The sequence below is a fragment of the Cupressus sempervirens genome, chromosome 10 (assembly GCF_028749045.1).
Source record: "Cupressus sempervirens isolate cs-2001-9-10 chromosome 10, ASM2874904v1, whole genome shotgun sequence".
NCBI classification, from domain to species: domain Eukaryota; kingdom Viridiplantae; phylum Streptophyta; class Pinopsida; order Cupressales; family Cupressaceae; genus Cupressus; species Cupressus sempervirens.
Genome location: NC_143127.1, coordinates 36,741,301 through 36,813,389, shown reverse-complemented (window position 1 = coordinate 36,813,389; position 72,089 = coordinate 36,741,301).

Below are 72,089 nucleotides of genomic sequence, written 5' to 3'. Positions count from 1 at the left end.
TCATACAATCCAATTCTCTACTATGCTATGTTTTGCTCTGTTAAATACCCATACTAGTATTTCAATCATAACTCATGTTGTACTGTCCATACACACCTACGCACCAGTACACATCATGATGACACTGTCATAGAGGTTTTCTCAATTGCACATAATTTAACTCTCAATGAGTCATCTATACACATCACATCTTCTCTCTATGCTATTGCAAATTGTCTAACACTTAGACAATTTTTTAATATCTAAATGCATAAATGAAATGTTGAATACATGTTTCTCTAAATGACAACTATCAAGACATCTATCTGACCATATTGCTAATAGTATGTATATATAGAGAAGATTCTCTTTATGTATATGTATGTGTATATATACATACACACACATATGTGTGTGTCTATGTATGTATGTATATATACACACACAAATAAACACATATGTTTGTGTCTATGTATGTATGTATACATATATCTCTTTGTTTATATGCATACATACATAGACACACATATGTGTGTGTATGTGTATATATACACACATACATACATATATAGAGATCACAAGGGCATGTCAATGAGATGCAAATATATATATATCTATATATATATATATATATACATTTTCATATGCAATTTATCATCTTGGAAAACTATATTTGATCTTTACTCAATCATCAAGAGATAATATAATTTGTAAGTATAGATTTATGCATACTTAGTTTGGTATGAATAGTTTTGATTGAATTTGTCCGAGGAAAGTGAGTCTACTCATGATAATAATGGCTTCATGTATTGGGTCTTTAGAGGAGAGAGACTTACAGTGATGAAAATATATCCTCCATATTGACTTTATATATCATCAAATTGCTAGATACAAATCATTGGGCTTGGTCTTCTGAAATGGTATAGGCTACTTGAAATTGTCAAACTTGAACTATTGAATTGTACATTCAGATTGATGAACCAACACTTTCAACCACTGGTTTTATGTTCAAACCCTTTGGCCTTTGAAATGTAAACTTTGATTTTTATTTGTAGTTCGTGGACTATTATGAACCAAAATACACCTAAATATTCTCAGAGACATTTGAAAGAATCTGTACAAATTGATATAAACCATTCAATCTAAATTACATAGTCTTTGAATCTCAGTACTTTGATCCAAGCCAAGAGCCTTTTGAACATTGAAATCACTAAATTACCTAGGACATTGAACTTATCAAACATATGAACCTCCTTGAACCAATGGAACCATTTTGAAATAGGTTCAATTAGGTTCAAAACCCAAGAGGTACTAAGATATAAACCTCAAACAAGGGCTGCGTGCTATTGTGGGGTAGGAAGAAGATTGTTGTGTGAATGGTTGATATGGCTAGTTGTAAAAAATTATGGTGTCATTTGCAATTATTTTCATTTATTTGATAAGGGAATCAACTTTGAAAGAAGGATGATCAAAATTGGCATGTCCATCCTTATGATTGATGTCTCTATTTTAGAGTAGAAAATTACCTCAAACAAAAAATGACAAGTGAAAAATTCTTAAATGTATGGAAAATTAGAAGAAAAATAACCTATAATATTTTTGAAGGACAAAAATATAATAAAAATATAATTTGGTGGAAAATGCCATGAGTTATGTGGTTTCACATTGTGGCTATTCCATTGACCAATAGTGAAGACTCTTCATGTTAAATATGAAGATCTTGAAATAAAAAAAGATAACTATCAGAGATCTATATTTGTGTTTTATTAATAAGAAATATACAATCTAATTTAAAGAAAAATAATAGTCTTAAATGTATATGTTTAATTTTTTTAAAAAAGAGTACTAGTTATAGCTGTATAATTCTAGTATTACTAATTATGCTAAACAAAATTTTCAATAAAATAAGTATGAAGTAACATAAATGGATCATATACTCAATCCTCTTATGACTTAATATGAATGTATCTTATCATTACTTGGATGATATTATGCACGAGATCTTTACTCAATCACCAAGACATAATATAATTTATAAGTACAGATTTCTACATACTTAGTTTGGTATGAATAATTTCAATTGAATGCAAGGATAATTTCTTGTGTGAATTCAAGACATGAATGATTAATTTAATTTGGCACAAGTACTATGCAAGTGTGTATGTATGCATGTAAAGAAGTTCACATAGTGAATTGACATACATACATACATGCACATATACATATAATCATCATAATCAATTATCATTGAAGCTGACCAAAGCTATTATATATGAACAAGAAATACATGTTTTGAAGGAAAAAAAATATTTAAATAGGAACCTCTTCTCCCCTTGAATAAAATTGTAGAGCAAGGGCGCGAAGATCACAAGGGGCACAACATGACAATGAAATGCAATAATCACAAGGGAACAAAAACAAAATCCAATATCTTCATTGATCTCCACAACCATTTAGAGCTCTCAATCCTCATTCTGATCTCTCCACCCTATTTTGCATGAAAATATCCACAATTAATCATAACAAATGGGGAATGATTAATGCCACATTTTTTTTCTTTTTTTGTTTATAATCCATAATCCACAATGCACAAAATCTCTCTGTATATATACATACATATACATACATACATACATATATGCATACATACATACATATATACATATATATACATATATACATACACATATATACATATATACATACACATATATACATATATACATGCATACATATATATACATACATACATATATATACATCCATATATACATAGATCTACACACACACACACACACATATATATATATGCATATACACACACACACACACACACACACACACACACACACACATACATACATATATACATACATGAAAACAATAATGCACTTTCTAAGAGTTTACAATTGTCCAACAAAATTAATATTTTACACGATAATGCACCTAAAGATTGTTAGATCAAAAGAAAGAACATGTTAAAACAATATAGAAAGTGCTTGACTTAACAAGAGGTAGATATTCAAAAGTTTGATAATCAAAATTTAAGGCAAGAGAGCAAAGGAGAAGGAGAAGGAGAAGGAGTGGCATAGAAAGAGACTATAAAACAAAAAAAATAGCTAGACAACATAGAGAATATTATGGAAGCCACTGGATAAAATCCAGGAAAGTTTTGCAGTAGGTACTATGACATTGGAAACACCAGTTAAATTGGTCTGTTGATGAGTAGCTGGGTTGATTAATTCATTACTATAATGATCCAATGGTAATGTTAGTTATTATTTTGACATACATAAAAAAATAAATTATTATTATATATACACACATACATGAAAAAAATAATGCACTTTCTAAGAGTTTACAATTGTTCAATAAAACTAATGTTTTACAAGAAAATACTCCCAAAGAACTGTTAGCTCAGAAGCAATAACATGGTGTTGAAACAGTACAAAAAGTGCTTGACATGAAAGGTCCGCAAGTGAGGTGTTGACCTAATTTGATGACAACTCTAGAAGAATTTGTAATCAACCTAGCTAATCAACAACTAGACCCATTTCACTGGGTCACGATTAGTTTCTTTCTTAAATGATCTTCTATGATATGTTTTTGTAAAATTTCTTACAAACTCTGCCAATTTTTCTTGGTCTACATTATTTTTGTGGAGGATCTTGAGGTAAGTCACTTAGCATGGGTTGAGTGAGTTTTATTGTTTTATTATTTGGATTCTAGAATATATATATAGCTGGATGAATTTTTCTATTGTACTAAGATGTAATAAGAACTTAAAAAAAGATCTCTAAATACACATGTTTAGAAGGAAATATAAAGAGGTACCTTTTTTGAAGGAAAAGAAACCAACATTTACATAGCTCCCTTGAAGAAAATCATAGAGCTAGAGCACAATAATGAAATTGCACATCAAGGACATGACATGCCAACAAAATTGCAAAGTAAGGGCATGAAGATCACAAGGGCATGCCATGTCAACAAAATTGTAGAGCAAGGTCATGACAATGAAATTGTAGATCAAAGGCACAACAACGAAATGCATAGATCACAAGGGCACAACAACCAAATTGTAGAGAAAAGGCATGACAATGAAATGAAAAGATACACAGCAACAAAATCATATTTAGTAAGGGCACACCAATTAAATATAGAGATACACAACAACAAAATGCACTAATGACAAGGGCACAACAACATTCAAAACTCTCCACCCTCTTTCATGCACAACTCTCCACAATCAAAAAAAATGGGGAATGATTTATGTCATTTTTTTTTAATACTCACACAAACACCACAATTATAATGTAGACATGGGTATTATGATGACTTTAGGGACACTTGCAAAAAAATCATGAAAATCACCAAAAATTACACCACCATCGCAAACTGTTGTCATAATTTGACCCCAAATGTTGTAGTGGTTGTAGTATTTGTGGATGACATTATTTTTGGAGGTAATGTGTAATATCCCCACTAAATAGGACAAGAGTATCTACAAAACAAAATGTTAGAAATTATACAATAATAAATCAACTTTCACTATTCTACCCTCTATACTAACCCAACCTTAAAGATGTCTCCACATTAGGATCAATAACCCTCTTAAGGATCCTTAGATCCCTAGTTAATTCTTCATCTTTATGAAATTTTCCCTTTAAGGTTCTTCCTAGAAGAGTCATTCTCTAAGGCCCTTGTCACATATACATATATCACATCTATAGAATATTTTGGCCTTATAACCACATTAAGATCACTCTCTTCCCAAAGAGACTCTCTTGATCTTAAGATCATAGCCAAATTAAGAATACTCTCTTCTCCAAAGGGACTCTCTTGATCTTAGATCATTAACTATTCAATCATGTGTGTTATCCATTTCAAATTTCACATTTACATATACATATGTATATGCATAAATTATCCACAAGTATGATTTATTTATATAAATAAATTCATAAATATAAGTAAACAAATATAATCCATTAACATACCTTTCTTACCTTCATCTTTTCTTGGTCTATGTGGCTCTATCTTTAGTTGACACTTCGATGAATTATTCCTACTAGATTATCTCAACTCTATATTTACTTTCTAAAATTCTTCCTTTTCCTTTCATAAGGAAAAGATAAGATATACTTTTTTCTTCTTCTTTTCCAAGAGTCACAACCTTTCATTATAGAAATCCTTTGAAAAGCCACAACACTTCATAGTTATAATCCTTTCAAAAAGTCACAACACTTCATAATTAAAATCCTTTGGAAATGTCCTAGTATTTTATAATTACAACATTTTTGAAGAGTCACAACTTTTCATAATTATGACCCTTTTGAAGGTTCACATCCTTTCAATATTAGTGATAGCCTTTCATAAATTTACTTCCTTATTTTCTTCACATTACTTTCCTCCATTTTTTCTCTTTGAATTCGTATCTTCTCCTCTTCTTTTTCCTCCGCTCTAAAATAATCTCTCTTCCCTTTTATATCTTAATTTCAAGGAGTCATGTCCATCTATTTAATATCTCTTGAATTTTCATTAGATTTAGTTAATTTGTATTATTCTATGTTGCATTATTTATTTACTTACGTATTTGTGTTTATTATTATTTATTATTAAATTCTATTAGAAATTTAATATACTTTCTTCAATATAATCTCTTATATTTAATTTTATTTCTTTATTTATTCATTGTGATTTTATTATTTTCTAATTATTAAAATATCATACTAAATATTATTTCATTTATAATATAGATTAAATAATAATAATTTCTTATTTATTTATATTTTAGTATTAATTTTAATATGACTTTATTATAATTATTTACTTAATAACATTATATTATCTAATTATTATTAAAATTCAATCTTATAATGGGGATATGCCATAATGATGAAGAAAGTGAGGCATTTTTAGACAAAATGAAGAAATAATTTGAGATGAGTATGATTGGAGAAATGAAATACTTCTTGGAATTACAAATTGTATAGAAAAAAGATGACATTTTTATATCACCAACGAAGTAAGTTAAAGATTTGTTTAAAATGTTTGGATTGGAAAGTTATAAACCTGTTGGAACACCTATGTTAATTGGATGTAAGTTATCTAGCAAAGATGAATCTCCTACTATCGAATAGAAAAAAATACAGATCTATGATTAGTAGATTGTAGTATTTGACACACAATAGACTTGATATAACTAATGTAGTTGGAATTGTAGCAAGATTTCAAGCATACCCTAAAGAGACACATTATGTAGTAGTAAAAAGAATTTTTAGATATTTGAAAGGCACACATGATTATGGTTTATGGTATGATAGATCAAATGAATTTATTTAATGTGCATACATTGATGGTAATTGGGTAGGAAGTGTAGATGACAAAAATGGAACTAGTGGTGGAGCATTCTTCTTGGGAGGAAGATTGGTTCCTTGGCCGAGAAAGAAACAAGATTGTAGTCACAGAGTATGAAAAAGGCAGAGTATGTGGTAGTAGTAAACAATTGTAATAGGATTATTTGGAGGAAGTGATGTTGAAAGACATGGGGATAGAGTTCACTGAGTCCATTAACATACATTGTGATAACACAAGTACTGTAAGTATTTCAAAGAATCTAGTATTATATTCAAAGATAAAACATATATCTATCAAGTATCACTTTTTGAGAGAGAAAGTCATAGAAAAAGAGATCCAATTGGAATATGTTAGCACAAAGGAGAAGATAACATATATATTCACAAAAGCTTTGGCTAAGGACACACTTAAGTATTTGAGAGGTATGCTTGGGGTTACTCCCTAACCTACTTTTGAGTAATTGATGTAGAAATTACAACAGTCTAGCTCATAGAAGAAGACTATTATTATCTAGATTGGATGATTAATACTTATCCTATGGGGGAGTATCTATGTTTGAGCTAATTCATTAAGCAATCTTAGGATTAAAATTGAATAATTTCTTTGGAAACTTGATCTTGAACAAATTGTTTTGGAAATAATTAAACTTTGAGAGTTGACATAATGATACCTTTGTCATTGATGTAAATGGGGGAGAGATAGTACATGAGAAACATTACACTTCATACATCCTTTGAGGAGAGTGGACGAGAGATTATTGATTGGTGAAGAGAATTTGACTAATGAAGATGATTTATGAAAGATGTTGATATATGGGGGAGATTAACACCTTCCTTATGCATGTTGGAATATGAAAGAAAATGAGCTATTGCAATATTACCAACTAAGACTGAGATGTATGGTGACACTCATAAGCACCATGGATGGGGGAGAAAAGATAGATGAGGAAGAATTATTTTTGGTATTCTTGGAACTTAATTGTTTTTCATCTATATTGCCATTAATGCCAAAGGGAAAGATTGTTAGCATGAATGCTGATGATATTCCTATGGGGGAGTATATTAGCATTTTGGGAGACAAGATTCAATGCTTATGTGTTGCAGTCATGACTGTGTTTGTCATTGATGTCAACATACTAGTTATTATGTGAAGATTGATAGAGTTAAAAAGGTAGAAGCATTTGGTGTGAGTCATGGATTGAAGATCAAATTATGCACACTTGAGGATATTTTCTAGAATATTTCTAGATGCTACAGTTAAGAGCACATACAAAAATATGAAGATTGATCAGAGTTATAAGGATTTTAGCAAAGGAAACTTTCATACAAAATTTATGGAAAGAAGGTACTTTTGTTTTGATTCCATCTCCTCATAGGGATAGAATTGTCTTGAGTAGACTGAAATAGAGGTTGAAGAAATGTTAGAGATGCCTTGGTCCAGAGGGCATAATTTGAAGATCATCAAGTGGAAAGTTATGATGACTATGAGATGACAGTTTGTGTGTAATCTTGAATAAAGTGTAAAGTTGTAATGTAATGTGTATTGTAATATCTTAAGATGGTCCTATATTATTATTTTAAATTGGGAAAACCTCAAGGCCAACTCAATAACTTCTTTCAGGACTTGGTATAAAGGAATGATGTTTTTCTTGGATGTAAATTATGGTATGTAGTCATATCTTCGCTATATGTATTGCAAGAACTTGATATGCAAAATTGTGAAGATCAGAGCAAAGTTTGGGGTGGCTGAGGTATGGAGAGCTTACAAGGAACTATATTTGGCAAGATAACTTGTTGGTTGGATAATTATTTCACATTGTATTATTTGAAAGGGATAGTACATAGGTTATTTGGATAGTGAGTTTAATTGTGTTCCTTTCAACTCTTAACAGGGTTGGCACAACTCCAACAAGGTTGGAATCTCCTAATAGGGATTCAAAGTCTCCTAACAAGGACTCATATGTATTGATTGTATTTCATTGACTCCTAACAGGGTCTATCCTCTAAAAAATATCTTATATAATAGTACATCATTTTGTAGGTACCATCCCCACTGGGGTTTTCACTCTAATCTAGGGTTTCCCTAGTTAACATATATGGTGTTATTATGCATGGTTATCTTTCTATGGTTGTTGCATCTACTATTTACATTTTTCAAAATTAATAAAGATATTATGAGTTTTTTAAAGTACATAACTGATTCACCCCCTCCCCCCTCTTAGTTATCTTGGTTGAATTTACTTTGTAACAAAACCATAGGCCTAAGTTCCTTTTAGATATCTAAAGACCCTCTTCACAATAGAAAAACTTGTCTCTTTAGGATTAGAGGAAAATCCTTCCACAATACCAACAACATGTGTGATGTCTAACCTTCTATGACCAATGTATTGTAGCTTATCGATCATTGATCTATACATAGTTTCATTTACCTTGGTAGAGTCATCTTCTTTTAACAATTTGCATCCACTAATCATTGATGTACCAACCGATCTGGAGTCTTCCATCCCAAACAATTTAAGGATTTATTTGATGTACTTTGATTATGTTATGTATATCCCATCCTTGATCTGTTGAATTTTCAATCCAATGAAGAATTTGATCTCTCCAATCATCTACATTTAATTTTTTTTCCACATTTCATCAACAAATTATCTACACATACACTGACTTATATAGTTTACATACCATTCTTTTCTTACCTTTGTCAAAAAATCCTCTTGGTTTCTCAATGTACACTTCTTCTTCCAGTATTCCATTTAAAAAAAAAGACTTTACATCCATTTGATATACTTTGAAACCTTTACAATTTGCGTATGCAAGTAGAATTCTCACAATTTCTAATCTAGCAATAGGGAAAAATTGATCACTATAGTCAATACGTTCCTCCTAAGCATATCCTTTTCACAATAGTCTTTATTTATTTATTATTCTATCTCTATTCCCATTGAGCTTATTTGATGGGGACACAACCCAACAACCAGAATAGACACAATAGAAAGGGGAAATTATATTAACTGAGAAAATCAGCTGGTACAAACAGTGCATAGAAAATAAACTCAAAACATGCCCTGCGGGCTTACAATAGCATAAATCTGGAGAATATTTCTCCTTTTAGCACCTCCTCTCAAGCTCCAATCCGAACTGCCTTTTACAATGCCAAAAATCTCCTTAAATAGACCCCAGAGGGTTAAGGACTAGGAGTACATTCTAGAAAGTGCTAGTAGGCATCCACCGACAAAATAGAAGGTTCCGGAAGCTGCGTTAGAAGTCGGTGCAATTCTGGAAGAATCCAGAAACGGTAGCCGAACCTCCGGGAGGCATAACTTTTGAACCGTAACTCCGATTGATGAACCGTTTACATTTTCGGAAAGCTCTCAAAGCGCTCTATAGCCCTATGGACAGCTTCGCTCGTCCCCCATTTTTTGACCCTTTTCGAGGTCATTTAATGCCCCAAACTTGACTCTGAAGCATTCTTAGGGGGTCTCCAAAACCCGAAAAATTGCAATAACTTTCAAACCGTGGGGCCTTTTGACTTGATTCTTTTTTTGGAATGCTCTAAATCTTGATTACATTCATCTGGCCAAGTCACACCTTCTAGGTCACCAAAATGATGGTCAAATTGCATGCTCCTATTTTTTCGGGATTTTTAAATGAACTGATAGTTGAACTATGAGAGTTGGAACCTTTATTTGAGCCAAATGGGTATCCAAAAATGTAAAGACATAAAATAGAAACTAAGTCTAAGTACATTTTTTTTGGGTGACACAGGATTGCCCTTATACCTCTGGATGCTCCTGCATCAGACACCCAGGGTAGATTGAAAAGTGACCCTGTCACTTTATGGATGGTAGAGGAAATCCCAAATGGGAAACCTCAGCTGCTGAAATCCAAGTTGAGTCTTCGATCGGTCGTCCTTTCCATTTGACCAAATACTCTTCATACTGCCTGTTTCTGGTACTCCTACCCACACGATGATCTAGAATGTCTTCTATCTCCTCCTTCTTAGAAGCAGGAATTGGACACGGCTCTAAAACCAGCTCCTCATCTGCACCATCATCATGATACTCTGTCAAATCTGCAATGTTGAAAATGGGAGAAATGTGAATACCATCTGGCAGCTCCAGCTCATATGCATTTCCTGAGTTATGTTTTTTCAAAATTTTGCAGGGGCCAAATTTCTTCATTTTCAGCTTGTTGTAGGTACCAACTGGAAATCTTTCTTTTCGTAAGTGCACCATGACAAGATCCCCTACTTGGAATTCCTTATGTCTTCTCCTTGCATCAGCCCTAGCTTTATACTCTTGATTCATCTTGATAATGTGTGCCTGAACCTCCTCATGTAGACGCTTGATGTGTTCAGCAAATTCCTCAGCTTCAGCACTTGTTCTCTCCCCTTGTTCTATCTTCCTCAATTCTAGTGCAGTCCTTGGGCTATTCCCATATACAATTTGAAATGGTGATTTTCCAGTACTCCTATTTACAGAGTTATTATAAGCAAACTCTGCCTGTGGTAGAATCAAATCCCATCCCTTAGGCTTATCTCCAACTAAACATCTCAGCAAATTGCCCAGACTTCTATTTACCACTTCTGTTTGGCCATCAGTCTGTGGGTGATGCGTGGAACTGAATTTCAAGTCTGTTCTCAACTTCTTCCACAATGTCCTCCAGAAATATCCCACAAATTTAGTATCTCGGTCAGAAACTATACTCCTTGGAAGACCATGTAGTCTTACCACCTCTTTGAAAAACAAGTCTGCAATATGGACAGCATCATGAGTTTTATGGCATGGGATGAAATGTGCCATTTTGGAGAACCTATCAACCACCACAAATATTGAGTCATTACCCCTTTTTGTCCTTGGCAATCCAAGAACAAAATCCATACTTATGTCCTCCCATGGCCTTGATGGAACAGGCAATGGCTGATATAGGCCGGTATTTTGACTAAACCCCTTGGCAACTTGACAAACCTGGCAACTCTGTACAAACTTCTTCACATCCTGTGTAATTTGAGGCCAAAAATAATGTTCTCTAAGAATGGCAATGGTCTTATCCCGACCAAAATGTCCTGCCATCCCTCCACTGTGTTTCTCCTTAATCAGATTTTCCCTCATGGAACTCCTTGGAATGCACAATTGACTTCCTTTGAACAACATGCCATCCTGAATCAAATAGTCTAACCACTTGGTTCTATCTACAGCAACAGGTTCTTTACAAGCTTTCCATGCTTCAGCAAAATCAGGATCCTCGGGGTACAAATTCTTGAGTTCATCAAACCCAACTACTTCAACCTGCATTGTTGTAAGCAACAATTGCCTCCTACTTAATGCATCTGCAACCCTGTTAGATTTTCCACTTCTATGCTTCAACACAAATGTATAACTCTGCAAGAATTCTACCCACTTCATATGCCTCTGATTCAATTTACCTTGGCTATTTAGGTACTGTAATGCCTGATGATCAGTATACAAAACAAATTCCTTTGGCAATAAATAATGCCTCCATTTCTTTAAGGCCTGAACTATTGCATAGAACTCTTGATCATAAACAGAATACTTCTTCTTTGCATCATTCAATTTTTCACTAAAATATGCAATAGGCTTACCTTCTTGGCTTAATACAGCCCCAATAGCGCTACCACTAGCATCACAGTCCACCTGGAATACTTTTCTGAAATCTGGAAGTGCCAACACAGGCTGTTCAGTCACCTTTTTCTTCAGCAATTCAAAACTTCTCGCAGCTGCTGCAGTCCATTTGAACTCTTTTCTATCCCCTCTTATTGTATCAGTTAGAGGTGCACATATGCCACTGAAATTCTTAATAAACTTTCTGTAAAAACTAACCAGACCATGAAATGATCTCACCTCAGTAGCAGACCTTGGAGTAGGCCATTCCAAGATGGCTTTTACCTTCTCTGGATCCATTTTGAGACCTTCAGGTGATATAACAAATCCCAAATACACTAACTCCCTTTTTGCAAAGACACACTTCTTTAGATTAATTAACAGTTTCTCTTCCCTTAGCCTTTCAAAGACACTACGAATATGCAGTAAATGTTCTTCCAAAGTCTTGCTGAAAATTAAAATATCATCCAAATAGACAATAACAAATTTTCCCAAGAACTTCTTAAGTACCTCATTCATGAGCCGCATGAAGGTGCTTGGGGCGTTCGTCAATCCAAAGGGCATGACTAACCACTCATAAAGACCCTCCTTGGTCTTGAAGGCTGTTTTCCACTCATCTCCTTCTCGAATCCGTATCTGATGATAGCCACTCTTCAGATCTATCTTTGTGAAGTACTGAGCTCCACTCAAGCAGTCCATAAGATCATCCATCCTTGGTAAAGGAAACCGGTACTTGATGGTTATCCTATTTATAGCTCAAGAATCTGTACACATCCTCCACTCTCCATCCTTCTTTGGTGCAAGTACTGCAGGTACTGCACATGGACTCAGGCTCTCTCGAATCAAGCCCTTCCTCAATAGCTCCTGAACCTGTCTATTCAGCTCCTCTATTTCAGTAGGAGTCATCCTGTGAGCAGCCTTGTTAGGCAAACTAGCTCCTGGAATCAGATCTATTTGATGACTGATTTGCCTTACTGGTGGTAATCCATCTGGAACATTATCAGAGATAATATCTCCAAATTCTCCTAGTAAATCTGAAACTTCAAATGGTATTTCACTACTACCTTCTTTATCTTTTCTAGGAATCAAAGCATAGCACATACGCTGATGTTTCATGCCATCTAAAAACTTCCTTCCATCAACAAGACAAATCCTAGCACTGCTACATACCTTTTCACCTTCCTTTTTCATGGGCTTCAATTTGTGGCGAACTCCATCCTTTGTCAGAGAGTACATGTTTGCATGTCCATCATGTATTGCATGTCTATCAAACTGCCATGGTCTACCCAACAATAGATGGCAAACATCCATTGAAATAACATCACAAAGAACTTCATCATGGTAACTCCCAATTTTGAATTTTACTAAACATTGTTCACTTACCAGGACCTTATGATCATCTTTTACCCAAGAAATCCGATAGGGCTGGGGATGTTTCTCCCTCTTGAGCTTCAGCTTAGAGACCATCTCTTCGGATACCAAGTTATCAGTGCTACCACCATCAATGATCACATCACAACATTTATCCTCACACTTGCATCTGGTACAGAACAAGCTCCTCCGTTGTCCTGGTTCATTTTCACCACTTAGTAGGACTCTTTCATTTACCAAGGTCTCTCCTCTTTCTGCATCCTCTGAATGTGATGATTGTGCATCCTCATCTACATGAGCAACCCTAGCTTGGCCCTCAGCTCTCCTATCTATCCTTCCTTGTCGTTGAGGGCATTCAAAGGCACGATGACCTTCTTCATTACAATGGAAACAGGTACCACGGAAGCCTCCTCTTCCCTGTCCACGTCCTCTACCTCTTCCTCTTTGATTTCCAAAATCTTGATCACGGGAGCGATTGAAACCCTCATTCCTCTGGTTCCTGCTAGTACCCTCATCTTCATTTTTCTTTTGAGTTTCATTGCGGCCTCCAGATGATCTACCGCTTCCCCTTCCTCCTTGACCGCGCCCTCTTTGTCTTCCTTCAAACCTTTTACTCAGCTTCTCTTCAACTCGTAGGGCAAACTGGTATGCTTCTTCAACGCTGGTCATTCTTACCAGACTTAATTCCTCCTGGATGCTAGGTTGCAACCCACTAATATAACGAGCAACCTTCTCCTTATTTGCTTCTGCATGCCCCGCTCTAATGAGGAGTCGGTAAAACTCCTCTGTATATTCTTGGACTGATCTTCCTGCTTGCTTTAACCCATGCATCTTCTTAAACAGATCTAGCTCGTAGTCCACAGGAATGAACTGCTTCTTCAATTTGTCCACCATGCGATCCCATCTTGTGATCTTCTCCTTTCCTCTTCTAAGTCTTTCCAGTTGAATCTCTTGCCACCAGATTTTGGCATGGCCTTTTAGTTTTGCCTTTGCAAACTTAACCCTATCTGGGTCCCTTATATCCTCATACTCAAAGTATTCGTCTAGTTCATTGATCCAATCGATCAACTCATCTGGTTTCAAATTTCCCGAAAATATACCCACTTCAATTGTAGGTCTTTTTCCAAACCTAGAAATGGCCCTAAAAAGCCTTTCCTCTACAGGATTCAGAACTTCCCCGTCAACTTCCATTACTTCCTCTTCATTGTCATCCTCACTATTGTCATCTGCGGCAATATTTGCTCCTCTACGAAGCTCCTCTTGCAATGCTTGTACTTGTCTCTGGAGGGCTCTAACCTCCTCAGGATCAACAGCTCTGGCCCTTCCACCACGCTCTCTTCGTGGAGGCATCTTCTAACTCGAACCCACAACCACACAGTCCTGGTGCAAACTGCCTCACAGTCGGCGCTCTGTCTACACACTCAGGAAAACCCGCTCTGATACCACTTGATGGGGACACAACCCAACAACCAGAATAGACACAATAGAAAGGGGAAATTATATTAACTGAGAAAATCAGCTGGTACAAACAGTGCATAGAAAATAAACTCAAAACATGCCCTGCGGGCTTACAATAGCATAAATCTGGAGAATATTTCTCCTTTTAGCACCTCCTCTCAAGCTCCAATCCGAACTGCCTTTTACAATGCCAAAAATCTCCTTAAATAGACCCCGGAGGGTTAAGGACTAGGAGTACATTCTAGAAAGTGCTAGTAGGCATCCACCGACAAAATAGAAGGTTCCGGAAGCTGCGTTAGAAGTCGGTGCAATTCTGGAAGAATCCAGAAACGGTAGCCGAACTTCCGGGAGGCATAACTTTTGAACCGTAACTCCGATTGATGAACCGTTTACATTTTCGGAAAGCTCTCGAAGCGCTCTATAGCCCTATGGACAGCTTCGCTTGTCCCCCATTTTTTGACCCTTTTTGAGGTCATTTAATGCCCCAAACTTGACTCTGAAGCATTCTTAGGGGGTCTCCAAAACCCGAAAAATTGCAATAACTTTCAAACCATGGGGCCTTTTGACCTGATTCTTTTTCTGGAATGCTCTAAATCTTGATTACATTCATCTGGCCAAGTCACACCTTCTAGGTCACCAAAATGATGGTCAAATTGCATGCTCCTATTTTTTTGGGATTTTTAAATGAACTGATAGTTGAACTATGAGAGTTGGAACCTTTATTTGAGCCAAATGGGTATCCAAAAATGTAAAGACATAAAATAGAAACTAAGTCTAAGTACATTTTTTTTGGGTGACACAGGATTGCCCTTATACCTCTGGATGCTCCTGCATCATTATTTCTAAAAATCAACTTTCTACCAGTACATTTTAATCCTTGGGTCTCAATACCAGTGATCGGGTGTTGTTCTTTTCAATTTGATCAATCTCTTATTTCATTGCATTAACCCAATATTCATTTTCTAGTGCATCCTTAACTAATCTAGGTTCAAATTTAGAAATCAAACATGCATTTTCTCTCAACTTACTTCTTGTCAAGACTCTTGCATTCTTATCTCCAATTATTTGAGTCGATGAGTGGTTTCTTCTGACATACTTTGCTAGTACTAGATTGGTTTTTTGTTATTCAATATTTTCTTCTCTTAGTGGGGGTTCCAACTAGATCCTCTATTTATTCTTGTTGCTTAGGTAAAGTACCAAAAACTTCTTCTTGTACATGTACAAATATTTGATAATCTTTTGGTTCCTTTTTTCTATCTCCTTCATTTTTATTTGCAAACTCACTAGTCCTTATATTTGCACTTTCAAAAATATTGTTAGTAGCCTTATTCAGTCATTTATAAGATTTTACCTTTGTGGAGCATCCTAAAAGTATACCTTCATCTCCTTTAGAGTCAATTTTTTTATTCCTAGCATCTTTCAAAATGTAACATGTACTTCCAAAGATTTAATGTGGCTAACATTAGGTCTATACCCATATCAGAGTTCATAGGGATTTTTACTCGCACCTTTCTATAGTTGTACTCAGTTGAGGGTGCAAAAAGTAGTACTAATGAATTCTCTCTAGAATATTTGTGTAACACCCTTCTCAATTAACAATGTTCTAGCACAATCCACTATTGATATGTCCCTCCTTTCAGCTACGTCATTCTGTTGTGGAGTTCTTGGTGAAGAGAGTTATCTTTTGATTGCATTTTCATTGTAGAAGACAATAAATTCATCAAAGATAAATTCACCTCCTCTATTAGATCTTAAACACTTCATTTGTTTACTTGTTTCCTTCTCATATCTTGACTTATACCATTTGAACATTTGGAATGCATCAAAATTTTCTTTTAGAATTATTACTAACATTATCCTTGAGTAGTCATCAAAAAACAAAATAAGATATTGATCACTATAATAATTTTCACTCTAATAGGACCACATCAATTAGTATGAACTAACTCTAATATACCATTGGATGAGTAAGACTTGCTTGAAAAACTTGATTTTTTCATCTTATCAATCTAACATTCCTTACACATATCTTTATCCAGTCTTCTTAATCTCAAAAAATCTTTGACTCTTTTCTTCGATCTTCTTACTCACCTTGATCAAGTTATCAAAATTTATATGACAAAACCTTTTATGAAATAAATAAAAATCTCCACTTATTTCAATCAAATATGTATTTGCAGTAGAATTTAGATAAAATAAATTACCTTGGGATTGTTAACTAGTAGTAATAAAGTCTCCAGTGGCATCATAGATATTCACCTTTTAGTTATGAAATTCTAGTTAGTGATGTGTTATGTAGCTTTGCCACACTCAATAGGTTGTATTTTAGTCCTTGAACCCAATATTGGAAATTAAAGGGGCTTTTATAGTCCATGACAGTAGCCATAGTTTTTAGGTTTACATATGATCATAGTGATATGGGACTACCCTATACTCCTTTTTTGGAGGTGGGTAAAAGTACAAAGTTGTGTTACCTTTCAGGTTGACTTATCAGAATGATTGAATTTGAGTATTTCTATCTAAAAATAAATTTTGTTAAAACACATGATCTAGATAAATTTATTCTAGCTAAGTTATATATGGTCTCACACTTTTCCAATTGGAAATGGCTATTAAATGCATGTTTTATACTAGTTTGTATCCAATTACTAAAGAAATAAAATTATTTCAAAAAAGTGGTGTTTCAATAACTATTACTATTTTTTATTATATATTTTTAATAACATATGAACACCATTTTATAGAGCTCAGAGTCAAGAATATTATCATATAGAGTTTATAGTGTTTTAATTAGATATGGTATATTGTAATTAAAAAATTCTACAAGCACGTATTTTAAAACTTGAAAAGATGTTAGTTTTGAGAAAGAGAAAAAAAACATAAATCATATGAAAAAAATCTAAAAGTTATATGACGTTCTAGAGGAGAGAGTCCTCTTCTAGAATGTATAATTTTTCTCTTGGTTAGAATAGATTTGTTTTGAAAAATATGGTGGGAGATGAAAATTATCAATTTTAGGTGAGTTGAAATTTGAATCATTATAAAAGAGAAAATATAGGTCTAAAGTTGATTTTTATTTTTGATTGTTCTAGCTATATATGTTATGTATAACATATTCTAAGATCAAAAGGAAATAATTTTATTTCCCTATAGTTTTGTGGTGGGAACTAGACCCCCAATTTTCAAGATTTTTCAATGGCTAAAAAATTATCTTCAAAAATTAGGAAAATATATCAATTATTATTCCAAATAATTAGTAAAAATTATAATCTTAAACTTCATCCATTTCTAGACATTTCACAGTTTACTTTAGTTTCAAATTCAAAATAATAATACCAATTTTATGTCATTGAAGGTGAACAGTTATACTTTTGTTAGCCTTTTCCTTTACAAAAGGGTGACACAGGTTTGTGCTTTCACCTATGTACCTAACTACATTACAAATAAGGCATACATACCCTACCCCTAGTGGGATTTGAACTTGTGACCTCTCTTTCAAGAGTTCAAGTTCTCCACCACTAGGCCAACTATGCATTATCAAGATTAACAATTTTAGTGAACACAACATAACCCTTTCCTTTTACAAAATATAGAGCATCATTTCCAAGTCTAACGAAAATTCATCATATTCTTCTATGCATTCAAAATTTTCAATGTTACTAGTGATATGATGTGAATAACCATTGTTAATTATCCATGTGTTAGTTTTACTAACTTGAGAAATAAAGGGATTTTTCATCTCCATACCTTTATTCTTATGAGCCATCCTTCATAGTAACATAAACTACTTCCTTACCTTCATCTAAGTCATCATGAGTTGGGCCTTCCTAAACTAGGTAGCATATTTTTTTTCCTTTAGCCCTGTTGTCTCTAAACTTTTAGTATTGGTTCTCCTTGTCCTTCTTAACATTCTTATCATTTTTAGGGAACCTAGATGTTGGAATATTCAAATATGGAAAGAGTACTTATGAGAGAGAGGGGGGGGGGGGGGGGGGGGTGAATCATAAGTACTACACTTTAGACAATAAAAATTTTAACTGAAAGTAAATTGCATGCATGTAAACATATTAAATAAACATGTAACAAAACTCATGATCAATAACTCATAACACTGAAATTTGGTAACCCAGAAACCCTCCAGGAATAAGAAGGTAAAACTGGGGTGGGGATGATACCCACAAAATTTAATGGAGCAATATTGTTCAACCACTTCTGATGGTTTGCCCTGTTAAAGGCTTTACACTGTATTAATAGTGACCTGGTTAGAGGATTTACAAACACTTAACATGAAGTGTCACCTGGTTAAAAGATTTTAATCACCTAATCAAAAGGATCTACAAAATAGCTGTAAAGCTAACCTATCACCTTAGGATTTTCATTCTAATACAATTGATAGAGAGTATTAGATACAATAAACCTGATAGATTACAATCCTTGATTGCTGAATGCAGGCTCCTTTTCTGCCTTCTCTTGATCTTGATCCTTTGTGATCTGATAACTCTTGCTTCTGAAAACAGATTTGCTTATGCACCCTTGTATGTCCTTTTTATTATGTTTTTAAAATTAAATTTCATCTTCCTTATAAAGACTTCAAAGACTTAGGGTTTGATTTAGATCTACGATCCATATTGAATCTCAATTTCTCGCTCAATACTTGTCTTTTATTGATTGGTTGCATGCCTTTATCATTTTTCTTATTGGCTGCATGTGAATTATACAGAAAAAATAAAAGATTTGATTTTATCATTGAATCCCTCAAAGTTTACCTTATGTCGGCTGCAAAAACTGTTTGCATCATAGTTGTGCAATTTCAAACTTTTATGCTAATCTACTGAGTTACTTGGCTCCTAAAGTATTTCTGATACTTGGCACATGCTATTTCCTGGATAGCTTGGCACCTAAACAAAATTGTATCACTCGGCACTTGTTACACTCGGCACTTGTTAACACTCAACACCTGTTACACTCGGCACTTGTTAACACTTGACACCTATTATACTCGACACTTGTTAACACTCGGCACCTATTATACTTGGCACTTGTTAACACTCAACACCTGTTACACTTGGCACTTATTATCACTTGACACCTGTTATCACTCGACACTTTATCTTACTCGGCACTTACTCTTGATCTTGGTTAAGTGTATTGACACTCAGTTGTCAAATTTATTCTTTAAGCTAACACTAGATGCAATATGGCCTATCTTGTTGCAATTAAAACATTTTAGAGGAAATTTACCTGTATACTTTCTTTTTCCTCTCGGTAACCTCTTTTCCATTAGTGCTTCTAGTTCTTTGTATTCTTTCTCCTTGGATAGTATGTTCTCATAATAACTTCAACTTGAACTATAGTGAATGTCCATTTCTCTTTCTTTACTTGAACTACAAATGGTCAGGGATTATTTGAAAGTAGCTTCTATCTTTGGTAAACTATTATCATAGTTACTAAGCTCAAATGCAGTGATCTTACTGATCACAACATCATGAGTAACAACATATAGTAGAGACTCAAATAAAATATTGAGATAAGAGAGTTTTGAGGATTTTTTTTCACATCATCTTCATTCATCATTCCACCAACAACTTTGATTACACTTACCACCTCCTTGATTTTGAAACTATATTGTGCAATTTTTTCACCTTCTAGCATTCTCATCTCAAGTTTTCCTCTGAGACTATCATCCTTTTCCTTTTTTACATGTTGATCACCTCCATAAAATAGTACAAGTTTATGCCACATTTCTTCTTCTATAGCATAGTTCTTGATATCATTAAATTCAACATCAATCAGAGAAGAAGATATATCAATCATTATAGTGTTATGTTCCTGCACATCTCTCATATGCTCAATTGTCATAGGTCCAACTAGTGGTGAAGTGTAGTCATTATCCAAATATTATAGTGAAAATTCTCCAATTCTATATAGGTATAACCTCATCCTACTTTGTCATGTAGGGAAGTTCTCTTTATTCAGCTTGGGCACTTCTCTCTTATAAATATTTAAATCTTTAGCTTAAGTCTTTTAAATTTTTACCTCTAACAAGAAAATTCTCAAGTAGCAATTGTTAGATAACTAAGAGGGGGGTGAATTAGTTACCTTCAAGTTCCTTAACAATTTTAAACCTTTACAAAATTTTAGCAACTAACCTTACTACTCATATTTAAGCATTCAACCTACCATAGTAGTATGCATATAGAAATTATAAAACAACATGCAAAAAAATTCAATCATAATTTGACAAAAATATTCTAATGTGGAAACTCAACTTGGGTTAAAAATATGACAACAATTGTCACCCACAAGTAAATCACTCTTTTGAAGTGATCTTGGTTAAGAGTCAACCCTGTGAAAGTTTACAAACACATTTTCTAGATGTGATCCACTTAGGGGATTTTCACCAAAGATCAAGCTAGATCTATCTCCCTATAATGAGTGGCTTGGTTAGAGGACTTACAATATTTTTTAGAATAGCACCTTACAAATGCTTTAGAAATAGGACTATTAAATCCACTTGGTTAATAGATTTTTTTCTACAATGGTTAGAAAGTAATAGTGAAATGATCTGATAAAATGTGCAACTACCTTTTCCTATTCATATCTCCTTTATGATCTTTTCTCTTCTTCAACCCTTTCTTGTTGGATGATCAACACACAACCTTCAACTTATTACTTTTCTTCACCTAATTTTCACTTCCCTTCAACTTTATTTTTCTATGTTCTCTTCTTTGTATTCAATCAGCTATCAGGAAAATTGACCTTCTTGATCACCCTTTATATAGACAATGTTTTCCACATAATATTATTCGTTATGGTTTCCATGAATTTATCTCATCCATTGGATCAAATCTCAAATTATATTAGTTGTATCTACCACTCAACTTTAAAAAAAAAAGGATTGTGTGAGATGGATCTGATGTTGAACTTGAAATATTCTTAGATCTTGAACCATTCATTAAATCTTTACCATTTATCTACATCTAACATTTTTAATCTATTGATTTCAATAATTGACCCTGTTCCTTCCTTAGAATCTTCTAGATCAATCTATATCAATAGTTGATGAAATCCTTCAACCAATTTTTATCAAATATGTTCTTTATTGACCTATTATCTTGTTTAACCAACCAACATCATATTCTAAGTTAAATCTACCTCCTCGGTTACACTATGTTCTTGATTTACTAGTACATTCTCGGTTTCCTATAACCAATCAATATCTTTTCTTACCAACTACCATTTATAGCTTGATAACACACTATAATCTCTTGTCTTTTCATTTTACAACATCATTCCTTTATTACCAACTAATATAACTAACTTGTGCATCATTATAAAACTTAATCAAATCATGTAGAAAATAATCAAAGAAATATTACCTTATTGTAGATTGATTCATTAGTTTCCCATTTAAGCTCACACCAACATCACTTCATTATTTTATCTTATATCTTTACCAACCATCTCTTTACTCAACACCATATAATTCAAATGATATGGAAACTTACATAAACCAGTAAGTCAATAGACTTGACGTCAATGAAAAGATAACAACTGATCCAATTCTTCTACATACCTTCCATTTCTCTTTTATCTAATCTCATTCATCATCAACATCAGTTGGGGTAGCATTAAGATTATCTCATAAACCATTTTCCATCAACATGATTGAAAGTGTTGCAAGAATCATCAAGCTAAGGGCAAGTCTCATACTCTTGCTTCTCCAAACTACATCTTCATCTCACCCTTTACCTTCATTTTATCAATGCATGGTTGAACCTTTGGAGCATGTTAATCAAAGTTATATTATGCAAATAGATAAGCATGATGTTCTATTTATATTTTAGATTCTATTAATCTTTATATGGAAGATATTCTTGATAGTTATGATGAATATATTGAAATGGAATATGATTTTCCTAACATAATTTCTATGCATTTCCCACTTACTTCTAGTGAGGACCATAGTGACTCCCACTAGAGGCCTTGCTTGGATTTGGCTATTGTTCCTACCGTGCTATATGTTGTTCCTCTTATGATTCACCATCCTTGTCCTAACATTTTAGATCGAGATGGGGGGGTCCATAGAGAACTTGAAGTGGACTTCTTTAGCAAGGCGTTCTTTGTATTTTTGTGTTGTGTATCCCTTGTGTTGTGTCCTGTGTTATATGTTTTATCTAGACTTCTTCAAAAAATCCAGGTTTCTTTGTTGGCATAAGAGGATAAAAATAATCGTACATATTGTACACATTCTTATATTTTGTATCTCTCCTCCTCCATGTGTTTTTACATGTTATGTTTTATATTTGTTATTATTTATACATGTTCCCTTGTGTAGTCTTCTTGGTTTCTTGCAAAGTTGTAGTACCAATTCTTTTTTATCTCCACAGTGTTCACCTCCAAAAATTCTTTTTATCTCTCTTATGTGATTTTTCCTCCATTTTGTTGTAGTTATACTTCCTTTGGGGAATGATGATATTTCATACTTGATATAATATTACATATTATCATACTAGCCCCAAAGTTGATAGATCCTTTTGTGCTCTCTCTTTTGTCATGTATTTATTTCCATTGATGTGTTCTCTCTTGGGAGCATCTCATGGTGGAAATGTTCTTAGTGGATGCATGCATGCTTCCATTAAAGCTATTTCTCTTTTTAAGATGTTTGTGACTGCTTTAATATGGAGGAATGCACTCTTCTCACTTGTGCACACACATAATTTGGTAGTTTTATCTCTTTTGAACTATTGATAGTTCATGGAGGGTTGATTTTTATTATTCCCTTTGGATATTTCTCTATACCATTGACATTTTGGGAGGTCTAATCCTTTATTTTGATCCTTCTTTGGACTATTGACTGGGAAGCCTGATTGTCATGAGCTCTAATAATATGTAATAGATAATGAATATACTATCATGTACCTCCATTAATATATAAAATATATCAAATAGGTTTACTTGTAATTTACTTATTCCATTACTTATACTTAATACACATATAATTAAATATTATTTAATAATAATTACTCATCCAAATTGTAAAAAATATTAAATAATGCATAACATTAAGAATTATCAAGTAGAGATTGATAACTATAAAGCTAACAAGAAAATCAAATTCACCAAATAAAAGCTAAAGCACCGAAATGTTTGCCACAAAAGGGTATGTCCTTTAATTTGCATGGTATATATAAAAATATACAAACACACACACACACACAAATAGATACATATACATATACATATACGTATACATACATACACACACACACACACACACACACACACATATATATACATACATATAGATATATATACATAAATACATATATATATATATATATACATATATATATATATACATATATATATATATATATATATATACATATATATATATATATATACATATATATATATATATATATGTATTTATGTATATATATCTATATGTATGTATATATATGTGTGTGTGTGTGTGTGTGTGTGTGTGTGTATACAGATGTATATATAGTATATGTATATGTATATATGTATATATTTAAGTACATGTATATATATGTATGCGTGTGTGTGTGTTGACAAAGATGACCATTAATGTAAAATGGGAAAAAGAACAAAAAAAGATAAAGTCAAAGAATGAGTTCCAAACATGCAATGGTCTTCATAGATACATTGTCACTTTCAAATGCTCTAGAATAAGTATGTAATTAATAAATATGAATGCATACCAAGAAGGAAATTAATACTGAGCTTCCCCAATATAAATTGGTCTTAGACAAAACAAAGGGACTAAGAGTAGTTGCACACGTGGCATGCACATCATACCCATCAAACCCCAAATTATTAAATGAGAGCAAAGTTAAATGGAAGTCAGGATAGAGAAAGAGTAGGAAGTGACAGCTGATCTATTTGGGGGATTTAAGGAAGATGAGTGTGAGTATAAATAAGAAGGATATTAAATGTGCAATGAAGATGCCATGCGGGACCCGCCACTAATGTTACTCAAGAAAGGTGCATTGTTAGGTAAATGACATATACATATTTGATTAATGTTTTATAATGTTTATAAGTGTGCATGAGGATAATAATAAAGCTACTAAAGTATTATACATTATAATTACTAATCTTATTTGAGACATGATCTCTAATTTCACTACAAGAATAGAGGTAAGTTCAAATATATAACAATTGCAGGATTATATTAAGAATGGAGTTAACTTTTATATTATTAGGGATAATAATTAACCCTCAAATATTATTGCCAATAATTATTAATAGGATTATCCTCTAATGCAACAATAATTTGATTTCTTGTAAGGAGATTAATATAATAACTAATTCTATTAATAATTTATCGATAAGTCTATAGGACTCTTGTATTAGTAAATGGTAGATAGAGAGTGTACACATGGGGATGAGTAAATTGCTCATGTTGGGGCAATGAGAACCCTACATAGATCATGTTCAAACTTGAGCAGCTGCAAATCTACCATCCATTATAGGTTTTTGATACATGGAGGAGTAATGAATGATATTCCATTTACTAATAGTACGAGGTAATGATATCTACAATTTCTTTTTAAATAATCAAGAATTAAATTTTAAAGATTTTTATTTACATTCTAAAATCATTTAAGTCACTTCGTAGAAAGGGTTATCACAAGTGGTATCAAAGTATGATTGTATCATTCTGTAGGGTAAGAGATTAAACAAGGAAACATTCTAATGAAATAAAAATGAATCTAGAAAAATGTGTATTATGTCTATGCATCGTGTATGCTTTGTGTCTTCAAGCATTGATGTTTTTTGTTTGTGTCTACTTTGTGTCTTCACATATGCATGAATATATTTGTTATGGACCCTCCTATATGATGTTGATATAGATACTTAAATAAATGTTTTTGTATCGAGTATAGTTCACTTTATAAAGAGATTTATATTTATGAATTTTATATGAATGTACATGAATTTTGATGCAAAAGAGATGTTCACTCACCATACTCCTAGGAGTTGATAGATGGTTTTATGTAGGGAGAGATGGAGTAAAATCAAATGATATGTTGGTGTCATGCACCTTACAATAAGTAAATCCACACTTTCCTTAGGGAGAGTATAGGAGGGAAGTACATTAGCAAAAATTTAAACACCTACTTATTATTAAAGGCATTATAACACACACACACACACACACACACACACACACACACACACACACACACACACACACACACACACTTGAAATTGATTAAGTTAATTTCATTGTAATATTCATAGATTTTGAGTTGGGGTGATGATAGTACTTCATGCTTTAATTAATTATGATAATTATTTTAATAATCTAGAATGATCAAGGCATAGGAATCACTTTCAAACTAACCAAAGCAATCATTTTTAAGGTAGGATAATGTCTAAGTTATAAGATATCATGTGAGAAATAGATTTTTTTTAGGGAGAACACTTTGAGGAAGGGCATACTTGTCATGATCTCTAATAATAGGTAATAGATAATGACTATATTATCATGGACCTCCATTAGTATACAAAATATATCAAATCATTTTACTTGTAATTTACTTATTCCATTACTTATATTTAATACACATATAATTTAATATTATTAAATTAGTAAATTTTTTTATTTATTAATATTTATTCATACAAATTGTCAAAAATATTAAATAATGTATAACACTAATAATTATTGAGTACAAAGTGATAAATATATAGCAAATAAGAAAATTGAAGGATTTGAGTAATACAAATTCATAAAACTCGAAGAGCACTTGTATGCAAGAACCTATCAAGAACACCTGCATGCAAGAAAATATCACGGAGAAGAAAAGACAAGGAAGAGGCAAGGGTTTTTCTATGAAATATGGAAAACTATATTATCAAACTGAAAAGATGAATGAATTTTACAATAGATTAATCCTTATAGAAGGAGATCTAAAAACCTAAAAGGGAAAACATAAGATGTAAATGCCATTTAATAATTATTAATTAATTATTAAATAGAAATGCAAGTGCATAAAGGGAAATCTTAATAAGGGAGTAAAGGTAATTTAATAAATCAAATAAAATTAACCCTTCAATATAACACCCCCCCCCCCCCCCCCCTTAAGATGAGCAACAATGCAACTACAAACAATGTTGAAAGCAAACTTGGATCCCAACAGCAAGACCTAATGAGGTACCCAATCACAATGAAATCTCTATGAAACAAAGAAATAGGAAAAACCATGTGGGAAAAACCCTACTTCAAAAAGACAGAGAAAGATAAAGTACAAATGATATGTCTTAAGAGACTCTCAAAACCACAAGTACAATGGAACCCCCCATGATAGAGGCTTGCGACTCCATTGCCCCCCCAAAATGGAAGAACTCCTATGTCAATGAACATACCAATGTGGCTCCAATCTAAAAGAAATGAAGGAAATGGACAAGGAGAGTGAAACCCTTGAATGTAAGGTTAAGCTAGAATTCCTAGCTGATGCTCAAGGGAGAATGCATGAGAACACCAAAATGGAATCTCCAATGGAGGTGGGATAACATGTGTGTTGAATCTATCATCTGAGAGGAGATGTCTATCCTCTAATATATCCTCAACAATAGTAGTAGGTGGTTTTATGTCTAGAGTTGCGATGGTAGGCAACGCTGAAGAGTAATCATGTGCAATAGATGGAATCTAAACAAGAGTTGGAGGTGTAGAATTCACAATACTAGTCATAAGAATAATACATAAGTTCAAGTGATCCAAATTCACCTCAGTAGTCTTGTGAAGAAGGAGAGTGAGTCTTCGATAGTGGAGATGGTGGACCAAAATGAGAGAAAGAGTATAAGAAGGAAGAATGATCAATAGCCCCTATAGAAAAAATATTTCATGTCTCACTATCTATGATGTGCATTAAATCTTGTGCAAACTCAATTATCTTCCCTATCCCATTATGTGTAATCTGTTAATTGAAAACATAGTACATCATGAAATGTACCATTGTCAATGTGTGGAGTAGGAGAAGCTTCAAAAGAAGAGAACAAATCCCACGAAGATGCCATATGGCATGAAGCACCTGAATCAAGTAACATCTAGAATAATGTGGAGTAGTAGTTGCATGTAGTGCATGAACCTTTCCTATATCTTTACCATCTAATTAAAATGATGATGATGAAGAGGATCTATGAGAACTAGAAGGAATATCAATGTTGCTCTTCTGAAGGAGAGCTATCAAATGTGAAACCTATTTGGCATAGCCATCTAACTTCTTCTCACAACAATGTGAATCATCATGATTGGGCTTATTAAAAATAAGCATACTTTGGTCTTTCTTTCTTTGGTTTATCTCCCATAGGAGGAGGTGGGCCTGATGTGATGTGAGGGCTAGAATCAATCTGAGACTCTGTACACTACAACATTTGCGGTCAAATTGAGACAATGGTCTAATCTGTGATGATTTTCGTGTTTTTTTCTTCAATTTTCCTTGACATTGTTGCAACACCAATGTAAGCATCATAATTGTGATGCATGCATAAGTATAAACAAAAAAAAAGAAAGCATGACATAAATCATTCCCTATTTATTTTTATTATGGAGAGTCACACATGAAAGAAGGTGGAGATCTATGAAGAAGGGTGGAGACCTTTGAATATTGTCATGTCCTTTTGCTTAGTGCATTTCATTCCTATGATATATATTTTCATTTTGTTGTTGTGCCCTTGCTCTATGATTTTTTTGTTTTGATCTCTACATTTTGTTGTCATGCCTTTGCTTTGGAATTTTTTTGCCATGCCCTTGTGATCTCTATGTTTCATTGTAGTGCCCTTGCTCTGTGATTTTTCTCTATGATTTGGTTGTCATGCCCTTTTCATTTCTATGTTTCATTGTTGTGCCCTTGCTCTACAATTTTAGTGCCATGCCCTTGCTATATGATTTTTTCGCCATGTTGTGCCCTTTCTTTGTGATCTTGTTGCCATGTTGTGCCCTTGCTTTACAATTTCATTTTCATGCCCTAGCTCTATGATTTTCTTCAAGGGTATGCAAATGTTGGTTTCTTTTCCTTCTAAAAAGGCATCTCTTTATATCTCCTTCTGAACATGTATATTTAGAGATATTTTATAAGGTGCTTATTACATTTTAGCACAATAGAAAAATTGATCTAACTGTATACATATTTCAGAATCCAAAAAAAAAAAAAAAAACTCACTAAACTCTTACTAAGTGACTTACCTCAAGATCCTCCACAAAAATAATGCAGAGTAGGAAAAATGGGTAGAATTTGCAATAAATTTTACAAAAACATATCATAGTAGATATTTTTAGAAAGAAACTAGCCATAACCAATTGAATGGATCTAGTTGCTGATTAGCTAGGTTGTTTACAAATTCTTGTAGAACTATCATCAGATTAGGTATAATAAAATGAACAATCAGCTATTCTAACTAGCAAGATCAAACACAATTTTCCAAGGTGATAAAATTGCATATGCAAGGAATTGAAGACTAAATTCAGTGAAGAGTTGAGTGTAAGGAGTTGAAGGAGAAAGTTATGCTTCTATGTAAATGCTATAATCATGAGGCTTATTCCCTTGTAGAAGCCTCTACTACAATGATATTATCTCTAAACCATGTAAAGGATGTTGAAGTGGTTTCCAACCTTGAAACACTCTTATAAGCACTTGATACTTGAGATCATTGCAGGGAGACTATGCCAATACTTGAAAACTCTTATAAGTATTTGATATTTGGATTGTAAATTCTGAAAGACACTTGCAAGTGATTCCAATGTCATAGTACCTACCACAACACTTTCCTAGATTCTATCTAGTGGCTCCCATAATATCCTCTATGTTTTCTAGCTATTGTTTCTACTGTGAAATCTCTTTCTAAAGCCACTCCTTCTTCTTCTCTTTCTAAAGCCTCTACTTCTCCTTTGCTCTTGTGCCTTAAATTTTGATTATCAAACTTCTAAATATATGCCTCTACCTTATCTAAAATAAACTTGACATTGTGGTGTAACTTTGACATAGGTGCTTGATTATTAATAGATTTCATTTCAACATTCAAGTTTTCAAGATTGGTAAAAACCCTCACTTGCAAACCTCTCATGTCAAGCACTTTCTATACTATTTCAACACCATGGTTTTTCTTCTAAGTTAATAGTTCTTCAAGTGCATTTTATTGTAAAACATTAATTTTGTTGAACAATTGTAAACTCTTAAAAAGTGCATTGTTGTTTTCATGTATGTATGTATATATAATAATAAATAATAATAATGTTTTCATATATGTCAAAATAATAACTAACATTACCATTGGATCATATAATAATGAAGTAATCAACCTAGTTAATCAGAAACTACACCAATTTAAGTGTTTTTTCCAATATCATAGTACCTACCGCAACACTTTCCTAGATTCTATCTAGTGGTTCCCATAATATCCTCTATGTTGTCTAGCTATTGTTTTTGCCATGTAGTCTCTTTCTAAAGCCGTTCCTTCTCTTTCTAAAGCCACTCCTTCTCCTTCGCTCTTGTGCCTTAACTTTTCATTATCAAACTTCTGAATATCTTCCTCTACATTATCTAAAATCAACTTCATAGTGTATTGTAAATGATGGAATTACAAGTAAGAAATGTAAACTACTATGAATCAAGAGTTAAAACATGAACCCATAAAACTTTTCACTACTCATCCATCTCATGCATTCAATAGATAAAATTGAAATGACATGCCAAGCATAAACATCTAAAACATGTAAACACATACACAATCACACATTTGATACCTGATATGATTACCTAGAAACCCTCCAAATGAGAAGGTAAAATTGGGGTGGGGATGACACCCACAAATTTTCACTACTGTAGCAATAAAGTGTCACCAATTAAGGTTACAATGAGTTGATCATGAGACACGATATGTCCTGTGAAAGGCCTACCCTATTAAAGGCTTACAAGGACTATTAAGTCCCACCTTGTTAGAGGATTTCAACACACTATTAGAAATGTGCCTAGCTAAAGGACTTTAAAACATCCACTTGGAATGTCACCTTGTTAAAGGATTTACAATAGTCTGTTAGGACTACTCCACCTAGGAGGTTTAACCAAAATCACCTGTTGGGATGTTTCAACATAGATCTTGTGATTAGCTCTGGTAGCATGATTAAAGATCAAATCCATACTATGTCCTTCTTGATCCTCTCTGATTTGATATGTCAATTTTGTATCCTCTATCCTTTGTTCTTCTCAAACTGATTCTGCAATTTTCTTTCTTACAACTTCTAAGTCTCCATGCAAACTTTGCTGTTCTCTACCTTCAATTCCTTATGCACTCACTCTTAATGAATTTAAGGGTTTCATCCTCCTTAAGAAGACTAGAGGACTTAGGGTTAGGTATGAATCTATGGCTAAGATTCATCATTTTTGCCTCTTAATCCTTCCCTTTTTCTGATTGGCTGCATGTAATTATATAAGTAATTTGCTTACAGATTTGTCCTTATCTTCAAAAGATCATATTTTTTCTTTAGGTTAGCTGAAAAATGGTTTACATAGTTGTTTGTGCAATCTCAAACAACTATGTCAAATCTGTGTTACTCAACACTTAAGGTTATTGATGCTCGACACATATTGAAATTCTGTCTTGGACTCAACACTTGAACTGCTCGACATCTACTATTTTCTCAACACTTGAATCACTCAGCATGTATTGTCTACTCGACACTTAAGTGACTCGGCACATGAGTGACTAGACACTCATTGCAATTTGGCATGCTCTATTTTTACATATCATACTCGACATGTCTTACTTAGTTCAACATGAACTTAGTGAATTTCTTAAGTATGTTGACATCAATTGTCAAAACCAATATGAGATCAATAGTAACTCTAGCATAGGTGTTTAATCATTGATATATTTCATTTCAACATTAAAGTTTTCAAGATTGTTCAACACCCTCACTTGCAAACCTCTCATGTTAAGCACTTTTTGTACTGTTTCAACACCATGTTCTTGCTTCTAAGCTAATAGTTCTTCAGATGCATTTTCTTGTAAAACATTAATTGTGTTGAACAATTGTAAACTCTTAGAAAGTGCATTGTTGTTTTTCCTGTATGTATGTATATATGTATGTATGCATATATATATATATATATATATATATATATGTATGTATGTATGTATGTATGTATGTATGTATGTATGTATGTATACAAAGAGATATTGTGGATTGCGGATTATAAACAAAAAGAAAGAAGAAAACATGACATAAATCATTCCCCATTTGTTTTGATTGTGGAGAGCTGCATGAGAAATAGGGTTGAGAGCTCTGAATGAGGGTGGAGACATGTGAACATTTTTGTACCCTTCAAATCTATGATCTCTTCATTTTGTTGCTATGATATCTAAATTTTGTTGACATGCCCTTGGTCTATGATTTTGTTGCTACGATCTTTGTAGTTTTTTGTTGTGCCCTTGCTATGTGATTTGGTTGTAGTGCCATCGTGATCTCTGCATTTTGTTGCCATGCCCTTGGTTTGCAATTTGGTTATCATTCCCTTTCTCTATGATTTAATTGTGTTAGAGTAATTATTTTGTTATGCTTATTAATTAGATCATCTTGATTTAGTTAATTAATTGGTTTATTACTCTAGTTACTTACTCTTAGGTGCATAATATTTTATATTAATTATAATGCTCAAACCTAGTTTTCTTTCCCTTTAGGGTTTTGTTCACCTTTAAGGTTGAACCTTTGTACTTTTTCATTTTTCATAACTTGGAATACATTTTGCTCTCACTTTGTTGAGAATTTCCAAGTTCTACTTTTTCCATTTTCTGGTTTCTCTTTATTGCAGGATATTTGCATGCAGGTGTTCTTGGTGATATGTGAAGTTGGTTTTCTCAACTTCTACATGGTATCAGAGTGGACCTGTTGCTTCCTCATCTGAAGGTTCTTGAAGCCACGATTTGAAGTCAGAAACCCCAACTTTTTTGGAGTTTTTTCTTCAAAAGGGAGAAGGGAAATTTTTTGGTTCACTTTGGCCCCAAATGGATGCCACCATTAGATTTGAAAGGCCATTTGCAGTCAAAATACATATAAAACTTGTCATTTTTGGCTTCCTATTTTTTGAGAAAAAAAGAAGAAGAAGAAGAAGATTTTTTTGGCTGCTACTAGGTGACCACCTTAGCACCACCATGTGGCCACAGTCGCACCACCAGCACATCGCTTGCAGGCTGCCATAGCCAATCACACTATCGCAGGTCAGCCAAGGCTCGATGACTGCCAGTAGGCCACCTGTCTATTGCCTCCACTAGTAGCAACACTCAAGGCCACCTGCTCTACTAGCTTCCTCTACTCTCACCTGCCACCTAAGATATTGCTGCCAACATCAGATCCTATCACCCTACGTCAGCATTCTACGACCAACTGACGTCATTTCCTCACATGATGTCATCATTTTTGAGTGTGATGTCATGAACATACCAGCTGATGTCATCACCTTGGGACCCCCTGCTGACATCATTTTTTGGCAAGATGATGTCATATTTTGGTTGCTAACATCAGCAAATTGGCAACCAAATTTTTTTGTCGGTGATGTCCATTTGACAACCGTACAGTCGTCAAATTCTTTCCTGAGTCTGTATTTTTCCAGTGAGCTCCTTTTTTGGACCTGCAGTGAATTTTTTGCCCATAACTTGAGCATTGAAAATTATTTTTCTGATCCGAAAGAATCACCAAAAAGTTGACTTAGAGATAGAGACAAAGGTGCTAGTTTTATTTGATTCTAAGTTTGTTTGAGCTTCCAATTTTTGTATTGAAGTAGAGGGTTCTGTTTTCCTCTTCTCTACATCCAAATTCCAGGTTCTTTTCTCAGTTTTTATGTTTTTCAATAGTTTTTGATTAAGTTTTTGAGGGATATATTTATTCATAGTGGGGGGGGGGGGGGGGGGGGGTTGAGCATTTTCTTTTCTATAATTTACTTCAAAATACGATCCTTCTACTTTTGTCTTCTTCTCTCAATGTCAGATCCTTCTATGATTCGATTCATGCCACACAACTATCACACTTGGAAGACATAGATGACTAAGCTTCTCATGTCAAGAGGCTTATGGTTATGTCTAGATGCAAACCAACCTATTCTATAGTGTCCTTTTGAGGTTTTTCAGCACATAAACAAAATAGATGAAGCTATGGGATTAATTGCACTGAACATCTTAGATAGTCTACTATTTCACTTGGATGGTTTGACCACTCCATTAGCTATTTTGACCAAATTCAAAACTTTTTTTGGCATAGTGAATGAGTTTTGGGCACTACAACTTGATGTAGAGTTGACTTCTTTGACACCTACCAATTTCCCCACCATTGAGGACTTCTTGATGAAGTTCAAAATCTCTGCGCACAGTTTTGTAGGGCTATGGGAAAACCAAATCAGATGATGAATGTATTTTTTTGATACTCTCAAAGCTGTGAGGATAATATCATATTTTCTCTTCCACTTTCTACTCCACTATGGATGCCTTGGGTAACAAACATCAGATGCCTTCTTTTGAGATATTCTATGATAGGTTAACTCATGAGTATTCCAAGCTCACTCAGATGGATTCACTTACAAGTTCACCATCACAAACATTACTTGCCAAGGATACATAGGAGTAGAAGCCGAAGAATATATCTAATTCCTCTTCTCAGCACTCTACTAGTCCATCCTCTTCTTCTAAGAAGAAGGAGAAAAAGAAGACTAAGACTCCTTCCTATTCCTATTGTCAGAAAGGAGCTCATGATGAGGCACATTATTTTTAGAAGAGATTTGATGGCTATGAGAAATAGATTGCAAATTTGCAAGCCCTTCTTCAAAAGAGCTCTATTTCATCCCCATCCTCTTCTACCTCATAGGGGTTTGCCTTTTAGTCTTCTTCCACCTCTTTAACATCTTCACTAGATTTTGGATAGGGTCATGCATTACGGGCTTCCATTACATCCCCTTCTTAGGTCCCTTGGATATTGGATTTAGGTGCTTCTCACCATATGGAATCTTCTCAAGGGGTCTTCACCTCTATTGAAGCTTCTCCCATTCCTCATATTCTCATGGGGAATGACACTGCTCTAACAGTTTTTGAGTAAGGTTTAGTTCACATTTAGGATGGCACATTCAATGATGTATTATATGTTCCATCTCTCTCTGAAAACCTTCTCTCGATGTATTAGATTAAACACAATGGATCAAGGAAGATAGTTGAGTTCATTGTATATTTAGTCTTCATTGGGATAGTGCAATAGGAGGCCTTATTGCTACAGGGACAGTTGATCATACCACTTGTTTCTACACCTTGTTGCACTTTGGTCCACCATCTCCATTATCTAAGCATACTTCTTCTCTTTTGCTAGAGCATCATGTGGTGCAATCAGAACACTTAAACCTTTATATTGTTCTTGAGATCACCACACCACATCTTTTTGAAGTCTTTTCTTCTTCAGCTCTGTCGAACCCTCTAGATTCACTCATTGAGCCTTCAGGAGAACTTGTTGTAGATTCTATAGAGGATGTTCATCTCCTCTTTCATGACAGTGGCAACACACCTACATTGGGGATTCCTTTTCAGGATCCACATGTCTACTATATTGAACATCAGTTAGGCCTTCTTGTCATTTAGTGGTTTCCTTGTTCTGTGCCCTTGCTTCTTCCACATTGGAGTTCCATTGGTTCATTCATTTCTATAGGGGCTCCATGATTTTGGGGGGGCTTTGGTGTCTCATCTCTCTCTCAAGAGGAGGTTGTTTATGGTTTTGAGAGAGTCTCTTGAGCCATTTTATTTCTATTGTTTTTTCATCTCTTTTTGGAGAGGGGTTTTCCCATAGGGTTTTCTCTTTTGTCTCCAGTTTACAGGGATTTCCTTGTATTGGGTACTTGATCAGGCCTTGTTACCAGGACCCATTTTCTTGTTTTCTTAGCTTTGCTAGGTTAGTTTCCTCCTAAGCTTTGCTTAAGGGGGGGTGTTAGAGTAATTATTTTGTTATGATTATTAATTAGATCATCTTGATTTAGTTAATTAAGTGGTTTATTACTCTAGTTACTTAAGCTTACTCTTAAGTGCATATAATTAATATTTTATATTAATTATAATGTGCAAACCTAGTTTTCTTTCCCTTTAGGATTTTGTTCACCTTTAAGGTTGAACCTTTGTAGTTTTCATTTTTCATAACTTTGAATACATTTTTCTCTCACTTTGTTGAGAATTTTCAAGCTTTGCTTTTTCTATTTTTTGGTTTCTCTTCATTGCAAGATATTTTCATGCAGGTGTTCTTGGTGATCTGTGAAGTTGGTTTTCTCAACTTCTAGAAATTGTTGTGCCCTTGCTCTACGATTTTGTTTCCATGTCATGCCCTTGTGATCTCTGTGCCCTTGCTTTATGATTTCATTGTTGTGTCATACGCTTGCTCTACGATTTCATTTCTGTGCCCTAGCTCTACCATTTTTTTCAAGGGATATGTAAATTTTCATTTCTTTTCCTTCTAAATAGGTATCTCTTTATATTTCCTTCTAAACATGTATATTTAGAGATCTTTTTAAAGGTTCTTATTATAGCTTAGCACAATGAAAAAATTGATCCAACTACATACGTATTCTAGAATCCAAATAATAAAATAATAAAAATCACTCAACCCATGCTAAGTGACTTACCTCAAGATCTTCCACAAAAATAATGCAAACTAAGAAAAATGGGTAGAGTTCACAAGAAATTCTACAAAAACATATAATTTTAATATGAAGTTTTTCCCCTCTTTTTTAGGGTAATGCTATCCAATTACTTGTAATTTTAACCTTCATAGCTAATTATCATTTTTATATTATTGTAGTATTGTGTAAGGGGTACTTTCCCTTAACAATTTATAATCTTAGACAAATGACTTAAATTAATGATATTACTCAAACTGGAGTAAATGCCTCCTTCACAATTGGTGTCCAATTCCAACCACAACTTAGAAAATTGGATGTCGCTACTATTACAATCCCTTTTAAAAATAATAATAGTGAGTTGATTTGAACAAAATCAATAAAATAATTAAAATTTAGCTAGTTTTCAGTGATACTACAACAAAGGTAAGGGAAAAGTCTATGCATTCAGTTCATATTCATTTCTTTCTCTTTTTATTCTCAAAACTCTAAATTGCTTTCTTGTATTTTTTGAAACAAGGTGTTTGTGCTTTTATGCATTGAAACCATGAGCCCAAACCCTTATATTTGGAGCATTTTTGTATTTGTTTCATTTTTGATGCATGTTGGCTTCTGATGGAGGACATACTAGAAGAATTTTTGGTAAGCAGTAGCCAAAGGAGAGGTGCTGCTACTATCTTGAGGATCTATGTGGAGAATTTCATGTACCACAGTAGCTTGCATATAGAGTTTAGTGAATGGGTTAATTTAATTACTGGCTAGAACAAGAGTGAGTGAATTGTTAATGCCCTTTTTTTCAAACATTATAATGCCTTGTAGTTTATAAATATTGTTTTATAGTTTATGAATTACTATGTTTCACTTATTTTGTTTAATCATTTTTAATGTATCATTACACAATATTAGGTAGAAGAAGTGTGATTCTAATGACATAATGCATTGCTTTTGGAATCAAGGCAAAAAGTACCTAGAGGGAAAATACTTTGAAGGAATTTATCAAGAATGGGTGTAGGTAACTTTGGTTATGCAGTAGTTGTTCCTTTTCAAGCTTTAGTTTAATTTAATATGAGAGCATAAAATGTTGTGATGTGGAGCCTAATCAAACTCAGAGGTTTATTTAGTACATTTTTCTCCCTATATTATTTCTACGGAGGTTTGAGGGCTACGCCCCCAAGATAGGGTCAAGGGGTAGTACCCTTGTGGGGTCCTGGGGAAGTGACTACTATTTTTATTATTGGATGGCTTATTCTAGCCCTCGTTTTGTAAGCAGTAAAAAAATGTATAAAAAGGATTAGGGTTAGGGATTACATGATGTAATGGTGATAATGTAGCTTCTTGCAATAGTATTGAGATGCAAGGGATTATGGATTGTATTCATTGGATAATAGTAATATTGGACTTGTTTTTGGTGGATGTAGCCTAGAGATTGGGTGAACCACATTAAATCTCAGTGTCTTGTGTTCTCTTATGTGTGATCTATTATTTTCTAATATTGGTTATATTTTCATGTAACTATTATTTTCGTCTGAGGTTAATCCTAACAAGTGGTACTAGAGCTAGATGGTCATCATTTTTTTAAAACTTGATCATCATTTTTTTATAGTGATCCTTTATAGGAAGGTCTCATAGTTGAGTGGGAGTCTCATGGTTGAGTGGGAGCAATGGTAGATGAGGGTAAGCTAAAGGTGGAGAATTTTAATGGGAAAAACTTTCAGTTATAGAAAATGCAAATGGAGGACTATCTTTATTAGAAGGACTTATGGAAGCCATTGGAAGGAAAATCCAAGAAATAAGGAACTATGTCAGATGAGAACTAGGAGATTTTAGATAGAAAGGCACTTGGAAAAATTTGATTATGCTTGGCACCATCAGTGAGATTTAACATTACAAAGGCAAAGAAAATGGAAGAGTTGATACAAACCCTAGAGAAACTATACGAAAAGCCCTCCACTTCAAACAAGGTATTCCTCATGAAGCATTTATTTAATATGAAAATGATAGAAGGTGGATCTATTGTAGATCACTTAAATGAGTTTAATACTTTTACTACTTAATTATCTTCTATGGGTATTAATTGTGATGAAGAAATTAAGGCTCTCTTGACTTTGTGTTCTTTTCCTGAAATGCACAACGACTTGGTAATGACTGTGAGTAATTCTCTTTTTGGATCTAATACCTTAAAATTTGATGATGTGATTGGTGTTATTCTAAGTAAGGAAACTCATAGGAAACCCTTAGATGGATCTACATCAGGAAGTGCTTTGAATGCACAAATCAGAGGCAAAATGACTAAGAGAGGAAATAATTCTAGAAATTGTAGGAAATCAAGAGGGAATTCAAAGGGGAAGAGGTCTTAATCTAGAGGACAAAGAGATTTTTGGTATTGTGGTAAACTAGGGCATACAAAGAAAGGTTGTTGGACTCAAAAGAAAAATGACAGAGATAGTCCAGAAGGGAACAAGGAGACAAACATGGTAAGTAAAAAATCTGAAGAGGATGCTTTTCTTCTATCTTTAGAAAGTGTTGATGATTCATGGGTTTTAGATTCTAGTGCTTCATTTCATCCTACACCTCATAGAGGTTATTTTATTAATTATGTCCAAGGGGATTTTGGGCTTCTTTATTTGGGGGATAATGAACCCTATTAGATTTTTGGAAAAGGAAAAGTTAAGATTAAGTTTCAGAATGGGAATCTTTGGATACTACATGAGGTAAGACATGTTCAATGCTAAGTAGGAATTTAATTTCAGCAAGGAAACTCAATGATGAGGGTTGTGTAGTTACTTTTAATATAAAAAAATGAAAGGTTTCAAAAGATTCCCTCATAGTAGCAAAAGGTGTGAAACTAGACAACTTATATATTTGTATAGGTTATATTGTTCTTTCTACTTTGATTGTTTTAGAGAAAAATGAATGTTTAAGGATAGTTGTTGCACTTGAGTAGGGAGAACAAACAATTGTTGTAGATTCTGATACAATGCTATGGCACCATAGACTTGGGCACATGAGTGAGAAAGGTATGAAAGTACTTCATTTAAAGAAAGTTTTACTAGGTCTAAAATGTGTTAATATGATTTTTTTTGAAAGTTGTGTGTATGGAAAACAAAAGAGACAGAGTTTTGTGAAGACTGGGAAGGAAAAGAAAAGTGATAGATTAGAGCTCATGCATACAAATGTATAGGGACCAGCTCATAAATCTTCCCTTGGTGGATCTAATTATTATGTTACATTCATTGATGATGCAACTAGAAAATTATGGGTTTATTTCCTTAGACATAAATCTAATGTATTTCAAATTTTTAAGAAATGGAAATGTTTGGTTGAAAATGAGTCTACAAAGAAATTAAAATGTCTCAGATCTAATAATGGTGGTGAGTATTGCAGTCATGAATTTAAAGATTATTGCTCTGCTAATGGTACTCATAGATAGAAAAATATTTCAAGGAATTCGTAGAAAAATGGAGTGGCTAAATGCATGAATATGACTATAATGGAATGTGCAAGAAGTATGAGGTTGCATGCAGGGTTGTCCTTAAACATGTGGGCAAAGGCTATCAATACTACTATATATTTGATTAATAGAGGTCCTTGTACTCCTTTGGGCTATGGTATTCTAGAGGAAGCATGGACTAGTAAGAAGGTAAGTTATTCTTTTCTTAAAACCTTCGGTTGTGAAGTATTTTCTCATATAGATTTTGAAAATAGAACCAAGCTAGAAGCTAAGTCAAAGAAATGTGTATTTTTTGGATATGACATTGATGAATTTGGTTATAGGCTTTGGGATTTTGAAAATTATAAAATTGTGCAAAGCATGGATGTCATATTCAATGAGGAAGTGTTGTACAAAGATCTATTGTAGAAACATGAGAAGAAATAAGATGATTATGTACTGCTAGATGATACTCCAAAAGCTGATATTCCAACAATTCCTCATGATCTACAACACCCACAACAACAAATACCACACACACCAATGACTATTAGACTGTCAACAAGGATAATTAGACCTCTAGAGAGATTTTCTCCCTCTTTGTATTCTATTTTACTTACTAATGCTAGTGAATCTGAATGTTATAATAAAGCTGTGCAAGTGGATACAAAGATTCAATGGGAGTCTGCAATGAAAGAAGAAATGGACTCTTTGTTAGAAAATAAGACATGAGATTTATGCAAGTTTCCTATAGATAAAAGGGATTTATAGAATATATGGGTTTATAGGTTGAAAGAAAAGGATGGAGGTAAGAAATGATTTAAAGCTAGGTTAGTGGTAAAAGGATTTGCACAGAAAAAAAGGCATTAATTTTGATGAGGTATTCTCTCCTATTGTAAAAATGATTTCTATTCGTACTATGTTAAGTATTGTGGCTACTGAAGATTTGCATTTGGAGGATGATGATTTGGATGAAGAGATAATATGGCACAACCACAAGGATTTGAGGTCAAAGGTAAGGATAACTTAGCATGTAGATTGAAGAAAAGTTTATGTGACTTGAAGCAAGCACCTCAGCAATGGTATCAAAAATTTGATAGTTTATGATTGAGCATGGATATAGTAGGTGTCACTCATATCATTGTGTTTATTTTAAGAGGTTGGATATGAAAACTACATTATTTTATGTTTATATATTGATGACATGCTTGTAGTTGGGTCTAACATGGATCACATTAAGGGCCTGAAATGCCAGTTAGCACATACATTTCCTATGAAGGATTTGTGGGAAACAAAAAAAATCCTTGGTATAAATATTTGTAGAGATCAAAAGAATAGAAAATTGACATTATCTCAGGCTAATTATATTGTGAAGGTGTTGGAACATTTCTCTATAGAGAATACTAAAGCTGTCAGCACACCTTTACCTAGTCATTTGAAGTTGACTAAGAAAATGTGTCCAAAAATATAAGAAGAGGATAAAATGAAGTAGGGAGCTCCCCTTAATACCATAAGCTCATATAGAAATAACAGAAAATGTGAGAAAAAAATATGGACTTATTATTTGTACCGCAAATGTGGAATTATAGAATTCATAAGTACAATATGCTAACCTACATGGGTGCCTTCATTACAATAATTTGCAAGACAAGCTACCAACTATCACCTAGAGTTGTCCTAGATAATGTTCAAGTCTTTCTTAAGTAGGCATTTTTTTTCCACCTAGGAAGGTTCTAGATGCTCAAACTTAATACCTAGGGCTGACAGACCCTAACAATACACATAGAGTTGACCAATTTCATCTTTGATGAATTATTTTAGAAATTTTGGTAGCCCAACTTCCAAAGACCATAACTCATGAAGTATTGCTCCGATTGGCTATTATAACCATTTTTTAAAAATGCCAACTCTTGATCTACTATTTTTGGAAATCATTTGAGTACTCTAAGGCCTCCAATGGTGAGCCTGAAGATTTTTTGACAATTTTTTGCACCAAAAATCTACAATAACTTCTCTAATACTTATGCTTAAGCAATGTGATTTTTATGGTAGGCTTACAACTCTAAAATTAACCTTCCTATAGAAAATGAGAACATTCTGAGCTCATATGACAAACTTACTAAAAATAGCAAGTTCCCATTAATAGTAACCACCATGTCTACTAGTCCTTATTAAAATAGAAAAGATTAAAATAAAAATGTGTTTGGGGTGATGCAAGATTTCCCTTACACCTAGGATGCTCCTGCATCAGACCCTCAGGGTAATTTGAGAGGTGACCCCATCACATCTCAAGTGTTCAGAGGAAAACCAAGATGGTCAACCTCCTCTTTTGCTAGCCATGATGAATCCTCAACTAGTCTCCCTTTCCATTTGACCAGATATTCCTCATAAGTTATGTTTCTAGTACTTTTTCCAACATGACTATCTAGTATCTCCTGAATCTCCTTTGTAGCCAAACTAGCATCTAGAATGCTCCACTATGCTTCTACAACTTCATCTCCATCACCACTTTCATAATACTTTGTCAAATTTTAAATATTAAATACTAGTGAAATATTCAATTCAATAGGCAACTTCACTTGATACTCATTTCTAGAATCATGCCTCTTCACTTTCTTGCATGATCCAAACTTCTTCATATTCAACTTATTATATGTACCCACTAGAAATTTTTCCTTTCTCAAATGAGCTATGACTTCATCTCCAATCTAAAATTCCTTATATCTCCTTTTCACATTTGCCTTAGCCTTATACTATCTACTTGAAACACCTTGTTAAAATTAGGAAGTGCTAAAATAGGTTGCACAGTAACTTTCTATTTCGATAGATTAAAAATCTTATTTGATCCTATAGTCCACTTAAACTCTTTCCTATCCCCTCTCATTGTTTTAGTCAAGGGTCCACAAATATTGCTAAAAATTCTTATGAACTTTCTATAAAATGTAGCTAGTCCATAAAAATATCTTACCTTTATTGCACTCCTTAGAGTAGGCCATTCAAGGATAGCCTTCACTTTCTCTAGGTCCATCTTTAGACCTTCTCTCGAGACTAAAAATCCTAGGTACACCAACTCTTTGTTTACAAAATTGTACTTCTTCAAGTTTATCAACAACTTTTCTTCCCTCAACTTATCAAACACCTTGCGAATATGGATTAAATGCTCCTCTAATGGCTTACTAAAGATCAATATATCATCTAGGTAAACAATGAAAAACTTACCCATAAACTCCTTCAGTACCTCATTCATGAACCTCATGAAAGTTTTTGGTGCATTGGTTAACCCAAAAGGCATGACTGACCACTCATATAGTCCTTCCTTTGTCTTGAAAGTAGTCTTCCACTCATCACCTTCTCTAATACGAATCTGATGATACCCACTCTTCATATCTATTTTTGCAAAATACTTAGCTCCACTTAAACTATCCATAATATCATCCATCTTTGGCAATGGAAATCTATACTTTATTGTGGTCTTGTTGATAGCATGAGAATCTATGCACATCCTCCATTCTCCATTATTCTTTGGTGCTAATATTGTTGGTACAACACATGGACTCAAAATCTCTTGAATCAACCCCTTCTGCAACAACTCATGAAATTGCATGTTCAACTCTTTACTTTTTGCTGGTGTCATCCTATGCATTGTCTTGTTTAGAAAACTAGCTCTTAGAACCAAATCTATCTGGTGACTGATCTTCCTTATCGGGGGAAATCCTTCAGGTATATTATCTGATACTATATCAAAAAATTCTCTCAACATATTTGCAACTTCTATAGGCACCTCCTCTACTTCTTCTTTACTATCTTTAGGAATTATAGCAAAAAAGTATGATCATGCTTCATACATTTAAGAAACTCTTTTCCATCAACAAAACATATTCTGGCAGCACTACATACCTTTTCTTCTTTATCCTTCAATGGCTTCAACTTATGTTTCACTCCATCCTTAGTTAGAGTGTAAGTATTTTCTCACCCATCATGTACAACATGCCTGTCAAACTGCCATGACCTATCGACAATATATGACATATGTCCATAGGTATGATATCACATAATACCTCATCTTGGTAGCTTCCAATCTTGAACTTCACTAAGAACTGCTCATTGACCATGACCTTATGGTCATCTTGCACCCAAGCAATACGATATGGATGTGGGTGTTTCTACCTTTTTAGTTTCAGCTTAGTGACCATCATTTTTAACACTATATTTTTAGTACTTCCACCATTAATGATCACATCACAACACTTATCTTTACATCTACACCTTGTGTGAAACAAGCTCCTTCTTTATTTAGGTTCATTCTCACCACTCAACAAAACTCCTCAGTTAACTAGGACTTCTCCTCCTTCAACATCTTTAGAATGTGAGGATCTTGCATCTTCATTAACATGTGCAACTCTTGCTTGATCTTCTATTCTTTAATTTGTCCTTCCTTGGCCCTGGGTACATTCAAATGCTCTATGACCTTCTTCTCCACAGTGAAAACATTTTCCACAAAAGTCTCCTCTTCCAAATCCTTGTCCTCTGCCTCTTCCTCTTTGATCTCTATTGTTCTGATCATGGAAATGACTGAGATTTCTTTCCCCTTTGGTTCTAACTTCTACTTCCAACCTCATCCTTATTCTTTTGATCATCATTATGACCACCATAAGATTGTCCACTAGATCTTCCACCATGACCTCTTGGACTATTCTTATTATCAAACTTCTTGCTTAGTTTCTCCTCAACTCTTAGGGAAAAATGGTATGCCCCCTCAATATTGCTCATTTGAACTAGACTTAGCTCATCCTAAATTATTGGCCTCAACCCATTATGATAATGGTCAACTTTCTCCTTATTAGCTTCTGCATGGTCGATTCTAATGAGAACTTGGTAGAACTCTTTGGTATACTCTTGAACAAATTTTTCTACTTGCTTCAACCCTTGCATTTTCTTCAATAGATCAAGCTCATAATCCACATGAATGAATTGTTGCTTTAGTTTATCTTTTATCTGATCCCATCTAGTGATTTTGTCATTTCCCTTTCTATTTTACTCCAACTGAACCTCCTACCACTATATCTTTGTATGTCCCTTTAGTTTTGCCTTCAAAAACTTGACCCTATTAGGATCATTAATATCTTCATACTCAAAGTACTCCTCTAGTTCATTGATCCAATCGATCAACTCCTCTGGGTTAAGATTTTCTAAAAATGTGGGAACCTCAAACTTAGTTCTTTTTCCAATCTTGGAGACGGCCCTAAAAAGCCTCTCTTCATCTAGATTTAGAATTGCCTCTACTTTGGAATTTTCTTCTACTTCATCCTCATCCTCACTTTCATCTCTTATGGGAAGATTCATTCTTCTATGCATTTGTTCTTCCAATGCTTGCATTTGTCTTTCAAGGGCTTGAAAACCCTAGGGTGTAACACCTATAGCTCTTTTGCCACATTCTCTTCATGGAGGCATTTTTGTGCTTCCTTTAAAACCCTAGTGCAAATTGCCTCACAATATATGACCTATCTACATGCTTAGCCCAAACCATGGTCATGGTGCAAACTGCCTCATAGTTGGCGATCTATCCACACACTAAAGAACTCTAGCTCTGATACCAGTTGAAGCAGGGAGCTCCCCTTAATACCATAAGCTCATATTGAAATAATGGAAAATGTGAGAACAATATATGGACTTCTTGTTTGCACCGCAAATGCAAAATTAAAAAATTAATAGGTACAATTTGCTAACCCACATGGGTGCCTTCATTACAACAATCTACAAGACAAGCTACCAACTATCACCTAGAGCTGTCCTAGATAATGTTTGGGCCTTTCTTAAATAGGTAGTTTTATGTCACCCAAGAAGGTTCTAGATGCTCAAACTTAATACCTAGGGCCAACAGACCCTAACAATACACATAGAGTCAGTCAATTACATCTTCAACAAATTATTTTAGAAATTTTGATAGCCCAACTTCCAAAGGCCATAACTCATGAACTGTTGCTTCAATTGGCTATTATACCTACTTTTTAGAAATGCTAGCTCCTGATCTATAGGCTTAGAACTACACTAGCACCCATTTGTTGAGTTTTCAGAGCTCATCTGAGCACTCGAAGGCCTCTAATAGTGATCCTAAAAGATTTTTTGGCAAATTTTTCCACTGAAAATCTGCAATAATTTCTCCAATACTTATGCTTGAGAAATGAGATTTCCATGGTAGACTTACAACTCTAAAATGAACCTTCCTATAGAAAATGAGAAAATTTTGAGCTCATATGACAAACTTACTAAAAATAGCAAGTTCCCATTTATAGTAACCATCCTATCTACTAGTCCTTATTAAAATAGAAAAGACTAAAATAGAAATATTTTTGGGGTGATGCAAGATTTCTCTTACACCTAGGATTCTCCTGCACCATAAAATATCCAAGGTACCTTATGCTTCAGTTGTAGGAAGATTGATGTATGCTACAATATGTACAAGGCCAGATATTTCACATATAGTGGGAGTTGTTAGCAAGTATATGAGTCATCCAAAACTTGAGCATTGGAATGCAGTTAAATGGATTCTTAGATATTTGAGACATACATATGGTAAGTGTTTACATTTTTGGGGCTCTACTACTAATTTATAGGGCTATGTTGACTCAAATTTGGTAGGGGATATTGATACTAGGTGGAATATTACAGGTTATGTATTTACTATTGGTTAGGTAGCTGTGAGTTGGTTTCTTGATTGTAGAAGGTTAATGTTTTATCCACTATAGAGGAAGAGTATGTTGCTACTACAAAGGCATTCAAGGAGATCATATGGATTCAATTCTTCATGGTAGAGTTGGGACATCCATTGAGGGATAACTATTTGTTCATAGATAGCCAAAGTTCCATTCATCTTGTAAATAATTCAGCTTTGCATTCATAGACAAAACACATACAATTGTGGTATCATTTCATTCGGTTAATTTTGGATGATGGACAATTAAAGCTGGAGAAGATACATATAGATGATAATCTAGCATATATATTTACCAAGGTATTAACAAGGGAGAAGTTGAACTCCTCTTCAGCTTCGGTTCATCTTCTAGACTAAATAGAATAAAATAACATCAGAGCCCAGGGTGGTTCGATGATCATTTTCCAAGTGGGAGGTTATTGTTGTGGAGCTTGATTAGTCTCCAAGTGGTAGATTATTGTGATGTGGAGCCTAATCAGATTCAAAGGATTATTTGGCACAATTTTCTCCCCATATTATTTCTATGAGGGTTTGGGGGTAGCACCCCCAATATGGGGTTAAGGGGCAGTGCCCCAGGTGCACTTCTTATCACAATATAGGGTGGGATTGAGGGGCAATGCCCCCATGGGGGTTTTTGAGGGCAGCACTCTCGAAGCCAAAAATGATCTTACATTGTAAAAGGTGTTGGTTGTTATTTTATATTATTGGATGACTTATTCTAGCCCTAATGTTGTAAGTGGTAAAAAATTGTATAAAAAGGCTTAAGGTTAGGGATTTTATGATCTAATGGTGATATTGTAGCTTCTTGCAATGGTATTGAGCTTTAAAGGATTGTGGATTGTGATCGGTGGATAATAATAATATTGGACTTGTTGTTGGTGGGCATAGCCCAGTTATTGGGTGAACCACGTTAAATCTTGGTGTCATGTGTTATCTTATGTGTGATCTATTATTTTTTGATATTGGTTATATTTGCATGTAATAGAAAACTGAGTTTTCTAGAAGTATTTAGAAAATGCCTGGTTGTGAAAAACTTAGATTTTAAAGTTGTATTGAAATATGCTTTTAAGATTGTGCCAACTTTATGTTTTTGAGTCTGGGTATGAAAACTCAGTTTGATTTTTTATTTGTTATTATAACACAATCTCTCATAAAATAACAACTTTAAATGTCAATAGAAGATTCAAATAATTAAGTCAACAAAAAAAAATAGAAAAGAATAAAATAGCTTGTAAATGAACAAGCATAGAAGTGGTAATCTGTTTTGTATTTTCTATTAGACTAACTTATTACATGATGTTGTTGACAATTATTAGATTTTTTAAGACAACAATCAACAACTTCTTCTCTTTGGTTTTTTTGATCGGCAATATATTTTGTATTAATATTGTATCAGAAGTTTAAAATTACATTTCATTTGTGCATATTCTTCTTTCCATTACACCAATCTCCAAAATTTATCTCCTATATGTAGTATTGTAAACTTTATAGTCTGCCTTGTAGGCTACCATACTTTTCTACCTATCCTAGGGAACCATTACAAGTACATTTCTAAGCCCACACTTCTACCAAAATTGGGCAACATTTGATTTGACAAATATTAACCACTGAACAAAACAAACATTTGATGACACCTAGATGTTGATTATCCTAGCCATTTCTTTTGCATCTCATCCCTACTAAATAGGTATCTCTTTATATTTACTTCTAAATATGTATATTTAGAGATCTTTTTAAAGGTTCTTATTACATCTTAACAAAACATAAAAATTGATCTAGCTATATACATATTCCAAAATCCAAATAATAAAACAATAAAACTCACTCAACCCATGCTAAGTGACTTACCTCAAGATCCTCCACAAAAATAATGTAAACCAGGAAAAATGGATAGAGTTCGCAAGAAATTTTACAAAAACATATCTTAGTAGATACTTTTAGAAAGAAACTAGTTATAACCCAATAAGTTGTGTTAAGTTGCTGATTAGATGGGTTGATTACAAATTCCTATAGAACAATCATTAGATGAGGTACAATAAAATGAACAATTAGTTGTTCCCATCTAGTAGGATCAAATACAATTTTTCATGGTGATAAAATTGCATATGCAGATGCATCACTTGAATGCCAAGCATGAAGCACATTCCCCAATTTATAATGAATGGTTGGATACAAAGGCTTCAGATGCTAGCCCAACAATGGAAGCCAAGGATGTAACCATGCATGTATTGGCACACTCTCCTTGCAAGGATCCCAAGTATCTATTGTTGATGTTAATTTGGGCATCATTGTATGATCCATAATGTTATGAAGTAATGAAGCTGAAAGTAAATTCTCCCATGTCTCCATAAACTGTAGCATAGGTTCAAGCTCCCATGGCTCCTAGGAATTTGTAGCATCTATTCTCACTATTGGAAGAATAAATTCAATGAAAATTTGAGTGTAAGGAGTTGAACAAGCAAATTTTTCTTCTATGTAAATTCCATAATCATGAGGCTCATTCCCTTGTAGAAGCCTCTACCATAATGAAACTACCTTTAAACCATACAAAGTACATTGAAGTGGTTCTCAACCTTGAAACACTCTTTTAATAATTTGATACTTGGGATCATCGCAGGGAGACTATGCCAATACTTGAAACACTCTGATAACCATTTGATATTTGGAGTATAATTTCTCAAAGATACTTGTAAGTTGTGATTCTAATGTCATAGTACCTACCACAACACTTTCTTGGATTTTATCTAGTTGCTTCCATTTTGTTTGATTGATTGTGGAGAGTTACACACGAAAGAGGGTGGAGGTTGCCAAATGAGGGTGGAGGGCTCTGAACATTGGTGGAGATTAGCGGAGATCTAGGATTTTGTTGCCATTCCCTTATGATCGCTACATTTCATTGTTGTGTTGTTCCCTTGTAATCTTTGTGCTCTTGTTCATATATAATATATGTATGTATGTATGTATGCATGTATGTATATATATATATATATATATATATATATATATATATATATATATATATATATATATATATATATATATATATATATATATATATATATATATATATCTGTGTGTGTGTGTGTGTGTGTGTGTGTGTGTGTGTGTGTATAAACAAAGATATTGTGGCACAATAGAAAAATAATAAAGCTCACTCAATAGGTAGCATGGCCACAGATGCAATGGAAATGTCTATTGGTAAGTAGATTCCTCGTTTTTTCTCTCATTTTTCATGTGTTTATTTCACTTAAACTATTATTTCTTAGGGCATATTTTGTAATATTAGATTCATTTTATGTAGGAGGTGATTAGGACATTCCTAGATGTACCTGTGTGATGAATTGCTCATGAGAAATGAAGATAGACTTCTCCTGAGAGTAGCATGAGGCAATGAGGACATTCCAAGTAATTTAAAGATTGATCTCATGATATTCCAGGTAAGTTACCATGCTTATACATGTATAGATGTTCAATTAATCAACCTTACATTTAATGAAATGATATGTGCTTTTAAGCAAGCTTTTGTCACATTGATTATTGTCACAAGCTTTTAAACATAACTATATAAGGAGTGAGTGAGGACATATATAGGTTAACCTTACATCAACTATAAACTACAACATAGAGGTTGCACCAAGGTATCATAGTATTGTAATTATAGAAATCTGCTTGATTCACCCAAGTGGGTGTATGATGGTGAAGAGCTTTATTAGGTGAGTAAAGCTCTCCAGTGGTTATAGAATACAACTACATCAAAAAAATTAAAATTTAGAACTACATATTCATTAGAATGATTAGTTCAATAGTCTTGATCCCATGGGTACGAGTATGTAGGCAACCTAGTAGGTGGAGTATGCCTCCAGTGTGTAGATGCCTTGGACATAGTTAGGTAGCACTTAACTATTTTTGGTATGAGTTTGGTTTTATGAAGAATTTAGTAAAAAAAATATTACAAGAGTGAGAACATTATTACAAGAGTGAGAACTAAATTGCACAAAGATCTTGTAGGCTCGTGCAAACATTATATGACTTTAGTCATAGATTTTATGCCTTTGTTACTATGACTCATTGGTCTAGTTGTTGATTAGCTAGGTTGATTACAACTTATTGTAGAACTTTCATTAGATTAGGTATGATAAAATAAACAATCAGTTGTTCCCAGCTAGTAGAACTTGCTTATTACTATCTTCCTCATTTTTTTTTACCTATCACCCTTAGCATCTTTACCCAAATTACTTCTTTCTCCCATTGTCTCAACCCTTTTGGGCTCTATATCATCTTGAATTTTTACAAAGGTATGATGCTTACCAATTCTATGATCAAAAAAATTATTTTCCATATCTTTGTTCTTGTATTTTCCCTTTGCATCATATATATTATTATTGTGTTCGGTACCTCCATAAATCTCATTCCTCTGATTAGAACCTTTTGCAAAATTTCTATTATATTTCTCTAAATTCATTCTACTATGTCTATAGTTTTTATTTTCACTATTGTGGTCATGATCATATCTTCTCCTTTTTTCCATTTTTTTTGGTACCCTCTCAAATGATTAATTATCTAAATCTCTTTTCTAAGGGACTCTAGTCATAGATTTTATGCCTTTGTCACTATGATTCATTGGTCTAATTGTTGATTAGCTAGGTTGATTAAAAATTCCTATTTTTCTATTAAATTCCCCAATTTATAACAAACAGTTTGATATAAATACTCCATACAATGGCCCAACAATGGAAGCCAAGGATGTAACAATGGATGTAATGACACACTCTCCCTACGAGGATCCAAAGTATCTATTGTTGCTATTAATTTGGGCATCATTATATGATCCAAAATATTATGAAAAATCCTCCCATGTCTCCAAAAAATATAGCATAGGTTCAGGATCCCTTGGCTCCCATGATTTGTAGTAGTTATTTTTATTGCTAGAAGAATAACTTCAATGAAGAGTTGAGTGTAAGGAGTTGAAGAAACAAGTTCAACTTCTATGTATATATGTATGTATATGCAATCATAATAGAAAAAAATATGGAATGTGTGATGTTGGAGAGAGTGATTTACTAACAAAACTATTTCTAAAATTCAACTTTGGTTATGAATATTATTAGGATACTACAATACTCTTACCCCTATAACTAGTGTTATTTTTATCTTTTTGGAGAGACTAGAGGATTATTGTGACTATCAAATTCTGCCCATTCTGGGGAGGATCAAAGACTAATGGAAAAAAGTTGTTTGTGTCAAGCTTGAAGGTACAAATAATTTTTTGGCATTAGTATTTAATCCTCCCCACAATGGGAAAAATTTGACAGTCACAAGAATCATTTGGTCTCTCCCAAAAGATACAAATAACAGGAAAATTGGTTATAGGGGTAAGAGCATTGCAGCCTCTTGATAATGTTCATAGCCAAAGTTGAATTTTAGAAATAGTTTTATTAGGAAAGAAGTCTCTCCAACATCACACATTCCATATTTTTTTCTTTTATGATATGGTCACAATTCTAATGGATAGTCAACAGACCCACAATATTTTTGTCATATAAATGTCTCATGTGTGACCATGTCTCCAACAGATAGTCGTTGGACCCACAAAATTGCTATCACATAAACATTGCACTTATGTTGGCAACTCCAATGGATATTTGTTGCAATTGTGATGGTGTATGGCCTTGTATGGCTTGAATTCATGACAAGTTTTGGCATTGTAATTAAGACAAAAGCCCTTACCATCACAATTTGTGATGGAGTTTGATGCCTATCTAACAGGAGCCAATTCTTGTTGGTGTCTCTTGGGTAATGGGTGGACAACATAATTAAGATGTCTAGCCATCGCAATTCAGGCCCAAATGTAGTAGTGGTAGGATGGGGCTTCTATTTCTTCTCCTTCTTTCCAAAAGATGTCTGAGCTACCAATGCATTAGTCTATGAGCCTATGAGAGAATCCAATTCAGAGAGATTAGCTTGGTCTTGAGTTAAAAAAAAAAAAAAAAAACCCTCAATAGATGGTATGGTAAATCTAGTACCCAAAGAATCCATGGTGGAATGGAAGTTATAAGCAAAAATCTGAAAGTTTCCATGAAGCTTAGAAAGAATCAGGTAAATACACTCAATGTTAGTCTTGATTTTACCACAACCTTACAATAAATATCTTTGTTGTTTGAACTTCATTAAGAAGTCCTTAATGGAAGGAAAATAATATGGTACAAGAGGAGTAAACTTTTCCTTAATCTAAAGTGCCCTAAACTCATTCACTATACCAAACAAGCCATCCAACTTGGTCCACATAGCTAGAGGAGTATTGCACCCATCAAGATGAAATTGTAGACTATTAGATACCTATAAAGAATTCATCCCTATTACCTCATCATCTTGTTCATGTGCTGCATAACCTCAAAAGGCCTTTTTAAAATTGGTTGTACTACATCCAAACAAGACAACAACCCTTTTTACTAGAGAGGTCGTGTCATCAAGGACTTCTATGTGTGATAGTTATGAGGGGTCAGAAGTTCTAGACAAGAAGAGGTCTCAACTATTATTTTAGAAGGTGTTGGATTATTTTTTGAATTTTTTTTGGTTTACTGATGTAAAAAACAAAAACCAATAATATAAAACACCCCCCACTATGCAAAAATCCAAAAACTAGCTACTAGATGGAATGTGTATAAAAGAAAAGAGAAAACAAGCTTCAGTTTGAGAATCACATGTACCTTCAAAAAATGTTATGAAAATAAAAAATAATTTGATTAGTTCTCAAGAAGAACTTTCTACCACTTCTTTTAGATTAGAAAATAGAGCTAAAATGAGCAAGTTATGCCCCCCCAAAGATAGAAAGAATCATCTAACTTTGAGAAAAGACATAGATACCAAACTAGAAAAAAATCAAACAATACCTTCATCATCATGTCCATCTTAGAATAAGATTTTTGGCACTATTTTTTGGATCCAAAAATGCATCTATATGCTCAAGCTAAAGCCAAAAAACCAATAGGGCCTCCATATAGAAAAAATAAATTAAAAACCCTCCAAAAAATTGAAGTGGGGCTCAACCGGCACCCCATGTGACCGTAGGCTAGGTAGTGGAGGCTAGGTTGGGTGTAGGCAGCGTGGAAGGGGCTTACGGGTGAAGGCTAGCATGGTGGTGGTAAACACAAGTTTCGGTGGCACAGGGGCAACCACTCAATGAAACATTTTTTTTAAAAACATGTCACATTTTTTCAAATGCAATTTTTTATATTTTTAATTTTTAAAAAAAAATTTTGCCTCAAAATACATGCCAAGGGCCTTATAACCTTGGTACGAAAAATGTTTTTTGCCTCAGATTTTTTTGAGTGTCCAAAACTGAGAAAACTTTATATGAAAATAGGGGTTTTGACATCTTGTGAACCTAATCGTGTGATTTGTTTGGCTTCAAACTACTCCAAAAATAAGAGATCCCCATATTTTCACAAAAAAAAAAACCTTAAAACAACCATATCTATTCTATCAAACCCTTATTCTTATTTTTCTCCAAATAAGAACAAGCTACAATAGGTTAAACTCTGATACCATGAAAGATTTGAGAAATACAAATCCACAAAACCCGAAGAACACTTGTAAGCAAGAACAAGTCACTGAGAAGAAAAGACAAATAAGATGAAAGGGTTTTTCTCTAAAAATATGGAAAATTATATTATTAGACTAAAAAAATGAATGGTATTTACAATTGATTAACCCTTATAGAAGGAGATCAAAAACCTTAAAAGGGAAACCCTAAGACGTAAATGACATTTAATAATTACTAATTAATTATTAAATGTAAATGCAAGTGCATAAAGGGATATATTAAGAAGGGAGTAAAGATAATTTAGTAAATTAAATTAAATCGATCCTTTACTTAAAAAAAAATCAAATAAATTATGAAATTCCCCAAATAAAAGATGAAGCATCAAGTTGCTACCATAAAAGGGCATGTCCTTTCATTCATATGATATATAAAATGTTGATAAGCATGACCATTAGGGTATCAAAAAGAAGAAATGTAAAATGGGAAAAAGTATAAGAAAAAGGTAAAAGTTAAAGCACAAGTTACAAACCTGCAATGGTCTTTAGACATACATTGTCAGTTTCAAATAGAGAACAAGGAACACTTGATTGCTAAAACTGTAGAGGGTTTGAAGGAACACTTGAATGTGATTAATACCTTTTGTTAGTTGGCTGAGATGCAAGTGAACACTTGCAAAACCAAAGTGATGGTTTTTTATTTGAAAAGAAATAAGAAGCAACAAAACAATTTCCGTTTTGATGGCAACCCATTGGAGACTATGGAGGTGTACAAGCATCTTGGAATTGACTTCCATAACAAGCCCATTTGGAAAATTTGTAGAGAAAAAAGAGTTTAAGGAGGATGGAAAACATTATATTATTTGAAAAATATATATAGGAATGTAGAATTATGGGACAAAAAAACCAAAAAGATACTCCTCAGTTTGCTGTTTACTCTAGTGATCCTTTATGGATGTTAGATTTGGGTAACAATTTGTCAAATAAAAAATGGAGACAAATAGAAAGAATCCAAAAATATTTAATCATCTGTAATCTCAAGATTAAAGTCCTTACAAGATCTTATTGGAAAAAAAAATGCACTTTTCCATTAGAGGTTGCTACCATGGTTCGATTATTATGTTATTTAAAGAAAACTCAAAGAATAAAAAATCAAAGATGACCTAAATTGAGCATAGAAGAAAGAATTAATAAAAGGTAAAACACATGAATAAAACAAAATGATAAATGGATGGAAAAATGAAATATTAGTAGGCAAGAATGTCTAGATAAGAATGAGGAAATAAAAAAGTTTGTGAATGAAAAGTTCAGGAGTCTAATATGGTCAAAACAAAAAGGAAGCAAAAAAATTATTATATCAAAGAATTTAATCTAAAGAGGGAGCACATAGAGAAAGCATACATAGGAATAAATATTATTTGGAAAGAAAAAATGTTCATAGCTCAACTTAAAATGGGCTCTCATCACTTTAGGTGTGAAATGGGCAGGTGGACAATACCAAAGGAAGAATGGGAGAAAAGAATATGTTTATTTTGAAACATGGGAGTGGTGGAGACAAAATGACATTTTATCATGGAATGCCCAATGTACATTGATATCCTCTCTAGCTACAATGATATCCTAGAAATCGACAATTTCTATTCTATTTTTGAGGTAACACAACTAGATAGGACAACAAATTTAATGATCAACATTCATTATAGAAGAATGGGCCTAAAGAAGTAGTTTCAAAAGACTTAGGCTCCTCCCACCCTCTTAGATGGTGTACTTTTCTAGGTGGTCCCTTAGGCTGCTTTGGCCTCATGAACATTATTAAAATATGTCATTCATTCATTCAAGGAGGTAATTACTATGGAGCTCCCTTGGCCCCAATCTTCATTGATGTTAGAGAGAACAAAGGGACCAAGAGTAGGTACATACGTGGAATGTACATCATACCCATTAATCCCCAAACTTTTACATTTGAGTAAAATTAAATGGAAGTCATGATAGATGTAAACTAGAAAGTGACAGGGGGGGCATTTGGGGAGTTTTTGGAAGAGGAGTGCATATATATATATATATATATATATATATATATATATATATATATGAGGAGATTAAATATGGATATTAAGTGGGAAATGCAGATGCCACATTTGTATCCACCACTAATGTCACTCAAGCAAGGTACATTTCCAAGTTAATGACAAATACATCTTTGATTAGTATTTCTAAAGAGCTAATGTTTATTACTGGACACAAGGATAATAAAAAATCTACTAAGGTATTATTCATTATAATTACTAATGTTATTTGAAACATGATCTCTAATGTTACTATAAGAATAGAAGTAAGTTCAAATATATAATAATGATTAGATTATATAAAGAATGGAGTTAACTTATATATTATTAGGGACAAGACTTAACCCTCTAATATTATTGCCAATAATTATCAATAGGTATATCCTCTAATGCAATTAAAATTTAATTTATTTTAAGGAGATTCATATCATAAATAATGATATTAATAATTTGTGGATGTATATATTATCTCTTCTATTAGTACACAATGGATAGAGAGTGTGTACACGGGGAGGAGTAAATTGCTCATGTTGGGGAAATGAGAACCCCATGTAGATCATGCCCGAACTTGAGCATATGTAAATATACCATCCATCATAGGATTTTGATGCATAGAGGAATTATGGATGATATTCCAATAACTAATAGTATGACATCATGGTATTTACAAGTTTTTTTTAAAAAAATAATGAAGAATTAAATTTTTAAAGATCTTCATTTACATTCTAGGATCATTTTAATCTCACTTAGTAGAAAGTGTAGAAGTTGTCAATCCAACTTCATGAAGCCAAGATCACTAAGATGCAAAGATAACCTATCACCAGGAAGAATGGAATAATAAAGAAAGGGTTTTGGATCTAAAAATATTAAATATTATATTATCAAAACAAGTGAATGAATAAAGTATGCAAGATCAATCCTAATATAGGAGATCTAGTAATCGAAAATAAGAAAACCTAAAAAGTAATAATTTAATAATTAATATAATTATTAAATGTCACTAATGTATGAAAGTGATATCTTAAAAGAGAAATAGAGGTAACTTAAGGATGAAGTCAAGTTGATTTAGTAATCAAGTTATTACTTTATTCTAACACCCTCCTTAAGATGAGTGACGATACAAATACAAATAATGCATAAAAAGAAAAGGAAACTACAATACAAAAAGAAAACTTGGGTCCTAACAACATGAATTGATGAGGTACCTAGTCACAAGAAAAATATTTGTAAAGAGGAGAAATAGATAAAACCTCATGGGAAAAACTTTACTCCAAGAAGAGATGGAAAATATGCTGAAAACTAGTGAAGGACTGCAAAAGCCTCCAAACTAGAAAATGTTGTAGAAAATAGGAACAAAAGAATGATCATGAAGAACACCATTGAAGCATGAATAAGTTACAAATATCTATAAAAATTAACTACAATCTAAAGAACCACCACTAAAATAGAACCTAACCAGGTAGAGAAGACTATAATCTAGATGAGTGTCCTCAAATGACACTACTCAAATTAGGAGGAAAACAAAGGAAAATAACTAAACTCAAACATATAAATGGCATATAACACCAAAGATTGAAGAGATGATAAATTGAACATGGAAGGTTGCCTACAAAATAGGAATGAAATGAAAATTTTCCATATGGTAAATAATCCAACTCACTAAAATGCATAGATACCTAGCCATTGCATTTGCCCAATATTGAGAGACAAAGACTATATACATAGCTCACTCCATTGATCCAAGGAAGCATAAGAAGCAATTGGAGAAACCCCCTTAATGCAGAAAAGGGTGAGGTGACATGCAACTTAAAAAGTGGCCAATAAGAACTACATGTCTAGGAACCACAATTAAGATTTAGAAAATATACATAATAATGTCACGAGGTGATCAATCTTAGACACATCATGAGGATAATTTCATGGAAATAATACTCACTAGAAAAGGTAGATGGAAAACATTGGCAATCACCAACCCCATATGACCCTTAATTAGATTAGTGCATGTATAATAAGGCAAAAGATATGGTAGATCTCAAGAACATAGTAATATGTATGAGTGCCCTCAAATTATACTACTTGAATCAAAATTAGGAAAAATAAGGAAAACAACTAAAACAAGAATACATATGGAAAAAGATAATTTATCTTAGTGCATTATAAAAATTCTTACAAAATATATAAACAAAGATCAAAAGAGACATGCCTTGTACAATCGAAAGTATAGGCCAAGATGAGTCATCCCATGTAACGGAAATAATCCCTGGACCTGAAACAACCAAGATACCCACCCAAGTGAAAAAATATTTTAAAAAATGAATAGAATGTAGCTGGTGTAGAATGTAGAAGAAAAACCAACATTAATAGAAAGAGTATAGAACACAATTTCCAATGATGTAAAGATTTAAAAAAATGGAGTCTTAATGCTCAAGATATATCTCCCAAGTGAAAAATAGAACCCCTAACTTTGACTACATAAGCATACAACCAAATTGTATCAAAAGTAAAAAGCACATGCACTATCATGATGGTCTTACAACGAAATTTTTGATGATATCTTGTTTGTGAAAAATGGACTCCGTATGAGCATGTTGCAATGAACCAATCGAAAGGTGCTTTGTAAGGGCCAAAAAGGCATTGAAGGGGCCATGCAATGATAACATAATCAGATTTATGTCCTAAATTTGATGGTTTTATGACCACAAAATGTAAAAAAAACTTGTTGACATGACACTAATGTGTCATATTGATGTGGCATGTGGGCCCCAGATGATTTGGCACTAATTGTATAGATGAAGTGGCTTTTTGTTGATGTGGAAAAATTGCTAACATAAGTTGACCTAGCACTGCTACAAACATTGACGTAGACGTGCCCCTCTTTCCCTGTGTATTGTTGATATGGGCATACCTTTAGCAAACTCCAAGGAAGTACATACACTATAAAGTATTTTTCATGCACTTTTTAAAAAGTGTGTTGCATGCACTTTTTAAACTTCTTTTTGTTTAAATTACACACTTTTTGAATGATACTTTTTTTGGAATTTTCAAAATTTGTTTTTTAGAAAAAAATAAATATCACTGCCTTGGGTTGTATAGGAAAAAAATAATTGCCATAGAAGTCAACATTTTCTAAACTTGACAAATTGTATATGGAATAGGGGTTTTTAGGCTCAAAGTGCACCAAAAAAATTGACCCTCTATTTAATAAAAAAAAATCAAAACTATAATTTTTCCTAGCAAGTCCCCATTACTCCAAAATTCTTTGAACCAAAAGAAGTTGCAGTAGGTTAACACTTTGATACCATGTAGAATTTTTCAATCCAACTTCATGAAGCCAAGGTCACCTACATGCAAAGATAACATATCACCAAGAAGAATGGAATAAAAAATCAAGGGTTTGGGATCCAAAGTATGAAAGATTATATTATTAGATCAAATGAATGAATAAATTATACAATGATAAATCCTAATATAGGAGATCTAGTAACCTAAAATAAGAAACCCTAAAAAGAAATCATTTAATAATTAGTATGATTATTAAATGTCCCTAATGTATGAAAGTGTTATGTTAAGAGATAACTAAATGTAACCTACTGATCAAGTCAAGATGAATTAATAATCAAGTTATTAATTTATTCTAACAAAAAGGATCATCACATTAATCTTATTTTTGATCCCTTAAGGAAACACACACACATCATTATGCCTAGGTCATTTTGTGATTCTTCTTTTTGGAACATGGAGTTCCCTTGAAGATGTATCTTTTTGATGGATTGACTAGCATGCAACACACACTTTCTATACCATTCAATTCATCTTTGATGGGTTGACTAGCATGTTAGGTACACTTTCTAAACCATTCAATGTCATCTCTTATGAATTAGAATATTCCCCCCTTTTCTTGTGTAGTTCACAACAAGGCACAAAAACCTTATTGGGCAAGTTGATTACACTTTCTTATAGTGATATCTCTCTTATTATTATTTTGTATATGATATAGACTCAATTCTCTTGGGGGCTTCATGGTTTATTTGTATCCTTAGTGATGATAAGAGTGAATTTTTCTTTTGATCTACTCTACCATGAGTTTGAGGCAACTCATACTCTTGCTAAAGTGGGGGTAGATATATCATCTTAATGTTGGATACAATTTTTCAATGGTGTGTTGTCTTTGATGTCACACAAATGTCATATCAGTCATTAGATAGTGTCTACCGAGGTCAGAAGGTCAGCAAGACAAAAGATAGTGTCTACCGAGCTCAAAAGGTTAGCAAGGCAATAAACAGTGTCTATTGAGCTCAAAAGGTTAGTAAAGATAGTTTGCAGTTTCTATCGAGTAGATAGTTGATCACTAAGCTTTTAGGGTAATCAAAGAAATTTAGTTCTTATCGAGCTCACTTGGTAATTGAAGAAAATATGACTGAAGCAGTTCTTACTGAGTTCACTTGGTCATCAAAGGTAACTTGACAGAAACAATTCTTATTGAGTTCATTCGGTCATCAAAGGTAATGTGGAAGAAATAGTTCTTACCGAGTTCACTCGGTCATCAAAGGTAATTTGGAAGATTTAGTTCTTACCGAGAAAACTTGGTAGCCAAAGGATTTTAAGGATATTGCAATGTTAACCAAGTCAAGATGGTTAACTCAGGAAATTTCCAAAATCAGTATTTACCAAGTAGGGTCGACCAGTAAAGGATTTTATTTTCTTATGAAATAATGTTTATTTGTTTAATAGTAATATCTGTAGCCGATTGATGAATGGTTTATTGGTAAATCTAACATGTAAATGAGCCGACTTGACAATCTGATTGGTATAAGTGAGAGGTCAAGTTGCAAATTCTAAAATGTGTGTATGAAGAGTGGAATAAATAAGATATGAAGACTGATCACTATGAAAGTGAATTTGAAGGATGATCAGAGATCATTGAGGAGCAGCAGAGTCATATTTGATCAAGGAGGATCTAATGATACTGAATAGAGACATGTATCCAACAAATTCAGTTGCATCTTGTTCAGTCTAACCATTGTAGCAATGATTTCAAATCTCTTAACAGAGTTGGTTTAACAACCATTTTGTAAATCCTCTAACAAGGTGATAGTTTAGTTGAATTGTTCTAAAGACCTCTAGCAAGGCCACTCCTAACAGGGTGATTAAATCCTCTAACAGGGTCACACTTAACAGTGTGTATTGTAACCTTTAATAGGGTTGGCTCCTAATAGGGCTCACTTCAGAAGAGTGAAAAATTGGTGACTAGTTACTTGGTGGTTTTTCCCATATTGAGTTTCCCCATTAAATCTAGTGTCTCTTGTGTTCACTTTATTTTTAGTTACATGCATGAATGCTAGAAAAGAAAATAATAGTTTAATTTACCAAGTTTCAGCATTTGTCTACCAGGTAAAAGTAGTAACTAGATCATTAAGACATCTAAGGGATTTGTGGATTAATTTTTGTTAGTAACTAATTCACCCCCCCTCTCAGTTACTCTATCTTTAATTCCAACAATTGGTATTAGAACTTTTGGTGCTTTCAGGAAAAGATTTCAAGGATTTAAGCTAAAGATTAGGATGTCTTACAAAAGGGAAATTCCAAGACTTAATAGGGACAACTTCTTAGCATGGTAATGATTGATGAGGCTTTATCTAGCTTCTATTGGTGATACAGGGCTGAAATACCTTGATGAAAAATATGAAGAATCTTCTGGTACATTATTTGTCAATGATATTGCTAAAAAGAAGACTCACAATAACATGATGATAGATATAGCATTTGCTCTGAGTTATAAAGAATTTGATGACATCAAGGATTGCAAAATTTCCTTTGAAATGTGGAACAAGCTGAAAAAAATCTATGGAGGAGATGATAATGTAAGAAGAGTCAAAGAAAAAAGTTTGAGAGGGCAATTTGATCAAATGATGATGAGAGAGGATGAAAACATTGCAAAGTATGTTGAAAGAGTTAAAGCATGTGTTAGTGCAATCAAAGCATGCGGAGGAGATATCAGTGAGGAGACAATTATAAGTAAAGTTCTTAGAATTCTACTTCCTATTTATGTAATCAAAGTCTCTGCAATTCAAGAAAGGAGATGTGAGGCAAATCATAAAATAAATTTAGAGTTCATAGTTGAAAGATTGACTACATTTGAGCTAGACAACTATGACAATTATGTTCCAATTGCTAAGAATGTTGAATCAGCATTTGAAGCCAAACTTTCACTCAAAGAAAAAGGGAAAAAGATGAAGGATCCACAATCAGATAGTGATGAAGAATCAGAACAAAGTTTAGACAGTGATCTTGAGGTGGTTGAAGCTCTACTACCAAGAAAATATTCAAGAGACAAAGGGAAATACAAAGGTAAGGTTCCTCTAATCTATTTCTCTTGTGAAAAATTGGACATATTGCTGCTAGGTGCCCAAATAAGCAAAAGAAAGATGAGAAGAAAAGTCACAAGTACAGTGGCAAGAAAGACTTCAAATCATTCAAGGATAAAGGTAAGAAAACACATTTTATGGCTAAAGATTCTAATGATTCTGATGATGAAGAAGAAGATGAAATTGACTACATTGCTGTGAAAGATGAGTTTGAAAATGATGAGGAAATGGCACTCATTTCTCATATGAGCAAAAATGATACATGGATCATAGATAGTGGTTGTTCTCATCACATGATTGGTGATAAGACTAAGTTTGAATACTTTGACGACTATGATGGTGGCAGTGTAAGATTTGTTAACAATGAACCTTGTTGTATAAGAGGAAAAGGAAGAATCTCACTAACCAAGGAACTTGTATGTGATAATGCATATTGGGTAGAAGGACTAAAGAATAATTTGTTGAGTGGCACAACTACTCAATAATGGATTCAAAGTAGAATTTATGCATGGAAAAGTAGGGTTTCTAGATGGCAAAGGAAAGCTGATTGGATCTAGTACTCAAACAAAAGGTAACTTATTTTATCTTGAACTTGGTGAATTTTCATGTTTCATTACTCAAATTGAAGAAAGTTGGTTATGGCATAGGAGGTTGTGTCATGTAAACTTTGAAAATTTAATAAAAATCAGTAAATTCAAGAAAGTAAGAGGTATTCCTAACATAAAGAAACTTGAGGTTGGTCTATGCAAGAACTATCAAATTGGTAAAATGGGAAAGACTAGTTTTAAAAGCAAGAACTATTAGATTGATGAAGTTCTAGAAATTGTGCATACTAATTTGTGTGGACCTATTGGCATTGAAAGTTATACTAGTGAAAAATTCTTCATTCTGTTTGTTGATGATTATTCAAGAATGATGACTATCATGTACCTTAGAGAGAAATCAGAAGCATTTGAAAAGTTCAAATGGTATTTGGCCAGAGTAGAAAAGGAAATAGGAAAAAGACTAAAATGCTTAAGGTCTGACAGAGGTGGTGAATTCATTTCACATGAGTTTAATAACTTTTGCATTGAAAGGGAAATCAAAAGATAGGTTTCAACACCTAGAACTCCTGAACAAAATGGAATAGCTGAAAGAAGGAATAGATCTATAATGGACTATGCAAGAACCTTAATGATTGAGAAAGAAATTGCTATCAAATATTGAAAGGAAGCTATCAGCACTACAGTTCATACCTTGAACTGAGTATAGCTGAAAAATGACTCATTCAAAACACCCTATGAATTGTGGTATTGCTACAAACCCAATGTAAGTTATCTAAAAGTATTTGGAAGCAAATGTTACATTTTGAAAGAATCTAGAAAAAGGTAAATTTGATGTAAAAAGTGATGAAGGAATATTTTTGGGATACTCTTGCAAAAGAAAAGCATATAGATGTTTGAACTTATCTACTCACAAAGTCATAGAAAGTGCACATGTGAAAGTTGATGAGTTCGTAGAAAGAATAGAAGAAGAAAGCAAGAAGGAACTTGAAGACTATAGAAGATTTGTTTACATTGAACCCAATACAATACCAAGTATACCTATCAATCAAGAATCCTCAACTCCAAAGTCTTCAATTATTGAGTCACAAGAATTTCAAATCGAGTCAGCATCCATCGAGCTGCAAGCACTTGAATTACAAACAGAAGCTATCGAGTTAGCATCTACCGAGCCCGAGCAACCAGAATCAGATTTAGAAGTTGAGATACAGAAGGATAATAATGCAAGTCATTCAAAGGAAAGGAGCCCATGTTAGCCAAGTATGTTAGAAAGAATCATGCACCAGATCGGATCATTGGTGATAAATCAGAAGGAACAATGACAAGAAGTAAGTTGAAAGGCACTTGTTTACTTGCTAATTTTGAACCTAGAAATGTCAAAGATGCACTAGACAATGAAAGTTGGATTGAAGTTATGAATGAAGAGATAGAATAGATAGAGAAAAAAAAAACATGGACTCTTGTACCTAGACCCAAAGACAAGAATGTGATTGGAACAAAGTGGGTATTCAGAAACAAACTAAATGAAGATGGTAAGGTATCAAGGAACAAAGCTAGACTAGTATGCAAGGGATACTCTCAAGAAGAAGGTATAGACTATGGAGAAAATTTTTCTCCTATTGCAAGATTGGAAGGTGTTAGAACCTTACTTGCATATGCTGCATTAAAAGGATACAAAGTTTATCAGATGGATGTCAAGTCAGCATTTCTCAATGGCATATTGGAGGAAGAGGTTTACATTGAGTAGCCTAAAGGTTTTGTTGATCCAGACAAGAATGACATGGTCTGCAAATTTCATAAAGCATTATATGGTCTGAAACAAGCCCCTAAAGCATGGTATGAAAGGTTGCATAACTATCTTATTTAGATTGGTTTTCAAAGAATTAATGACAATAGCAATTTGTACATAAAGGAAGGATCAGATAATAAGATTGTTTTGGTAGAAATATTTGTAGATGATACTTTGTTCTCATGAAATGATGATCTTTGCAAAGAATTTTCAGAACAAATGAACAAAGAATTTGAAATGTCAATGTTTGGTGAGATAAACTTCTTTGTTGGTCTTCAAATTTAGCAGAATAAGAATGGCATTTACATCACTCAATCTAAATACATCAAGGAGATACTAAATTTTTTTGGTATGGAAGGATGCAAACTAGTTGGAACTCCTATGTGTATTGGATTAAAACTCACCAAGGATGATGAATCAAGGGAAGTGGATCAAATGTTGTATAGATCTATGATTGGAAAGTTGCAATATGTAGTGCACACAAGACTAGGCATTGCCCTTGCAGTAGGGATTGTAGCAAGATTGTCAGCAAAACCAAAAGAAAATCACATGATGGCAATCAAAAGGATCATTAGTTACTTAAAAGGAACTGAAGATTATGGATTATGGTATAAACTTGGAGGAAAATTGGATTTAAAGGTGTTCACTAATGTAGATTGGGTAGGAAATATTGATGATAGAAAGAGCACAAGTGGAGAAGCTTTCTTTCTTGGAAAAAGGTTGGTTTCTTGGACAAGCAAAAAGTAGAATTGTACATCTCAATCCACAGCAGAGGCTGAATATGTTGCAGTAGCAGTAAATTGCTCAAACATTGTGTGGTTTAAACAATTATTGGAAGGTATGAAGCAAGAAATCAAAGAAGTAGTTGTTATGTTTTGTGATAACACAAGTGCAATTAACATCTCCAAGAATCTAGCGATGCATTCAAAAACCAAGCATATTGCCATAAAGTATCACTTTTTTAGAGGATTGGTGCAAGAAAAGGAAATAAGATTGGAATATGTGCATACAAAGGAACAAATTGTTGACATATTCACAAAGCCCTTACCTAAGGATGCATTCTTGTATCTAAGAGGTAAGTTAGGGGTCATTCCCCTATCTGAAGCTCACTAAAATATAGTTTTAGTAATGCATCAACAGGAATAGAATTGAAGATCTATCAATTGATGCAACAAACCAATAACGACATTGCATATGAATCAGAACATCATGTAAAATGTTACTCAGTTTTTTTGAGTTATCTTTGGCATGTGTTGTCAAAGAGGGAGAATATATACTATCATATCTGTCATATCTTTCTAAAATTTGCAAATAATAAGAGTTTGTGTAAGAGGGAGAGATTATTATGAAAGAGGGAGTATTCTATCATTAAAAGACTTGTTTTCAAATTTTATTCTGCTATGACATGTTGTGTTACCATCAATGCCAAAGAGGGAGATTATTGGATACAGTTGTTCAATGGTGTGTTGTCTTTGATGTCACACAAATGTCATATCAATCATTAGATAGTGTCTACCGAACTCAGAAGGTTAGCAATGCAAAAGACAATGTCTACTGAGCTTAGAAGGTCAGGAAGGCAATAAACAGTGTCTACCGAGCTCAAAAGGTTAGTAAAGATAGTTTGCAGTGTCTACCAAGTAGATAGTTGATCAACAAGCTTTCAAGGTAATCAAAGAAATTTAGTTCTTACCAAGCTCACTTGGTAATCGAAGAAAATATGACAAAAACAATTCTTACTGAGTTCACTCAGTCATCAAAGGTAACTTGAAAAAAAATTCTTACTGAGTTCACTCGATCATCAAAGATAATGTGGAAGAAACAGTTCTTACCGACTTCACTCAATCATCAAAGGTAATTTGGAAGATTTAGTTCTTACCGAGAAAACTCAGTAGCGAAAGGATTTTAAGGATATTGCAATGTTAACCGAGTCAAGATAGTTAACTCAGGAAATTTCTAGAAGCAGTATTTATCAAGCAAGGTCGACCAGTAAAGGATTTCATTGTCTTATGAAATAACGTTTATTTTTTTAAGAGTAATATCTGTAGCCGAATGATGAATGGTTTATTGGTAAATGTAACATGTAAATGGGCCGACTTGACAATCTGAATGGTATAAGTAAGAGGTCAAGTTGCAAATTATGAAATGTGTGTATGAAGAGTGGAATAAATAAGATATGAAGACTGATTACTGTGGAAGCAAATTTGAAGGATGATCAGAGATCATTGAGGAGCAGAGTCATATTTGATCAAGGAGGATCTAATGATGTTGAACAAAGACCTGTATCTACCAAATTTAGTTGCATCTTGTTCAGGTCAATTCATTGTTACTTTCTAACCATTGTAGCAGTGATTTCAAATCTCTTAACAGAGTTGGTTGAACAACCATTTTGTAAATCCTCTAACAAGGTGACATTTAGTTGAATTGTTCTAAAGACCTCTAGCAAGGCCACTCCTAACAGGGTTATTAAATCCTCTAACAGGGTCACACCTAATAGTGTGTATTGTAACCTTTAATAGGGTTGGCTCTTAACAAGGCTCACTTTAGAAGAATAAAAAATTGGTGACTAGTTACTTGGTGGTTTTTCCCATATTGGGTTTCCATGTTAAATCTGGTGTCTCTTGTGTTCACTTTATTTTTAGTTACATGCATGAATGCTTAAAAAGAAAGCAATAGTTTAATTTACCGAGTTACAGCATTTGTGTACCAAGTAAAAGTAGTAACTAGATCATTAAGACATCTAAGAGATTTGTGGATTAATTCTTGTTAGTAACTGATTCACCCCCTCTCTCAGTTACTCTATCTTTAATTCCAACACTTAAAGTGGAAGTACCCATAATTTTAAGACCTTTTAACACCCATTCCATAGAGACCTCTTTGACCATGGATGAATCTATGCTTAATGTGGCATTTCTTTTTGCTTCTTCTGGTTCCATCTATACCTCCTCTTGGGTCTTTTGGATCTCTCCTCGAGTGTTTCCTTGGGAATATGTTAGTCTTAGGTCAAAATATTCTAGGAAGAGGTCAACTAGGTTGACTTGTTCCCTATAGATTTGGGAGTGCAGGGCTTGAAGTGCATTGAGGTCTCCAATCATTTAATTTTGTTTCCTAGTTAGCTTGTATTATTTTCCCACATGAAAAATAATAAACTAGGATTCTTGGAATCTTCATTTTAAAATTCATACGTATCTACAAACAAGACATCAAGCAATTGAAATGTTCAAGGCATTCAAGCATTCAAGGATCCTTAGTGAGTATTTCCTTTACAAGATCTAGAATTTGTTAGCCATCAAGGGAGGATATATACATTGAGGCATGCATCATCCTTTTCATTGATGCACACTTACATCCATCAATCCATGATGTGATTTTCATAGATCTATTGCAATTGTGGTGATGTACTACTTTTTACATACTAAATTCAACATTTACAACATACAATAAGGCAAAATCCTTATTGGCAAGGGTTTTTACAAGAAAGGTGAATTACTACATTTATCTAATTTTCCTTTAGATACATTTAAATTTTAATTTAAGCTTGATTCCTCAATCTAGGGCTTGACCAAGGCAATTTATCATCCAAAAAAATGAAAAGATGAATCTACCATGTGCAAGAACATGATGGAAAATTTTGGTTATAGATCTAGAAATAACTTTTTTAAAGCTTCTAGAAAAATTTGGGTTGACCTAGGTATAGGGCCTCAGGAACATAATGACCTCATGGATTGATGTCCATAAAATTTTCCTCCAAGTCAACCCATTCCAAAGGGCTTGGAAGAAAAATTAGTTTTTGGGTTATCTATTTTAATCAGGGGTTGAATGAAAAAATTTGAGAATCAGGCTTAGATCTGCACTTTTTAGGGAAAAATGCACTTTCCTCTACACATTTTAAGGTGAGTCTCCTATGTTTCATTTCAATTTTCATTTTAAACATAATTTCACATCTTAATTGGGTTGATTGGATCCATTTAGCACTTAGATCTACATTTCATATCTCATTTAGTCAACTAGTTCAATTTTATAATCACATTTACATATCACACACAAGACAAAGAGCATTTATTTGCATTAGATTGTTAGATAATTGAGAGGGGGGGTGATTCAATAATAACTAGTTATCCTATATGTTCTTAAAACACTTTTCCAGAAACTTAATGCTTATAGCTTCCCAATCACAAGCTTAGTACACAAATCAAACTTCACAATAGCATTCAAAATAGTCTTTGTGGTAAACTATTAACTTAATATACCAAGTATTGGAATAGACTTCATGTATATACCAAGTTAAAAATATTGATATCTCTAACTATTGTTTTCTATTTATGTCAAACACTTAGTCATATACTAGGAAGAGTCAGACAGTCATCACTATGCATATACTAGGTAGAGTCAGACAATCATCACTATGACTGAGCTACTCTATATAGACTGAGTCATGTTAAGACATGTATATACTAAGCTCTATAGGAGCTAAGAAATTTCATGATCATTGGGTATTTTCAATATAAGCCAAGTCTAATGTTAATTGAGTAGGTCAAGTACATTGAAGTAGAGTTACATAGAAGGTGTCGAGCATAGTAAAGACCAAGCATCAGTAGCATATACAATGAGTGTCGAGTGTCAAAATTAGTAAGTGCCAAGCAATGCATAATTTACATTCAAGTTAGGAATGATGAAAACTTTGAGGTAAACCATTTCATCTTAACATGGACATGACATTTAATACTTGTAGAGTTTGTTACAAATATTTTTACATATTTTATGATGTGGATCACATATCCCTATATTCTATGATGAATGAATTAGATGGAGAGGCAAAACAAGGAAGTGTCTAGAAAACTTTTTATGAAATATTTAATTAGGGTATAACTTAACATAGTTTTGTATGGTATGGTGAAGTGTATGAAGATACAAAGGACTGAATAGGCTATTCATAAAATTCAAGTGTAAATGTGTGAACATTACAAAAGAGGCAAATAGTTCTATTATTTCAGAATAGAGCAAGTGACCTAGTCAAGCAACGAAGGGAAGAAAAGATAAATTAGATAAGAGATAAAATATCATATTGGAAGGAGGATATCCAACATCAATTTATCAAAGCATATCGAGGATCAGGTAATGAATCAATTTTAATAGATTGAGACATGAAAAAATCTCTTAACAAAGTGGTCTTTATAGATATTTGTAAATCTCCTAACAAAGTTCTTACTTTTTGGTAAGTGCAAAATCCTCTAACAAGGTTAGATCTAATAGTATCAAAATATTTTGATAGGGAAAACCTCTCATAGGGTAGATCATTGGATATTCTCAAACATTATAACCCTAATAGGTTAACTTAATTACTATAGTAGTGAAGATTTGTGGGTGTCATCCCCACCCCAATTTTACCTTCATTTTGAAGTGTTCCTAGGTAACCAAAATCTTTATGTCATGTGATTAATTTTCATGCATGTGATTGATAGATTAGATCTATATGTTATTACTCTTAATTGGATATGAAATGGTACATGTGGTGAATGCACAAGTATTATGGAAAAGGTTAAAGGGTTATAGATCCTGGTTCACCTTCCTCTCAATATCTTGGTTTCAAATTTAGACTTTCAACAATTGGTATCAAAGATAAGTTCTCTTGGAGAAGCTTAACAACTTTGATTTTAGATCTTAGAGATGGAGGCTTTTAAATTGGACAAAACTATCAACAAGCAGGTGATTGACATTCAACTTTTATTGCAAAAACTTGAGAGAACAAGACAAGATTTGAAGAAATCCCTAAAAAGGTGAAAGACATTAGCTATTTATGATTAAAAAAATTCATTATGAATAAGTTGAAATTGATGGACTATTTGAAATCAAATGAATCAACATCTACAGATCTACTAAACAAGAATAGAGTATTGAATGAACAAGTCAGGGGACTAAAAAGGGAATATAAGATTCAATCAGTAAGGATATGTATGTTTGAAACTTACAATTGGAACAATTATTGTTTTATCATTGATGTCAAATCTATGGATGAGACATATTGCTACCTAAGCTAAATTTCATATCTATTTGATTGATGAAGAGTATTTGAGAGTTTCTTATAACTATAGAACCTAGAGGAAAGGTTGAAGTTATGAAAAGGAAGTTACAATGGATATTTGATTAGATAGAGTTTGATAAAGCAAAATAATTTTTTATGTCAAGAAAGCTAAGCCAAGCTAAGAAAAAGAGAAAATACTAAGGAGTGTCGAGTAATGCTAGTGTCAAAAAAGCCATAGTTAATGTCAAGAAAATCTAGTGTTGACTGAGCATTAGCATCAACTGAGAAAGTTAGTTTATGCCAAGCTAGAAAGCTTAAACAATGACTAAATACTTCAGTGATTGTCAAGTGACAGTAAAATATCAAATTCAAAGGAATCATAAGATCAAGCTGACTTAGTTGATTTCTTGGGAGATGTAAAATGTGTTGAAGATTAGATTCATGAGTTGGATCATTAAATTCAAGGTGATGATTAGGTAAAGACCTAATAGAAGAATTCTAGAAAAGTTTCTAGAGAATGATCAAGAAATTGTACATATACATTGAATCAAGTTGAATATGATCATAAACCCTAAGATATATGGTGGATGTCAAAAATTTTAAAGCACAAATTGCCTATTTAAGAAGGTAGAGAGCCAAAAAAAGATAGCACACACACAAAGACCCAAAGGATCAAGAAGTCTTATTTTGTATGCAAAGGAAGTCATACAGAATAATGCTAATAAGAAACACACAAGTGAGTGGATGCAAAACTAAAGAGAAAGCTTGTAGATGTTGTTATTGATAAGTGAATTTGAACATAAGGGTTAAGTGGTGATAAGAAGAGTAGATTGATTGCTCAAAGGATGTTCAAGTAGATCAAGATAAGAGATGACAATGAAAGGTTTATCATTGAACCAACATAAGGATCGAACAGAGATTTGAACTAGAAAAAGTGAGTTATAATCACACAGATCAAAGACTGTTATTTTTTTGTTATCATTGCAAATAGTTTGTATTGAAATCCTTTTAACATAGGTTGACCTAACATTTATTGGAAGACTTAATATTCTATGTAAATCCTTTAACTATGTGACATTCTAAATAGAATGATTGAATTCCTCTTACAAGGCCACTCCTAACAAGGTGATTAAATCCTATAACTAGGTCACATTTAACAATGTGTATTGTA